Source organism: Vitis vinifera, chromosome 3 (assembly GCF_030704535.1).
Source record: "Vitis vinifera cultivar Pinot Noir 40024 chromosome 3, ASM3070453v1".
Classification (NCBI taxonomy): domain Eukaryota; kingdom Viridiplantae; phylum Streptophyta; class Magnoliopsida; order Vitales; family Vitaceae; genus Vitis; species Vitis vinifera.
This window is the reverse complement of record NC_081807.1, coordinates 8007814-8079902: the sequence shown is the minus strand read 5'-3', so window position 1 is coordinate 8079902 and position 72089 is coordinate 8007814. Positions and strand designations below refer to the sequence as shown.

The 72089-nt window shown below is 32.9% G+C and overlaps 2 protein-coding genes and 1 pseudogene across 2 annotated transcripts; all 3 read left to right on the top strand.

Moving 5' to 3' along the window:
- The first annotated feature begins 19100 nt into the window (after positions 1-19100).
- Positions 19101-23195, top strand: LOC100246323 (serine carboxypeptidase-like 17). The gene is made up of 14 exons (XM_002266831.5): positions 19101-19314; positions 19410-19546; positions 20457-20533; positions 20616-20738; positions 20918-21020; positions 21115-21152; positions 21237-21338; positions 21484-21570; positions 21661-21813; positions 21906-21977; positions 22339-22457; positions 22594-22707; positions 22786-22840; positions 22932-23195. The coding sequence occupies exons 1-14, from the start codon at positions 19193-19195 to the stop codon at positions 23013-23015; spliced, it is 1386 nt and encodes a 461-aa protein (XP_002266867.3). The 5' UTR covers positions 19101-19192; the 3' UTR covers positions 23016-23195.
- Positions 23196-37180: 13985 nt separating this feature from the next.
- LOC100259951 (L-type lectin-domain containing receptor kinase IX.1-like) lies at positions 37181-39305 on the top strand (annotated as a pseudogene).
- Positions 39306-69221: 29916 nt separating this feature from the next.
- LOC100265149 (L-type lectin-domain containing receptor kinase IX.1) lies at positions 69222-71553 on the top strand. The gene has a single exon (XM_003631659.3). It carries the CDS (start codon positions 69333-69335, stop codon positions 71358-71360), a length of 2028 nt encoding a protein of 675 aa, XP_003631707.1. The 5' UTR covers positions 69222-69332; the 3' UTR covers positions 71361-71553.
- Positions 71554-72089: the final 536 nt, after the last annotated feature.

Genomic DNA, 72089 nt, shown 5'->3' with positions numbered 1-72089 from the left:
ATAAGTTTTGAAAAGATTTTCTTATGTAGGGGTTTCACCAAATCCCTAATTGATATACACGAATTTAACCTAGAATTATCCCATTTATTTGGGACCACAAACTTTGATTTGTGTTTTGTTCGAAACCAAAATTTTCATTAAAAACCAAGAAAGATGCAAACCGGTCAAGATATGGTTGCATATTATTTTAAAAAAGAGATTTTGATCTTGAGGACTCTAAATGAGTTTTTGAAATAGATTTTAAAGGGATCTTTTGATAAAAATATTTTGTTTTAATATAAAAGAAATTAATTTTTAAAATAACAAAACATAGAAAACAAAATACCAATCAAAACGAAAGGAAACAAAGATCACAAAATAAAGATTTTGAAAATCATGTCAATTAAACTGATGAGAGTAGGGCTAACCTTCATGGGTTTCCAATGGCCTTTAAAAAAAAAAAAAGATTTGGCCAACAATCACTAAGGCAACAAACTAATGACTTCCTAATCAAACAAACTAACAAAAATATTGTCCAAGACTAACAATTTCATGAAACACATAAATTAGGATAAAAACCAATCAAGGATTAAAGCCAACAAACTTAACATATAGAGATAATAGCATGGGATTGATTAAAATAAATTAACACTCTGACAAAATATGATAAATCAAAAGCCAAAGTTTAGCAATCTTGAAAATGTGAAAACAATAACATGCAATTAACTAGATTGACTATCCAAAATTCCTAAAAACTCGAACTAAATATTAATAGATCAAAACCAAAATATGTCATACTCAAAATATGAAAATAATAACATGTGATTAACTAAATTAATTGACCAAAACTCTAAAAACACTAAAAACTGAATATTGATGGATCAAAATTAAAATTACCATACTTAGAAGATGAAAATAATAATACATGATTAACTAAATTAATTAACTAAAATTGTAATCAACTACAAAATTGGATATAAATGGATTAAAATCAAAATTAACGAAATCAAAATCGCATAAACACATTCGAACTAAAAGAATAATTAATACTAGATTAAATTAGAATTAAAAACATCAACATTATCTAATAAGATTGGTTAAACTATCCAATTGGAATTGCAAATATATTTAAACTAAAACAAATAAATAAATCAGCAAATTAAAACTAAACTAAAATTGGAATTAGAAATATGGAATTCATCTGAGAGGATTAATAAAATAATTGAATTAAAATTATAAACGCATTCAAATTATAGAATAAATTAAAATTAAACTAAATTGAAATTAAGCTCTATCTAATAAGATTATTTAAACTGATGAATTAAAATCAACAAATACATTTAAGCTAAAAACATATTAAAACCAAGCTAACTAGGATTAAAAACACAAACTTTATTTGACATGATTATTTAAACTAATGAATTAAGATCAATAAATGTGTTTAAACTAAAAACAAATTAAGACTAAACTAACAAGAATAAAAAAAACACAAACCTTATTTGATATGATTATTTGAACTAAAGAATCAAGATCAACAGAGGCACTTAAACGAAAAACAAATTAAAGTCAAACTAATTGGAATTTAAAACACAAACTTTATTTGACATGATTATTTAAACTAAAGAATTAAGATCAACAAATGCACTTAAACTAAAAACAAATTAAAATCAAACTAATTGGAATTAAAAACACAAACTTTATTTGACATGATTATTTAAACTAATGAATTAAGATCAACAAATGTACTTAAACTAAAAAACAAATTAAAATCAAATTAATTGGAATTAAAAACACAAACTTTATTTGACATGATTATTTAAACTAATGAATTAAAATCACTAACACACTTAAATAAAAAATAAATTAAAATTAAACTAATTTGGGATTTAAGAAGAAAATAATATAAACTTTATCACAAAGAATTAATCAAACTATTGAATTAAAATTTTTAAAAATCTAGGCTAAATAAAAATGCTATATTGAAAACTAACCTGTGAAGTAAAAGAAAAAAATCCTCTCTTGATGCGTCCAAGTGGCAGCCCAATCCTCGTCTGAAGTCTTCTACAACTCTCCAAAATTTGAATGTGTCATCTCGAAAAAAAATCCTTAAAATCGTGCGGCTGCATGGTGATTATTTTCAGAAAGTGGCAGCCATGGTTTTTTAAAATGCATCTGATGTGTGTCCCCTACAAGCAGGTTGTGCGTGCCTATTATGCTTTCCAAGTCACCAGCCACTCCATATGTGATGGAGAAAAAGAAATCCCATGGTGCCTATCATTCTTGAATATGGGTGGTGGAGATTAAATGGTGCTTATTGCTTTTAGAATGTGTGGCTGCTGTGTTTGGAGAATCAAGTTGCAGCCCATGGAGATTGTAGACTGGCAGCATTATCTTTCCATGTGGGTACGTGGTGTTCTCCTATTTATGAATGAAAATTCTTGCATGGGTTATCCTTCCACTAATTCATCATGCGGCTGCCATATCTTGCCCCTTCATATGGAGTGCGTGTTGTGTATCCTCCAAGTGGCAGCCCGGATTCCTTCTCAAAGCCATGATCTGCCCACTTTCTCTATGCAGCCCGGATTCCTTCTTAAAGCCTTGATCTACTCACTTTCTATATGCAGCCCGGATTCCATCCAAGTTTTCCTATTTGGCCGTGATCTCCTCTCCTTGATGGCTCCAAGTCTCATACAAAATTAAAAATAAAGTTGAAATAAGAAATCATGTAATTGGAAATAGAATAAAATAAAATAGAAAATCAAATCACATAACCACAAAAATCCGAGATGTCAACTCATGGAATTAAAGAATGAATAAATAAGCAAGTAAATAAACAAATAAATTGATAAGGGTATAAAAATAAATATTAGACGTATGCAATTAGAAGAAAAAAAATCAAGAAATTAAATTAATGCAACGGATTATAATAATTTAAATATCAAACTCAAACCCTCAAAAATATATAAAATAATAATAATAATAATAATAATAATAATAATAAAATAAATAAATAAATAAATAAAATTCGTTTCATGCAATATATAGTCAAGCCAATACTCATCTGATCTCGAAAAACTAAAATCAAGAACGTGCCCAAGTGAACTATGCCAAAAGAAGCGTCCAAGTGACTTATTCTAAAAAAGTGCTTGAGTGACCTAAGGTGAATGTGTGCAAGTTGGAAGGTGTCTAGGTGAATCTAAGTAGGCCTGGGTGAACCTAGATGAGCCTAAAAAGTGCACAAGTGACCTACGGTGATCTTAAAAGGGCCTAGGGTAATAAAAAAGGTATCTAAGCGAATCTAGGTGAAGTGTAATGTGCCTTAGCGACCTAAAGTGAGTGTGTGTAGGCTAGAAGGTGCATAGGATGTTTAGGACAGTGTCTAAGTCTAGATCAGGGTTGCCAAGGGTCACAATGGGGTTAGATGAATCTCTCAATCAGAGTCTCCAAGGTGGTTAAAAAAAAAGGTAAGTAGTATGAGTAGCAATAGGCCACCAAGAAACTATTATGGAGCATTGGAAGTGAACTTAAAAACATGTACTAAAGGGACAAAATTGAGGGTCTATACTTTGTTCAATTTATTTTCTGTTCTTACTAATTGAACTTTCAAAATAATTGCAGGTACACAAGGAAGTATACCAACAATGGTTATCGCTTAACATATTCAACCATAAAGGTAAGGAAAAAAAAACCATCAGCTTAATATTCTTCTTACCCGTTTAACAAATAGACAGAAGTATAGCTAATTGAAAGCTAATGATAAGACTCTGAATGGGCCACGACGTTTGCAATGTGCCATCAAAAGAAATCCAAAATATCATGCATGAAGACATGTACGCATTCAAGTGGTTGTGGGATCATTTCATAGTCAAGTTGTTATTCTCTTATGGCCAAGGAATTAGGAAGGATTAACAACCACGTGCTGGAACGAGTCATAAGTAGTGGTAGAAGAATAAAAGTTATTGCATTGATTTTCGCTTTCGCTTTCGCTATTGTTATTTTTTATTATTTGAATTTATTTCATTATGGTGTGAAGGACTTTTAGTTTCGGCGACATGCGGAAAGTTTGTTAGATTGATTTGTATTTATTGCTCATGGACATCAATAAAGGATATGACATTTTTTAACCCAATTTCCTTGTGTGGTTTGTTCTCACCTGATGAGAATACTTGTAATCAATTGTTGTAGCATACGAATCTTTGACTGGGACCTATCAGTGGTATCAGAGCTTTGTTACAATGGCGTATAACAAAGAGAGGATTGAGGCTTTGGAGGTTGGACTCGGTGGAGTTCAAGATGGAATGCAACGACTGGAGCTAGGCGTAACTGATAAGCTACACCATTTGGAGGAAACCATCAACAAGTTGTCCAGGGCTTTGCTTTCAACTAAAGAACCCTCTAGAAACAACAACAACAATTGGCGAGAAGAATCCTCCTGTTCGTACCATGAGAAGAATGATGACGGCAAACAGGTTTTCTCTTCCAAAATGGCAAAGTTAGAATTTTAGAGATACTTCGGAGATGATCCAACTGAATGGTTCAATCGAGTAGCTCAATTCTTTGCATTTCAAGGCACGACAAACAACTAAAAGGTATCTCTAACATCATTCCACCTTGAAGGAGAAGCCAACCAATGGTGGCAATGGTTGCGTCGAGCTTACCGGGAGGAAAGTCGCTTGGTTACATGGGAATCATTTGAGGAGGAACTATGGGCTCGTTTTGATCCCACAAAGAGTGAAGATTTTGATGAAGCCCTATCCAAAGTTTGACAAGTTGGATCCCTTCGCGATTACCAAAAAGAGTTCGAGAGGTTAGGTAATCAGGTTCACGATTAGTCATAGAAGGCGCTCGTAGGATAGTTCATGGGTGGTTTGCGGTCCGAAATTTCAAAAGCAATTCGTATGTTTAAGCCTAAAACCTTGAAGGAGGCTACAAGCTTAGCTCGCATGAAGGATGAACAACTCCAGAGACAAATAAGGATCTCACGCCCACCACTACCTACTCGCACCTTGTTAGCTCTACCAACACCAACAAAAGCTTCACCTGTAAAGAGATTAACTTGGGATGAGATGCAACAAAGACGTGCACAAAGACTTTGTTTTAATTGTAATGACAAGTTTACTGTAGGACATAGATGCCAAGGACCTTAACTGCTATTGCTGGAGGGCCACACCAAAACCAATGAAATTATGTGTGAAGAAGTTGTGGATGAAAATTCAATAGAGAACCAACATGCGGATCTAATTGAACCAAAAATTTCTTTACACGTGCTCACCAGTTGGTCCATCCCTTGCACCATGCAGATTAAGGCTCAAATTGGCCATCACGAAATAGAGGTGTTTATTGATAGGAGATCCACACACAACTTCCTCAATGCTAAAATGGTGGAGATACTTCAACTATCAGTTATTTCGACGGACCGTTTTTCGTTCGAGTGGTTAATGGTAGCAATCTCAAGTGTCAGGGAAGGTTTGAACACATATGGGTTATCCTTCAGGGTATTCCTTTCGCATTAACCCTCTACTTTCTACTCCTTATAGAACTTGATCTCGTGCTAGGAGTACAATGGCTTGAACAACTTGGGCTGTTGATGTGTAACTGGCAGAAGATGACCATGGAATTCCAATGGGAAGACCAAGAACGTAAGCTGCAAGGGTCAAATAGTCAAACCATCCAATCAACATCATTATAGGCGATTTCGAAGGAAGTTCGATAAGGAAGTTCAATATTTGTTATTTATTTACAGTCTCTCGACAAGGTGGCTAGGCCCAAAATGAAATCGGATATGCAGAAGGCACTAGAAGCTTATGCAAATATTTTTAAAGAACCCACGCAACTACCTCTTGTCGGTGAAGTGGATCATTGTATTCCCCTTAAGGATGGTATTGAACCCGTCAATGTAAGGCTCTACAAGTATGCCCATTTTCAAAAAGCTGAGATTGAGAAACAGGTTCAAGACATGCTTAAATTGGGGCTTATTAAACCTAGCACTAGTCCTTTCTCTTCACCTGTTCTACTAGTTAAAAAGAAATATGAAACTTGGCGTGTTTATATTGATTATAGGGCACTTAATGTTGTGACTATTAAAGATAGGTTTCTCATTCCCACTATTGATGATATGCTTGATGAGCTCTATGGGGCTACATACTTTACCAAATTAGATCTAGGGGCAGGATACCATTAAGTAAGGGTAAATCCTTATGACACTCACAAAACAACCTTTTGTACACATAATGGTTATGAATATCTGGTTATGCCTTTTGGCCTTTGTAATGCTCCTACTTTTCAGGCTTTTATGAATTCCATTTTTCGCCCTTATCTTCATAAATTCGTATTAGTATTCTTTGATGATATATTAATTTATAGCCCTAATTGGACCATGCATCTTGAACATGTTATGAAGGCTTTTGACATATTACAACATCACCAGTTTTTTATTAAAGCCAACAAGTGTGTTTTTGGGCAACACAAATTGGAATATCTGTGCCACATCATGACGAACCAATGGGTCAAGGTGGATCAAGGAAAGATTGAGGTAATGATCAATTGGCCATGACCTAATGATATTTTCGCATTACATGGGTTTTTGGGTCTTACAAGTTACTATCGGAAGTTTGTGCGAAATTATGGGCTCATAGCACGTATTCTCACTAACCTGCTTAAAAAGGGTCAATTCAAGTGGAACGATGAAGCTAAAGATGCCTTCCACAAGCTCAAGCACGCCATGACCTCCACTCCCATTTTGGTCATGCCGAACTTCAATGAGCCTTTTATAGTAGAGACTGACGCCTCTGAAGAAGGAATTAGTGTTGTACTCACCTAACAAGGCCAACCAATTTCCGTCATGAGTCGGGCCTTAGGAGTTTCCAAATGCTCTTGGTCCACCTACGCCAAAGAAATGTTAGCTATTCTGCAAGCAGTGCATACATGGAGACTATATTTACTTGGCAAGAAAATTTTCATTCAGACAGATCACCGCAATCTCAAGTATTTCATGGAGCAACGCATTAGGACTTCGGAGCAACAAAATTGGGTCATAAAGCTGTTGGGTTATGACTATGAGATTGTGTACCGTCCAGGGCGTGAAAATTTGGTGGCTGATGTGCTATCGTGGGTCTCGGGGAGTCCTATTCTCAATGCTTTGTTTATATCGCATGTTGAGTTATGAGCGGACATTAAGTCGGTAGCTAAAGATCATCCATTTATGGAACACTTATGTTAATTAGCTCACAACAATTCAGGACAACCTTACTCTTAGCAGGATGGGTTAGTCTTTTACAAGACTCGGGTAGTGATACCACTTAACACACCATTTATGCACCAGTTGCTTAAAGAATTCCATGATACAAGAATGGGGGGTCACTCAGGTGTTTTATGCACGTTCAAGAGGATAGTACAAAAATTCTATTGGCCTTCCATGCATCTTACAATCAAGGAGTATGTTCAATCTTGTGAAGTTTGCCAAAAAAACAAAACTGATAATCTCTCTCTAGAAAGACTCCTCCAACCACTTCTTATCCCTTGCCAAGTGTGGGATGATATTACTATGGATTTCATTGAAGGGTTGCCATCCTCCCATGGTCGAAACACCATTCTAGTGATCATTGATTGTCTCAGCAAATACGCACATTTTCTACCCTTATCTCATCCATTTACAACAAAGGTGGTGGTGGAAAAAATTGTTGAGGGCATTGTGAAACTACATGGAATGCCATAGTCTATTATCAATGATAGGGACCCCATTTTCATTAGCAAGTTCTAGCAAGAATTTTTTAAAATGTCGGGTACACAACTCAAGATGAGTTTTGCCTACCATTCTCAAACGGATGGCCAGTCCAAAGTTGTCAACCACTGTGTGGAACAATATATGCGTTGCTTCGTCTATCAACAACCATGCCAATGGAGTACGTTTCTTCATTGGGCTGAGTTGTGGTAGAATACTGCCTATCATTCTTCTACAAGCATGACCCCATTCCAGGCTCTTTATAGGCGACCTTCCCTTGTTATTCCATTGTATTCGATGAGGTTTTCACCCGTTGATGAAGTTGACCATAGCCTAGCAACTAGATATGCATTGTTGAAACATGTCAAGGAAAATGTCACGACCCAAATTCCAGGCGACCCAAAATTTGGCCCGTGACCCCAGGTCAAAGGTTTGACCCTAAGGGTTTCTCCTATTCCACGTTGGTAGTCAACTAAAACACTCTGAATTTTTTTTTTTTTTTTTCACATATAAGTCCCACTAGGTTCTCACCAACTAACCATATTTCAAACCTTACTCAAACACATTAAGATTTAATAAACATCATTGCATTCCAAAATAAAATTTCATAAAAATCCACTTAATCAAATTAAGGTCTTATTACATCATCCATAATTCACTTATTACAAGGTCTCATTACCACAAACACAATAAACAAATAAAACACATTCCACTAAACCGCTCCAGGGGCATCCTGAAGTCCTCCCTGTCCCACCTGTGGATCCTCAGGAGTGATATCTGCATCTAAAAATATATAAAAAAGAAGGGGTGAGCATTTCCACATTGCTTAGTAGGGTGTCTAACACCCAAAGGGTTAATGGGGGATTACTATATTTCAATAACCCAAACACAACAGTTTACCAATATAAATCAAGTCACACAATTTAACATATAACATTATACTCAATCCCACAACATCCAATCATTAAATGAATGCATATGAACGTGTGACACACAGTCATACAATGCACTATCGTTCTTGGGCTTTCACCGAAGGATACGCGTCCGCACCCAAATATACTCCCCATTTGGAGTCTTCCCAAGGCAACTTTTTGGGTCTTTCACCCTAGGGATCTCTCTCCCTTCTTAATTCGCCTCACACGGGCTTTCACTTTTCATCACTATTTTATTTTTTTTCCATTTCATACACTTTTCACAAAAATTTTTTTTTTTCATACAACCATGATGCAAATGAATGCCACAAATTCCAAAATTCCTCAATAATTTCTACAATTCCAATAATTTCAATATTCTCAATAACCCAATAAAATAAAATTTTCACATTTAAAATTCCCGAAAATATACCAACAAATTTTTAGAAATTCACACATCAACATACTTGAATTTATATCACAATTTAAAAATTTTCAATACTTCTAATAATTCCTAATATTTGGAAATAACTAATTTTCTACAATAAAATTACCGCAATTATTCCAATCAGTTTTCAAAAATTCATAAATCACTAGATTTGAAATCTTGCCCTAATTCCGGAATTTTCCTACATTTCTAACAATTTTTAACAACCTAAAATAATTATTTATCAATTACAAAGAATTCCGGAAATTACAAAAAAATCCAGAAAAAATCTCAAATCATTCCAGAAAATTCACACAACATCACAATTACCTACTTAACTCATAATTATCTGATTTATAATTTTTTTCCAATGAAAAATACATTAAATTTGAGTTTTAGGGTTAGTTTTTCCCTACCACAAATCTGAGAATTTGGCCGTTAAAAATGAAATCAGCCACCGTAGACTTGTTCCTCTAGTCGAATAGAGCACTTCCTCCGAATTTGGGCCGAAATGGAGGTCGTTTGGCCGTCCAAACGGCCGGTCAAAGATCTGGCGAGTGCCCTAATTTCTGCACAGTAGCCCCTCTCTCTCTCTCTCTCCCCGCGTGCGTGCTGCCAGTTTTCCAATTCCCCCCCCCCCCCCCCCCTCTTTTTTTAATAGCCCACTTCAACATTCCTACCACTACCAGCCACTAAAGCCCAAAACTAAGGCCCAAAGATTTTATTCCCATCCATACTTACGGGCCACTCCCAAAAAGCCCATTTGCATAAAGAAAAATTTATTTCTTTTATTTTTACTTTTCTTTTGTTTATTCTAATTGTTTTATTTGATTTCCAATTCTTTTTTTTTTAACATACAAATTTATTTATTAACATCAATCTAAAACTAATTTTTCTCAATTTTATTATTCTTCAATTTAATTTAAATTTTCTTAATTAATTCTAATTAATTTTTAATTGATTCATTTTTTTTTTTCGTTTTTCGTTTCCGGAAATTTTCAATTTCTAAAATCTTAAGAAATTTTCTACCCTAAGGCTGACATGGCATAAAATTTCAACTCGTCTATTTGACCGACACAAAAAAAATGAAATTCACCAATCCGAAATTGACACGTGTTCTCCAAACACTTTTCTTTTTGACTTTTCAACCATCACACAAAATAAGACTTTTCAAACTAAAAATGCTAACGTGGCATAAAATACCCGGTCATTACAGAAAACTTGGCGACAACAAGGAATCGAATGAAGCAAATAGCAGATCATGGCCGACGGGATGTTACATTTCAAGAAGGCGATCTTGTTTTCCTCAAACTGCAGCCTTATTGCTAAGAGTCAGCTTTTCGACGCGCTCATTAAAAGCTTGCAAGAAAATACTATGGACCATATCCAATCGAGGAGAGAGTGGAAGTCATCGCATATAAACTAAAGCTACCCGATAGTGAGCGCCTGCACCCAGTTTTTCATGTATCACTACTAAAGAAAAAGCTTGGAGATGGTTATGTGATCAGTTCAGAAATCCAAAATATCATGCATGAAGACATGTACGCATTCAAGTGGTTGTGGGATCATTTCATAGTCAAGCTGCTATTCTCTTCTGGCTAAGGAATTAGGATGGATTAACAACCATGTGCTAGAACGAGTCATGAGTAGTGGTAGAAGAATAAAAGTTGTTGCATTGATTTTTTCTTTCGCTATTGTTATTTTTTATTATTTGAAGTTATTTCATTATGGTGTTAAGGACCTTTAGTTTCGACGACATATGCTGAAAGTTTGTTAGATTGATTTGTATTTATTACTCATGGACATCAATAAAGGATATGGCATTTTCTAACCCAATTTCTTTGTGTTCTCTATTCTCACCTAACAAGAATACTTGTAATCAATTGTTGTAGTACACGAATCTTTGAATGGGACCTATCAGGTAATTATTGGGATATATCAATTTCAACATATTCTTGTTATTTTGTATAGAGAGCTGGCCACTCACCTCTTGAGTACAAGCGTAGGGAATACTATGAGATATTCTATAGGTGGATCCATTATTATCCTCTTATATCGTACGTTAATGCAATCTCTAGTGTTGTGTTAAGACTTCTGGCTTAGGGAATCTATGCAATGGCCATTAATTGTAAGTAAAATAATATTTGAATTCATGCCTACATTGTTTTGTAGACTTAGTATCAACATTGTTCAGTTCCAATACAATGATAATATTAGTTTCTAGTAGTTTTAAGAATTCCCAAAATCTACAATGAAATTATTTATTGAGTGGAAATTTAATTAGGTCATGTTTGATAATTGTTTTCGAAAACAATTTTGAAAGAGAGTTTTTTAGAACTATTCTCTTATGGTGTTTTGTAAAACAAATATCTATTTGAAAACTTGAAATACATTTAATTTGTTTTATATATTTTTAAATATGTTTTCAAAATAACTTTTATATATAATACTTTATTTTTAATTATTCTATGTATTTATATAATTATTTTTAAAAATAATCCTTAGAAAATAAGTGAAATCAATTGAAAACAACTAAAATATATTCTCTGAAAACATTATTATTATTATTTTTTGTTAAAACAATTTTCTGATTACCAAACATATTTTCTCATTTTTTTTCTAAAAAACAAAAAATTGCTTTCAAAATCAGTTACCAAACAAACCATTATTGATTAACATTGTTTTATAGTAAAATCTAGGGTTATGATTACTTTTTTAATGTATGGGAAATAAATGTGTAAAATTCTAATTAATTAATCTTTTCAAATGTATAGCATCAATTATTTTCTAAATAATTATGTTATATTTAAAATTTGACTATTCAGAAAACATGAAAATAAATTTTAAATGAAATGAATAGAAAATAAAAGAGGAGAAAAAAAATGTCATCTTAATTTAATTTGAAACTTATTTAAAAATTTGGTTCAATAAATTTCATTTCATTATATTCATTGGGCTTTTTTTTTTCTTTTTCAAAATACGAGTTACATTCTGCTTATATATTTTTGGATGGTTTAATTGTAAAAAAAATGGTTTGACTTGAGGAGTTTTACTCAAAAAATTTAATTCATAGATTAATTCATTCCCTGCCAAATATATTCTAAATATTTCCTAATTAGATAAGATGCTCTCAAGTTTTCAAAACCTCATAACTTGGAGTTTCTAGTTTGGAGAGTAAATATTTTTGAAATTTTTCATAAAAGATAATTTGTCATTAAAGGACATTATCAAAAGGTTCAAGCAAATTTAGTGATTTGATGGAAATAAATTTCTTTGAAAATATTTCTAAGATAAAATATTAATTAAATTAGAATTGTGTAAAGAATGAGAATTTGATGAAAATAACTTTTAAAATTTGAAAGTAAAGATTTTTATAACTTTTAAATTTTTTTAAGATTACATTCTCTTATTAGACTAGACTTTTAATTAAGAAATAAATATTTTTTGAAATTTTTATAGAAGATAATTTATTTATCAAGGTAATTAGTAATGTTTTTAAAACTCTTAATTATTTAAAAATATTAAGTGGGAGAGAGTCCTAGGCAAACCCATAGTTTCCAAGACTAAACAAATTTAGATTTGTGCCATCACCATCCTAAAGATGGGTTGGTCGAAGGAGTTAAGTGATATGGACTTTCATTATCATCTTAAGTCTTGTTTTGATCCCGGGTCATCACTACCCCAAAGCTGGGTTGGGCCAAGGAATCAAGGAATGTGGATTTTCCTAAAACTAGATATGTTTATAGTGGGAGTGACCAATCTTAGATATAGGACTCTTCACTTGGTAACATTGATGTCAAGGATCTTGGAGATATTTGGATGAGGGCATTTTGATAAAATCATAAGGTTGCACCAAAGTTAGTGCATGGTCTCTTTAAATTGGGTTAATTGATTAACTAGAGCCCAATATGGGTAATTAATCACTTAGAACTGAAGTGAGTTGGATTAAGTGACCTAAGTTGAAGATGGACTTAAGCCACTTAAACCATCAAAAGCCTATATAAGCCCTTTTTAGGGGTTACGACTTAAAGTCTTGTCTTCTTATTCACTTTAGAGATAGGAGAGCCCTAACGACCAACCCTCTCAGAAGATCCCACCACTTTGCTTGCTAGGATCTAAAAATAAAGCCATTGAGTAGAAGACTTTTGATTTGCGAGATCTACTATCCATATGAGATAGCTTCACTAATAGGTATTAGTCTAGGAACGTCAAAATCACAAGTATTTTTGAATCATTATTTTTTGTTGTGTTATATCTAAAGAGCCTTAGGGATAGATAACATGCACCCTATAAGATCTAGGGTTAGGGAAGAAAGTAGTTTGGGATTCCCAACATCGCTTTCTAATGATGAGAACATTGTTTGCACTCTCTACAAAGAGCAATTTGGGTTTAGTATGTTTCCCATCATATCTAGATTCATCAAACAACTACTCATTTTGTTTATTTCATTGTATGCTCATTAGAAAGAATATCAACATCAAGAGATTTATACTTGATGTTATATGATCTTATACCTCTAATTATCATGTCAATAGTTTACTATTCCCTATTTATCATTTCTTGGATCGGTCTTAAGTAGGGGCTTGATTTCTAGCATGAGCTCCCTATCCTCCATTAAACTGTGCCTATTAACTAGGCCTTTTAGTTAAGGCATGCGAGTCATATTGCCTAGGCAGCGGTAGTGGGGGATGAGAAGGATGCAATTAGAGTTATTAAGTAAGATCAAGATGAGGTTGAATCATCTAGGGGTCATAACCGTACACTTGTTCTTCATTGAGCTAAAGGAATTGGTCATGGAGCAACTCCTCTACCTTCTCGAGTTACCCCTTCGACTAATCCTATTGTCGATCTAACACCACTTCCAATTGATTCATCCATCAATGATATTCTATAACATCTTGTTTGATCACTTATTGGGATTTCTGTGAGCATTAAATCTATCGATTCATTCTTAGAATGAATGGAGACTAAGATCCATATATAGCATTATTAATGAGAGAGTTGCTATAGTGGAGTCATAGGTTGCATCTCATCTAAGGTCTAATTAATGTCCATTTTCCTCTTTGGATGTGGATTTATAGATACCTTGGTTGATGTATTAGTCATAGAAAAGAGTGTTTGTTTTATATGTATTTAGTTATAGTTTATCTGCTTATTTTCTCTCTTTGGAATTTGGGATTGTATTTGGGATGTTATGGCTACATTTATGTTTATCTATTTCAATTTATCTAGTAAATATATATTCTTTATTTCTTTCCTTATTTATCATTTTATAATAAAAAAGAAAATAATGATTATTTTCTAGAATTATTTAGAAAGAGTACACATGAATTTCTTTCGAAGAAAAATTAGTAGTCAAATTGAAATTTGATTGATTTGAGAGATGAAGTACAATCTCTATCTAGTCCATTGATTCTTCTAAGAAGGAACTTGATTTAGACTTTGGCATGTCTTGGGCCAAGGCTTCAACTTCGACGTACCTTGAATCTAAGGTTGGACTTTGGCATGTCTTGGGTTGAGCTTGCACTTTGATGTGTATTGGGCAAAGCTTGGACTTTGGCCTGGCTTATGCTCACCAAGGGAACGATTGTTTAATCTTGATATGTATTTTAATTACCTAAATTCTTTATTTCTTTATTTCATTTGAAACTTTCCTTCTTTTTGTATGAGATTCATGTGATATATGTCATAATTTGATTTGATGCATTTAGTACTAGGTGAAAATTTTTATTTGCCACATAATTAACTTAATTTGAATATATGATAAATTATAAAAGGTTCAATTTTGCCCTTCTACAAATGTCCCCTTAAAATGTTCTCCTCAAAGACAAGTTCAATGTAGAGGTCCCCTTAAAATGTTCTCCACAAAGACAAGTTCAATGTAGAGAGTGAACAAATTTTTTAACTTCTTATTTTTCCATTAGTGGAGTTCACAAATAAAACTTGAGTGGTATTTTTGCCACATGTGGCTTTTCACGGGTTTGTTGTTTGAGTGTGCAAATTACAAGTAGTAGATATTGAAAAATGTATGACAGTTAAAATGGTTTTAGATTAAGGATTAGTGAGGTTTTTATGATAGATTGGGGGACGGGTTTTAAGATGCCAAAGGAAGATATTATTAAAGTAGGTTTGAGGTTCTTTTTTTTTTTTTTCTTTTTAGCTTTGGAAAGCAATCTTACATATGAAAAAGGAAAACAATCCCATCAATATTGATTTGATGGTGTTTATTTTAGGGAGAATTGTGTTTTGGGCCCAAAAATTAACATTTGGTCCATATAACTTCCATAATTGATGAAAATGATATAAGATGTTAAAAGACCAATATATCCTTCAAATTTTTATATATTACATTTTAAAGATATAAAATAGTGATGGACTAAAATACCCAATGACCTTTCACATAACCTTTTTTTGTCTTTATTGCACCACTATTCATGCAACTATAATAATTCTATTTTAACAATTTGGATTTTTCATTGTTTTTTTTAAATTAAAAATAATTGAAAATCAGCATTATTTTCTATTTTAAATTATAAATAAAGAAAAATTATGTTCAAAAACTATTTAAAAAAAATACTTTCTAAAAAAATGGTAATATGATTTATATTTTCTTTTTGAAAAAATATTTAATTAAAAAATGAAAACTATATTTAAAAATAAAAATTGAAAACCTTGTTTAGTACTATTTTTTATATGAAAATAATGAAAAGAATTAAATTTCATTAATTGATTATGCATTTTTTTTTCATTAGTTATTTTAATAAAAAAAAATTATAGTATGTTTACAATTAAACAAAGAAATTGATCAATTATGTGTTTTCTGTGGGACTATCTTTTACATGAAATATAATTAAATAACTAAATTATATATATTTATTACTCTTTTTAATTTTATTTTCTTTATTTATTTTTTGTCTAATAGAAAATTTTAATATATTCATAATTAACAAAGTAATAAATCAATTGTGCACATTTTAATCTATTAAAATAAATTACTTTCTAATTTAAATAAATAAAATGAAATAAGTAAATAAATTTGGGATTATTTCTATTTTTTAGCATATCTTATATCATTATTTTTTATGGTTAAATAAATTTTTTATTTTATTTTCTTTAATTCCAAAAATAAAATGAAATAAATAAATAAATTTGGTATTTTCTAACTAATCTTATATTCATATTTCTTATGGTTAAATAATTTTTTTTTATTCTTTTTCTTTTATTTCCAAAAATAAAAGGAAATAAATAAATAAACTTGGCTTAAATAATAGTTTTTAAGTAATTTCTTTGTCTTATTTTTAATTACATTTTGCATTGAAAATAAAATAACATAACGTTTTATTTGTTTTAATTATTTTAAATGTCAAACTATTGGGAACATAGTTTACACACTCATGTGGATATAATTTATACATATATATGAAATTTATGTCATTATACAAGGTTATTATACTAATTGTACAAGGGGTGTACAAAACTGTACATTTTGAACAACTTTTTTTTTTTTCTTGTCATCTAAGGATTATACGTTCTCCTACCACAAATTCTTTTATTTCATGTACTTTATTTAATTTGCATATAACAATTCAAATACTTACTTTAATAGCGATGTTTAGAGAAAAATTTTGTTTTTACGTTTTATATCATTTTTAAATCAAACCATTGGAAACATGGTTCACACATCATATATGCATATAATGTATGCATATGGATGAAATTTGCACCATTGTACAAGGGTGTTATACTAACTGTACAAGGTAAATGTTCAATTGGACAAGGCAAATATTCTAATTGTACAAGACAAATGTTCTAACTATACAAGGGGTATACAAGGCTATCATTTGTGAAAGATTTTAATTAATTTTGGACAATTTTTTTTTTTTTTTGCCTTGTCATCTAAGGATTGCACACTCTTAAGGTACACATTCCTCTATTACATACTCATCTTATGCACTTTATTTAATTCACACATGATAATTCAAATACTTATCCCACTAATGATGTTTGAGAGAAATTTTGTTTTTCCATCTTCCACTATTTTTTTAAACAGACCAATGAAAACATGGTTAACCTACCTATGGTTACACATTGAGTAGGGGGTATATGGAATTTGAGTCATTGTACAAGGTATTTACACTAAGTGTACATGACAAATATATTAACTGTACAAGGGTGTACAAGACTATTATTTGTGAAGGATTTTAAGTGATTCTGAAAAACTTGTTTGTTTATTTCCCCTAACCGATAATAAATGACATTCCTTACACATATTGGTTAAGCATACATTCATCTCGTGCACTTTATCTAAATTGTATATGGTCATTTGAATAGGTACCTCACTTATGATGATTGTAAAACAAAATTATACAACAATTTTTCTTCTTTCTTAAAACCAAACCAAACCAATGCAAACATGGTTAACTGACCTATTGTCAGATTTTTATGAGATGATGTATGAAATTTGAGTTATTGTTCAAGGGTATTATACTAACTGTACAAAACAAATTTACTAATTATATAAGGGTGTACAAGACTACTTTTTGTTAAGGATTTCAAGTGATTTTGAAAAACTTTCCCATTTTTTTCCGCTCAAATATTTTTTCCCCACTCAAATTCTCTCACTCAAGAATTGTTTCAAATTTTATTTTTAAATTTCATCATCAAATTTGTAATTGCATATTTTGTTTTTGTAGTTTTAGCAATGTTATTTCTTTCCATTATTATTATTATTATTATTTTTGTGAAATTTTATCCAAATGAATATATATTTAAAATTATAATCAAATTTATCAAATTTTTTTACTAAGATTATCTTTAATTCTTTTAATATATTTATACTCATTTATTTAAAAAATGAAAAAACTTTTTTTTTTTTTGTAAACATGTTTTATTACCTTTCAAGTAAAAAATTAGATAAGTTTGAAAGTCAATAAAAAAAATTAAATATCACTTTCAATAATTTTTAGATAAAATTTTATATAATATATTTTATTTGAAATTTAATTTCTAAAGTTTAACTAAAAAATTGTATTGACAATTTTCTTGTTGTGAGTCAAAATATTTTGCATTAGTCTATCTAGATAAGAAAAATTATTAATATAATATTAAAACTTCATATCTTAATTATTTTTTTCAATAAATTTATCTTTTAAAAAATTTTAAAATAAAAACATTAAAAATTAAAAAGCTAAAAGGATATATATATAATAAAGTGAAGTGATAGTCAACTTTTAAATTTTTTAAAATATGGTTAATGTAGAAAATATAAAAAATAAGAGAAAAATATAAATGAAAGGGTAATATAAATTTAAAATAAAAAATGAAAATTAAACTAAAAGATAAATACAAAAAGATAAAAAATATTTGGATGAAAAATCCTAAAATTTTTGTCATTGCTTATAATAAGAGTAAAAAGATTCAATATCTTTAAAAATGAAAACAAAAAAACATTATTATTTTTTATTTGACATAAAATAGAAATATAGATTGAAAGAAAAAAAAAAGTTAGAAATGAGTAATACTTAATAGGGAATAGAAAAAGGGAAAAAAAACACAAAAAAAATTAAAATTCACTCACTTGGGCCTATATAAGGGTTAAGGGTATTTTAGAGATTAATGAAAGACAATATCGTTCATCTTAATTTTCATATTTTGTTTGGGTATTGAACTTAAATATGCATGATATATGGACAAATATTAATTTTCAAAATATAATTCTCCCTTTATTTTAACCAATGCCCAATGCCCACGGTCCGCATCTTAATGAAAATAAATTTTTGTAGTGGGCCATCTAATAAAAAAAATGGAACACTGAAACCGTGGATAGATTAAAAAACTATCAAGTATTATAAAATACCTAAACCAACGTGATCACATCAGGCTAATAAATTTCACACGCTCTCATAAATATGGATAATAAATTTTTTTGGTCAAAGATCCACGTGGATAGATCATTGACAGAAATTATTTAATAAATTTTAGTTTATAAATCATTTAATGGATCCCTTGATTCACCTAACGTTCCTGCTTCTTTCTTCTAACGTTCAATTCATGTGAAATGTCCATCCCAACCCATTTCACTACATAATTCGAATTGAGATATCCACGGCCTGTTGGTCCCTGATCACTACTCTGCAACTACTAGAGTGAAAGTTCATGGGTCTCATGTATCTGCATTTTCTGCTGCTTCTGCTTTTCTCTGGGAAGGCAGTGTCCCGCAACATTGTCAAGACTCTACCAGGTTTCTCTGGTGAACTACCCTTTAAGCTTGAAACTGGGTGAGTATGTTATCAGTTTTCTGGAGATTTATTATTTATAGTTTATATAGCATTTTCATCATTTGAATTGATATTGGAGTTGTTGTATTGGTCAGATATGTGAGCGTGGGTGATATAGAGTTCTTCTACTACTTTGTGGAGTCTCAAGGCAACCCTGGAGCTGACCCTCTTATTCTTTACATGAATGGAGGCCCTGGTTGTTCTGGTTTGAATGGCTTCTTTTATCAAGTTGGTATGCCGAGATTTCCACTTCTTCTTCTACTCGTTGAGTTATATTGTATCGTTGATTTTCTTGCAACGATTCCTAATGAAGAAATTAGAGAAAAACAAAAGAAAACAGAAATTCGACAGATTGCCTCAGATATTGACGATGCAAAATTAAGGTTTTTTATGTAACCCTCAGATATTGAAATTTTAAAAATACCCCTAAATTGTAATGCCTCTGGAAGGGCAACCCTCGCTGAGCGGAACGGAGGGGAACAACGGCATTTGCCCCTTACATATATTTATGTACAGACTTCTATTTTACAGAAAAAACTTGCTTTAGATTGTATCCCAAGTCCCAACTGAAAAGTACTTTGAAGAAGGGCATGCATACAACACAGGTTAGCAAAAGTCCACGCAGTGTTAAGAGTTGAAATTTGACTATTAAGGTCTATATAGTGAGGGAAAAACAATGATAACTACTTTACTGTTCTTTAAGTTTAGTTTGACCTTACTGGTGAAAAAATGATGGAGAGGTGGATCCAATGCGGCCAGAGCACACTATAAATGGAAGAACTATAAAAAATATTATCTGGGATATCAGTTAGAGGTCTGAAAGAAGTGTCAAAACTGAGAATAATATTTTATAAGGAAAGATTTTAAATTTTCCATTGTGAAAAGCATATATTAAATACACATGAAAATCCTTATTTCATTAATAAACTTTGATGACGTTAACTTCGGTAATATTATACTTTACATAAACGCTTTTAATTTAGTAAAAAGCTTTAAGCAGCTTTTCAAGAAGCTTGAAAGTCCAATGACCACAATGGACTATTTTCCTTTTTTCTTCTTTGTTTGTTTTTTCTTTTTTTTTCCTTTCTGTAATTGGTGATTGCTAGCAGAAATGGCTTCAAATATTTTATGTTCCTCTGTAGGCCCAGTAGTTTTCAACACTACAGATTATATTGGAGGTTTACCAACGTTCCTACCTTACCCTCACTCATGGACTAAGGTATAAAATTTAACACTGTTGTTTTTTTTTTTGAAAAAAAAAAGTCTGAATTTTAAATTTGAATTGATTTGATGAATTGCAGACGGCCAACATAATATTTGTAGATGCACCTGTGGGTACTGGCTTCTCTTATGCAACAACGTCCCAAGCCTACACCACCTCAGACACATTGTCCGTCATTCAGACTCTTGGGTTTTTGAGAAATGTGAGTTGAGATACTTCAAAAGAATTAAGAAAATTAATGTGTTTGATATATAGTATATATTTGAGTTGGCCTAATTGTTCTTTAGCAATTATATATGTATCTCAACTATGATCGATATTTATGCCCTATACCGCTACAATTGAATTCATTTTCTACGTCTTGTTTGAGTTGTGATGCAGTGGTTGAATGATCACCCGGATTTCAAGTTGAATCCACTCTTTATTGGGGCTGATTCCTATTCAGGCCTAATTGCTCCCATCATTGCTCAGGAAATAATGGATGGTAAACCATTACATATGGAACTAAGGGCATTTCATTTAATATTTTGAGTCAAATGATTTTATGGAGCCTTGGTTGATTAATTATTGACTTGCAGGAAATGGAGTTGGAGAAGAACCCCACATTAATCTCAAAGTAATATGACCATTTAGACCATTAGATTATAGCTTCTGAGTTCTGTAAAGTACATTGAATATAATGTTCTTTGAATGATCTCAGGGATATTTGATCGGAAGCCCTCATACTGATACGACCATTGAATTGAATTCAAGAATCGTATATGCTCACCGGATGGCACTTATATCAGATGCACTCTATGAGGTAATAATTAGAGCACACCGGCCTTCATCAAAATCATGTAGTTTTTATTCACTTTGGATTTAGGTTTTCACCTCTTTTTTTTTTCCTCCCCTGTTTGAACCGTTGTTTATATTCTATCATAAACTAATGCTTTGTACTTCTTCAGGCTGCCAAAACAGGTTGCAATGGCAGGTATGTTGATATAGATCCCTCCAACGCAAAATGTGTAGAAGCACTTGAATCTATCTCACTGGTAAATTCGTGGGTTAACTCTTAACTTCAGTTTCCATTCTGCATATTGTTTTCCGTAACTTGAGGATGAGTTAAAGTCTGATATTTGCAGTGCATAGAGCAAGTAAGTCTCCAGGATATTTTGGAGCCCAAATGTTCCTTCATATCCCCAAAGCAAAACAAAGAAATTAGAAGATCTCTCCGGGAGAATTCAAGAAGTTTTCTCCTTCCATCACAATATAGAACTGGCAATGATTGGTGTCGGGTAAACCCCTATCCCTCCCTTTATAAATGCTGTGTGTTTGAGATTGTGTAAGTATAATACTGTACAATTTTATATCTGCCTCTCTTATGCAGAATTTCGAGCATTCGCTCTCTGATATATGGGCGAACTACAAAAGCGTCCAAGATGCCCTTTACATTAGACCGGTAAGTGAAATTTATTTTATTTATGTCATATATGTAACTGCTCGTTTTTAACTGTGCAAATCTTGGCCACTTTGGGTTCAAGGGGTCCTTACGGTTTTAAAATATGCCTATTTGATTAGAAGTTCATATATATATAATGTCATAAACTTTTTTCCTTATCCGATATGAGATATCATAATCACTCTTCATGCATACACATCATCCTTGTTATGTTCTATAAGATTGCGAAATCAAGCAAACAAATACTCCTTGAAGGGTCAAACAAATTTCCACTTCATGATCAATAATAAACTCTGATACTATTTATATCGATCCACTCCTAATCCCATTGATGTAGATACTTCTATGATGCTGCAACCAGGGAACAGTGGAAGAATTTTTTAGGTGCAACATTAGCCTATCTTATACTGAGAATGTCAATAATGTGTTTGGCTATCATAAAAACCTCACCAACTCAGGCCTGCGAGTCTTAGTTTTCAGGTGATTATTTACAACTTTATCAGTTTTTTGGAGCATAAAGTGATCTCTCATAAATTATAATCCGCATAAAATGAAATAATTTCAAGAATGTAAGTATAAACTAAATATGGATTTACTTTTGATCTGTTGCCTACAGTGGTGATCATGACATGGTTATTCCACATGTTGGCATCGAGCAATGGATAAAATCTCTCAATATTTCTTTAGGTAGTGATTGGCGACCGTGGTTTGTGGATGGTCAAATTGGAGGGTATTTCCTCTTCTTTTCTTTCCTTCTTTTCTTTCACATTGACAGTCTCATAATCATTCCATTGCATATTTGCTATAGGTACACAAGGAAGTATGTCAACAAGGCCTATAGCTTAACATATTCAACTTTAAAGGTAAGAAAATTAATAAACTCTTCACCTAAATCTCTTCATCTTTTCACTGAAGGGTAATTGGATTATTCCTTATTCTTTTTGTTTTGTATAGGGAGCTGGCCATTCACCCACTGAGTACAGACGTAGGGAAAGTTATGAGATGTTTTATAGGTGGATCCACCATTATCCTCTCTAGTCTTTCCATTTATATCCCTTTTTCTCTCCACATTAATTACCCAGCTTCAATGAAAGTTTTGCTGTACTCATGTTAGCTGCCCATGGGAGAAATTTGAGCACTGGTACTGCTGGAATTGAAAGACTAATTAAAGAAGGATCAGACTTTCTATGGATGAGATGATGCTTAGAAGGTTCTTAATTGCATGACTCGCTCTCAAGATTTCTTAGTTCCAACATTTGATACGATTTTGGTCATGCATCTTGATTCGTCCCTAGCAGTGGCAATGGCACCATTTGATTCGAGGTTCGATCCCCGGCAACGGCGCCATTTGATTCGTGCCCAATTGGTGTCTCAGCTGATTCGTGTCTAACTGGTGCTCCTTGATTGAGGGAGTGATCAACAAAATTTATAACCTATAACACTATATACTAGGGTAGCAAAGAAAAAGCTACTATAGTATAGTGGCTCTAGGATCGTTCACTGGGATGGGTTTTCACTTCACAAATGATATCAATTCAAAGCTGAATTGGTGCCTTTTCATTTCAAAGTTAGCTTTAAAAGAAAACATAAAGATGTTTAAATGGAAAAAGTTGGTTTTAAGCTAACCAAAAATAGTAACTGATTTTACTTATAAAGAAAAATGTTTCTTGGAGTTTAGATCACTAGGCTCAGATTCCTCATACAAAAAGGGAGTTCCGGTCACTTGTTTCTTTTCCTCGCATTAGAGAATTAACATATAGTTAATTCTCTAACCGGTGTTGTACAGATGCTTCCCATTAATGGGTTCAAACACTAAATCTCTCTCACTGATGCACTTTGCAATGGCTCATACCTCTCACTTAGCACTTGCCATTCAAGGTGATCTTTAACCTTGGATTACCTGTCAAAAGCTCGCAAGAGATAACTAATGGATGTCTCCTTGGAGTCCAAAAGCTTACCAAGTGTTGGCTATTCTAGAAAATCCTACCTTGAAGTCACCTCCCAAAGGCTCGCAAGGGGTAAACTAGTGCATTTCCATGGTTGGAAATCACTTGCCTTACCAAGTGTTGGCCCAGGTGATTTAAAGGCGTTTTAAGTTAACTAAAAAGATAAAAACCATTAACGGGTTACACTTTCTCTTCATTAAAAACTAAAACAACAAAACTTCCAAATTATGTATGTGGAAACTTACCCGGCTTTCCTCACTCCAAGAGACAAAGAGCCTAGCCTCTCATCCTCTGAGGAAAAATCCTCAAAGTTTGGTTGGCTAGAAAATGAAAATGAAAGAGAAGACAAGAATATATATGAAAAACAGAGCAAGTGCTCTGTTCGTTGATTCTATATATTGTATCTATATTACATACTTCTCCGAGCGTCCGTTTTATAGTGGATGCAAGAGAGTTTATATAGGAAGGTAATTTACCCTTCCTTGGACACTTCCTAGCTAAGGAATTACATGAGTGGCTGAATACAAGGAGAAAATGGAAATTTATACAAAAATATCTGAAGAAAAATATCCAAAAGAGTCGGTGGAAAATATCGGGAAGCTTCAGGAACCATTTCGCAGGTGAAAATGGTGTCTGCGAGATTTCGCAGACACCCAAGAGGGCTGCGAAATATTTTCGCAACAACAAGTTAAACTCACAGGGCTGCGAAATTGGCTTCCACCTTGAGGTTCTCAGCGTTCCAGCTTGCGGCATGTATCGGGTAGCTTCAGGAGGAATTCCATAGCACTGTACAAAAAGGCTGCGAAATTCTCGCAACAAAAGGCTGATTTCGCAACACTTTGGAGTGATCTGCTTGCAATGGCTGTAACTTCTTCGTTTCAACTCCGAATCACGTACCGTTTGAAGCATTGGATTCTTGACTTCCTGAGCTTTGAAATGGTATATAGAATGTAGAAAATGGACTTCGGGAAATGCTCCAAAAGTGCGCATGAAGACTGCAGCTGCTTGTCCTCTGTTTTCTTCACTCTGTTTTCCTCTTCTCCTTGCCTCTCTCCTTGCATACTTTGAACGACTTTGGCAAAGGGCTATGGAGCTCCAAAGCTTGGTTCTTCATGAATTTGAGCTCTTCATTGCTTTGCCATGGATTCCAAATAACTCTCCTCAATCTTGGATTGTTTTGGTGATCAAATTACTAACAAAAACACCAAAACTTGCATAAAGTGATTAGAATTGATTGCAAGGGTCCTTAACATGTTAATTGGGTTAAAAGGCAATAACTACTACTCAAAAGTGTTTAAAAGAGTTAATTACAAGCTATCAAATAGCACTTTTTGAGTAGCAATCACATCTATTTCGAATGAATGTTAGGCATCTACAAAATCTAAAACCTTTTATCTTTGGTTAATTAATCCAAGGGTCTCACGGATTGATTTATAAAAAAAATTATGTGTTTAACAAATTTTTTAAAACTACTTCCAAAGTTACAACGAAATTAATTGAAGGACTCCTTAAGAGTAGTGAAGGTAAGTAATTTTTCCCAAAGTTACTTTTTTTAATTATTGAATACACTATGAAAACGTCTTTCTAGTTAAATGATTCCCTTTTTAAAGTATTTATATTCAAACATGAAGGGATTATTTTTAAAAGTACTTATAATTAGAGTTGTATTAACAAAAACATAGTAGATAAAAGTGATTTAACTAAAATCACTTTCATACATTCTAAAACTCTTAAATCCATCTTAACAATTGAAAATTCTCAAATTTAGCAGTATTATCGAGAATGAAATTTGCAATTCGAAATAAATGACAATTCAATTTTAAATTGTATCGAGAACAAAGCATAAGCTATTTCTGACTTCACTCTTAATTTTGCATTAAATACAACAAACATGAGATAATTTTGTAACAGTACAACAGAAAAGTAAAAAATGGTTTAGTTGCAACGTCCAGACCCTTTGGGCTGGGTTGGTCCTGGTCGGCAAGGATGGGTTGGGTCTGTAAACCCGTTGTCTAGGCTTAGGAGCTGATCAGGTCCAAGAACCAGTTTCAAGCCCAGCCCAAATAAATCTGGGTTGGGGCCCAACTTGGATCAAATACCCGAAGCTCAGTGGGGATACTCAAACGAGCCCTTGATTGCCACAACCACAAAAATTATGTCATGATTGGTAATGGGTGTCAATCAAGACTAGGTTTTAGTTGATTATGTATGGTAAGTACTCTTAATGAGAGGTATGATTCTCTTAAAGAGAATGCAAATACAATTTATAGTGGTTCTATAATCCATCCATGCCCACTCATTTTGGCTTAAATCTCAAGTTACGTAGCAATTCACCATACTCTAAAAGAGTTTTCTTAACCGAATTCTTCATTATTCATACTTGAATTCTAAGGTTCCAATAGACCTTTGTCGGGTTGTCCCACATCAGTTATGAAAGGGATTGGATAACTCCTTATAAGGGTGAGGAAAATACTCATACTTTTGAGTTAGTTTTTTGGGTGAGAAGGCTTAAAATCATGACTATTGGGTTGATGATCGTCCAACTTAAACCGATGTGTAAGTGGGAGATTGTTGGGTTTTCCACATCTCTTATTACAAGTGTGGGCTCCAAAAAAAAATATGAGCCTTGAGACCAAGCCATATCATTATTTTTCACCATTAGAGTTCAACTAGAAGTTCACCCCATTTCCATTGATCGAATGATATAGATGTTGGAAATTGTTTTATATTTTCAATAAAATAAAATAATTTTTTTTAAAATTATGGTCCATTTAAATATTATTTTTCCTAAAATGAATGAAACGTGGGGTCACATCTCTTATGGAGTAACCACCCATGTCTATAGACATGAGACATATTACTTGGTTGAGAACTACCTAAGTCTTCTTTGATGGGAAGAAGAGAAAAGAAAATACAAATATACACCAGAAGTGGGAAAAAAGGTCTCTAGTCTACAAGAATAAGTCTGTGAGTTTCATCGGTGCATGAACATAAGATCTTGTAAGGACTAGCCAACAAATCCTTATTTTATGTGAATCTGATTGTCATGGCTAGAGGTATGATCTTGGATTTTCATTTTATTACTTGTAATTATTAGAGATTTTTATCTTACATTTGGTATCAGAGCCATGGTTCTCTGGTTCGATTCAATATTTATTGTCTTAAATGAATTAAGTTCTATATTTGTATATGATGAGAGAAATTTATCTCCGTATTCATTGGGTATTTATGATTTAATCCATATGGAGAAAATTTAGTAGACTCCATATTTATTGGATATTTCTGATTTAATCCATTCAATATTTATTGTCTTAAATGAATTAAGTTCTATATTCATATATGATGAGAGAATTTATCTCCATATTCATTGGGTATTTCTGATTTAATCCATATGGAGAAAATTTAGTAAACTCCATATTTATTGGACATTTCTGATTTAATCCACATGGAGAAAATTCAGTAGACATTTCTCATATATGTTTTTCTAGAGTTGCAGTAGACATTTCTCATATGGGATGTTATGTTTTTTATATGAGATTTATCTCTGAATGGCTTATCTCATATTATCTTATTATCTATCTCATTACTTGGTTATATATTTATGAGATTTACAGATAAATATAAATAGATCTAGATAAATATGAATAGATAAATATGAATATAGAGATATATTCGATCTGATTATCTGTTCTCCTATTTATTTATCTGGAGATATATCTGCTTTAGTTCTCCTATTTATATTTATCTAGAGACGACTTGAACCCATGACCATGGTTTACCCCTTAACTAGAATAGTCCTTGAACCATTAGACCAAAGCCCATGACTTGTTAGAGATTGCCTCCTCTAAACTTAAATGTTGGCTCCGTCACTATGAACAACTTGTATAAATTAATTTTTATAAAGTAGTATTTAGAAACACTACTTATATTTGTTTACCATTTATTTTGGTAATTTTTTTGATGTCATACTAAAGTAATATTTGATTAATTAAGTAATAGCCACAACATTCTTGATTATGATAATGTTAAGTGACAAAAGAAAGTTTCATTTTTGTCACATTAAATTAATGACATCAATATTTGTAAATAATCATAAAAAATAAAATTTTTACCCCACATGGTAATTATTATGTTTTGTGTTTATTTAGGATGGGATGGTAAAAACAAAAAAAAACAAAAAAAAAAAAAGTGTTGCCCACAAGCCTAAAATTACCAGTCCCATTATAAAGTAATTAAAAAAAAATCATTTGTGTTTCGTATTCTATTACCATAGGAAAGTTTATGATCACGTGTTGATTTTTTTGTTGATTGAATTCATTTACATGAGTAAATTTTAATTTTGGCTTCATTGTGCATTAGTAAGCTTTGTCATTTTTTTGCAGTTCAATCTATATCTGTTCCAAATTTTGATTCATCTCGTATACCTTCCTTGGTGATAATTATGCTGATTGGAAGGAGAAAATTCTCCTTACATTGGGGTGCATGGACCTTGATTTAGCACTTCATGTGGATGAGCCACTGGTTCCTACGAAATCAAGTACCTAAACTAAGAAAGAATCATATGAACATTGGGAGCGATCTAATCGCTTAAGTTTGATGTTTGTCAAGTCTAGTATTGGGAAAAGTATTTATGGTTCAATTTCTGAATGTGCTAAGGTGAAAGAATATCTCAAGGCTATTGAGAAATAGTTTGAGACTTCTAACAAGGTTTTGGCTAGCACCCTAATGACAAAGATGTGTTCTATGAAGTTTGATGGCACCAAAGGAGTGTGTAAACACATAATGGAAATTAGGGATATTGTTGCTCAATTTAAGTCATTGGAGATTGAGATGTTTGAGTCATTTCTGGTTCACTTCATTCTTAATTCTCTTCCATCTGAGTATGAACCTTTTAACATTTCATACAACACACATAAGGAAAAATGGTCTATCAATGAACTTTTGACCATGTGTGCAAGAGGAAGGAAGACTAAATCAAAAAAAGGATTGAAAGTGCCCATTTGGCAACTCAAGAAAAGAAACCAGGCAAGGAAGGTAAAGGAAAGCAAAAGACACCTCTTAATCATGTTAATAAGAACGATATCAAGTGCTTCTTTTGCAAGAAGAAAGGACACATCAAGAAGAGTTGTTCCAAATTTAAGGCTTGGCTTGAAAAAAAAGGTAATCTCATCTCTTTAGTGTGTTACAAATCTAATATGGTTCATATTTTCTTACAACACTTGGTGGATTGATACTGGTACTACAATCTATGTTGCCAATACCATGGAAGGCTTCTTAAACCAAAGGAAACCAATGGAAAGTGAACACTTTATCTATTCAGGAAATCAGATAAGTTTTCATGTGGAAGCGGTTGGAACCTACAAACTTGTTCTTAGATCTGACTTTGTTTTAAACCTTGAAAAAAAAAATTTTGTTCCATCATTTTCTAGGAATCTTATTTCAGTTTCGAGACTTTTACCATTTGGTTTTAGTTTTCAATTTGTTGGTATTTCATTTGATTTGATAAAAGAGAATGTCATTGTTGGTGATGGTATTTTGGATAATGGTTTATTCAAACTCAATTTAAATCCAAGTTTTAATCATAGCCTTACAACTATGCATGGAAATGTTGGCATTAAGCATGGTGTTATAAATGAGAAGTCTTCCATATTGTGGCACAAAAGATTAAGTCATATCTCTATTGAAAGAATTAAAAGATTGGTAAACGATGGAGTCCTTGAGGCTCTTGATTTTACTAATTGTGATATTTGTGTGGACTAAATTAAGGGAAAGCAAACCAACATGACTAAGAAGTAAAGTGCCAGGAGGACTTCTGATATTTTAGAAATCATACACACTGACATTAGTGGTTCCTATGATATGTGCTTAAATGGTCAAAGATATTTTATCACTTTTATCAATGACTACTCAATATATATGCATCTCTTTTTGTTTTATGATAAGTGTGAAGCACTAGATGCTTTCAAAATCTATAAAGCAGAGGTAGAGAAACAATTGGGTAAACAAATTAAGATTGTGAATTTAGATAGAGGTGGTGAATATTATGATAGGTACACTGAAAGAGGACAATTATCTGGTCCATTTGCAAGGTTTTTATAGGAACATGGCATTGTTGCCCAATACACAATGTTTGGCTCACCATCTTAAAATGGTGTGGCTGAAAGAAAAAATCAAACTCTAAAAGACATGGTTAGGAGTATGGTTAGTAACGCCAACCTCCCATTATCCTTGTGGAGTGAGGCCATAAAGACAATGACATATGTACTAAACCGAGTTCCAACCAAGGTAGTTCCTAAAACACCTTTTGAGTTATGGAAAGATTGGAAACCCAATCTAAGGCATGTATGTACATGTATGGGATTGCCCAGTTGAGGTTAGAGTTTATAATCCACAAGAGAAAAAATTAGACTTAAGAACAGTTAGTGGATGTTTCATTAGCTATGCAGAAAAGTCTAAGGGATACAAATTTTATTGTCCTTCCCGTGCTATGAAAATTGTAGAATCTTAGAATGCAAGGTTTCTGGAGAATGATGTGATTAGTGCGAGCAATGAATCTTAACACTTAGTGTTTGAGGAACGCCACACTATTGAACCCACTCTTGAGTATTCAAGTAGATTGATTATTTTCCCCAATAGTCATCAAGATTTGACAATCCAAAAAGCACTAGTTGTTAATGAACCACATCATGAGGATATTTTGGTGGATTCAGTTATTCAACATCCCCAACAACGGAATGTTGATATAACATTAAGAAGATCTACTAGAGAAAGGAGACATGTAATTTCTTCTTATTATGTTATGTACCTACAAGAATAAGACATTGATATTGGTGTTGAAGATGGCCCCATTACGTTTTCACAAGTCGTGGGTGGAAGTGAACCCACATTATGGTACAATGCCATGAAAGATGAGATGAATTCAATGGCTAATAATCAAGTCTGGGATTTTGTTGAGTTGCCCAAAGATGCAAAGGTCATTGGTTGTAAATGGGTTTTTAAGACTAAAAGAGATTCCTCAAGCAATATTGAAAGATATAAGGCAAGACTTGTAGCTAAAGGATTCAATCAACAAGAAGGAATTGATTATCATGATATCTTTTCTCTTGTTTCAAATAAGGATTCATTTATGATAATCATGGCATTAGTAGCTCATTTTGATATGGTGCTACATCAAATGGATGTGAAAACAGCTTTCCTTAATGGAGATTTAGAGGACAAGGTTTACATGAAACAACCAGAAGGGTTCATCGCAAATGGAAATGATCACATTGTTTGCAAGCTTAAGAAATTTATATATGGACTAAAACAAGAATCCCATCAATGGTATTTTAAGTTCCATGATGTTATTTCTTCATTTGGTTTTATAGAGAATGTTATGGATCAATATATATACCATAAGATTAGTGGGAGCAAAATAATTTTCTTAGTCTTATATGTGGATGATATTTTGCTTGCTTCAAATGATTTGGGTTTGCTTCATGAGGTGAAGCGATTTCTCTCACAACAATTTGATATGAAAGATATGGGTGAAGTGACTTATGTCATTGGCATAAAGATTAAGAGAGACAGATCTCAACGGATATTAGGATTGTCTCAAGAAACCTATATCAATAAAGTTCTTGAGGGATTTCACATGAAGGATTGTTCACCTAGTATTGCATCGATTGCCAACGGTGACAGATTTAGTTTGAACCAATGCCCAAGTAATGATTTGGAGAGGAAAGAGATGAAAAATATTCCTTATGCTTCTACACTTGGGAGCTTAATGTATACTCAGGTTTGCACAAGACCTGACATTTCTTATGCAGTAGGAATGTTGGGCAGATATCAAAGTAATCCAGGTCTAGAACATTGGAAAGCTGCAAAGAAAGTCATGAGATACTTAAGGGGACTAGGGACTACAAGCTTACATATAGGCGATCTGATCATTTGGATGTGGTTGGATATTCGGATTCTGATTTTTTTGGTTGCCTTGATTCTAGAAAGTCGACATCTAGATACGTCTTCTTATTAGCTGGAGGGGCCATTTCATGGAGAAGTGCAAAGCAAACATCGGTTGCTACTTCAACCATAGAAGCATAATTTGTTTCATGTTTTGAAGCAACGTCATGGGCTATTTGGTAGAGGAGTTTTATTTCAGGGCTTCAGATTTTTGACTCAATTTCTAAGCCATTGAGGATTTCCTGTAATAACTTTGTTACAATGTTTTTGACCAAGAATAATAAGAGCGGAAGTCGTAGTAAAAACATCGACATAAAGTACTTAGCTATTAGGGAACATGTTAAGTCAAACAAGGTGGCTATTGAGCATATTAGTACTGGATTGATGATTGTGGATCCATTTACGAAAGGATTGCCACCTAAGGCTTATAAGGAACATGTTGAACATATAGGACTCAATTTTGTTTTGTAAATTTTATGTAATTGAGACACCCTTTATGTTTTATCGCATTTTTGGTTGATATGAAAACTCCAATTATTTCAATCTTGTCTTCTCATTTGGTTGTATACATAAAGTTTAGAGAATGGCAATATGCATGTTACGAATTTTAAGTAGACCTTGAATGAAAATTTTGGAAACTCATTCATAAAGGAATGACTCACATATTGTTCTTATTCAAAACAGAAAGTTACATTGTAATACATGGAAGGTAATACTCGTTTTTAGAGGACTTACCGTCATGATTCATGTACTTTAAACTCTTTTGATTAAGTATAAGGATTTAGGGAAAAATATGTTATGTATTAATTTAATTAATACATATTAAGTAATTTTTATGGGCCAAGTGGGAGAAATGTTGGAAACCGTTTTTTGTTTTTAATAAAATAAAAAGTTATTTTTTAAATTGTGGTCCATTTAAATATTATTTTCCCTAAAATAAATGAAACGTGGGGTCACATCTCTTATGGAGTAACCACCCATGTCTATAGACGTGAGACATAGTACTCAGTTGAAAACTACCTTAAGTCTTCTTTGTTAGGAAAAAGATTAAAAAAAAAATATAGATATACTTCAGAAGTGGGAAAAGGGGTCTTTGGTCTACAAGAATAAGTCTGTGAGTTCCATCGGTGCATGAACATAAGGTCTTGTAAGGACTAACCAACTAATCCTTATTTTGTGTGAATTGATTGCCATGGTTGGAGGTACGATTTTGGACTTTCATTTTATTACTTGTAATTATTAGAGATTTTTATCTTACAATAGAAACCGACTATTACTCCTCACCAATCATAGTTCCATTTTTTCCCATACCCATCATTGAAGAGGAATGGAAGGCAGCTATAATACTTCCATTTGACAGCTATAAAAGGAAAGCCATCTTCCCATTTGAAATATGTCTCTCAAATTTGGGAAGTGAAGAGAAGGTGTGAGAGAGATTCAATTAAACAAGAAGTAAGGCCTTAAATTGTGTGAGATATCTTTGTTACCTACAATTGTTTGTTAGAACCCACAGGTTATTTCCCTAAAGGTGATCATAACTGGCTTAATATTCCACTTGTGGGTTTTAGGTTAATTTTGGAGATTTAGAGTGAGTTTAAGAGTATTTCTATTCATAGTCCTTTTGGTAGAGATATTTTCAAAATTACTTATCAAGTGTTTCTTAGAAAACACTATAACTAAGAGTGTGTTTGAGAGTGATTTTACAAAATATTTCTAGTATTTCTAATACTTAAATGATAAAATTTTTAAGTATTATAAATATCAAAAGCGTTTCCTAAAATTACTACCAAACGGGCTCTAAGAATTCATTTTGTAATGATTTTATGAAGTGCTTTTAATCTTTTTAATATTTGAAATTTTTTATCTTTCAAGCATTATAAATGGTAGAAACACTTTTTGAATTATTGTCAAACACATTCTAATTTTTCAATACTACAAGTGATTTTTCAAAATTTTAAAAATGTTTCATAAATTTTACTAAACACTTAATATTTTTTCAAAAATACATTTTGGGTTAAAAACGTTTCCTAAAATAACTATCAAATGGACTCTTATTATCACACAATTATTATACTATTTATAAAGAATGACATGCTACCTAATAAACTACACAAAACCATCTTGTTACTTGTTTTAGCGGTCCATTAAAAAAAAAAAGTTATTCTTTTAAAATTTAAAAATTGAATTAAGTCAGAAAAAAAATATATGAATTAGATTCAAAGTAGCTTATATTATCATTATCCTCCTTTTTAGTCTAAAGGACATAAATAAACCCTCCCAATAATCTACTTCTATGAATTCAAAATATTAGTATGACACTTTTATACCTTATTGTAAGATGACAGAAAAACTAAAAATAAAAATTTGACCTAAGATGAAGGGTTGGAGTGAAGTATAATTTTACAAACCTTGAAAATAGTGTAGTTCACAATTATTATTAGCATTTGATTCAAGAATCATATTTTGAAATCTCTAGTTCATTTTAAGTAAAATTTACTTCTAAAGAGACATTTGATTTGAGTTATCAAAAACGTTTGATTCATAATAAGGTCTTTTTAAATGTCTTTACTTTTAAATATTGAGAATATGGTTTTTATCAAGCGCCCATTAAAGTTGTATTTCAAAATATTGTAACTAAACATCATAAATGAGTTCTATGCATGGTTTTTCTCTTTAAATTCATACTATAGATCTTTGTACTCTTATAGACATTCAAATTTCTTTGTTAAGAAGAAATTTGTGAAATTTATGCACTTGAATGGGGCTATAATATTGATTTATTATCGAATTGAAGTTGTGATCTTGATTGATGAAGGGTATGATGAAGTGTGGACTCTTGAATGAGGATGTGAACATACTGAACTAAAGTACAAACCAATGCAATCAAAATATAAAGAAATGAGATGAAGATGAAAAATAATGAGATCATTGGTTAGACCCTAGATACAAAGAAATGAAGCCATTTATAAAAAAAAAAAACTTAAAGTAATGAGACTACTTCAACGTAAAGAGGACAATTAGATGAGTTTTTCATATACCTGCTTTGCCATTCTTTAATGGAACAATTTCAGGAGATTTGAAGAGTGTTGGTATAAAGATTAAATATGGGGACAAAATATTTTGCTACTTTGCTCACTTTCTTGTTCCTATGAGAATTTTGTTAACACAATGATGTTTGGAAGAGAGGTATTAACATTGGAAAAGGCAAAAATTTCTCTTAATTCAAAAGAATTAAAGAAAAAGATAATAGATTCTAGGGAAGGGAATGATGGAGTGGGTCTTGTTGCTTGTGGAAGACTCAGGAAAAGAGAATCTAAGGGTAAGAACAAGTCACATTTCAAATGAAAGTTCAAAAATAAATGTTTTGTTTGTCAAAAGGAAGGTCATTTTAGAAAAAAAAAACTATTTAGAGAGGAAGAAAAGGCTTAAAGAGAAGGAAAATGGTTCTAATAATCCAACAATGGCTTCCAAGGGATATGAAAGTGCAAATGTTTTATCTATTTCTACAAAAAAAAAGTGGTACTAAAGAATGGATACTAGATTCAAGGTGTTATTTCCATATAACCCTAAATCAAGTTTGGTTTGATGCTTACAAAGAAATTGATGGAGGGAGGGTGCTAATGGTGGACAATATGGCCTGCAAAGTCATAGGAATTGACACTATTAAAATCAAAATGATAGATGGTTTTATCACAATCTTCAAAGATGTAAGGTACGAACAAAAGTTGAAAAGGAATATGATTTCTCTTGGCATATGTTGGATCAAATAAGATGTCTTTTCAAAGGTGAAGATGGAGCTCTCAAGATTTCAAAGGGTTTTTTTACTAATCATGAAAGGTGTAAGAAGAAATGAGCTTTATACTCTACAAAATAAGACTTTCACAAATCATGCTAAATTAGTTTCTAGATAAGAACTAGACTTTACTAAACTTTTACATTTGAGGCATGGTTATGTTAGTGAGATAGTCCTATATGAGTTAAGTAAACAAGGTTTGCTTGGGAAGGGACAAGTTGAAAATTTGGGTTTTTGTTAACATTATATGTTTCGTAATAGGAAACGGTAAAATTTTCTATTTCTATTCATAGAACAAAAAAAATTGAATTATTTATATTTTAAAATTTGGGGCCTACATGAATTCCTTATTTAAGGAGTGCTAAATCTTCGTTACCTTCATAGAAGATTTCTCTTGGAAAGTGTGGATTTATCTGTTGAAATGCAAGAACCAAGCTTTCTTTTCAAGAATTTTAGAAGTGGAAAACTTTGATTGAAAATCAAACAAGAGAGAGAAATTAAAAGGTTAATACTTGACAATGGTTTGGAATAATGATGAGTTCACAAAGTTTTACAAGGAAAAACTCTTCAACAAATAGGCCTAACTAATCGAATGAATAGGATCATTTTGGAGTGAGTTAGATGCACTCTCCTGAATGCAAAAATATTACCTAAAAGTTTTTGCGATGTGGTTATTACTACAACATGTTATGTAATAAATAGATGTCCTTAAACATAAGAAGGAAAATTCTCCAAAAAATTTAAGTTCTTAAACCTTATATTTTAGGTGTTCTTTTTAGATATTTTGTTCCCAACTTAAAGGTTTCTTAAACTTTAAATTGGTTCTATTTTAAAAAAATTTAGCACATCATTAAATAGAGGTCAATATTTCTATTGATTAATTGCATAATATACCATAATAAGGAAAACATAATTGGCTTCACTCACTCCATATTCATATTTAAATCTTCCTTCTAGGCAAAAAGGAAACGTTATTTCGGTTAGAATATAATAGTCGAGCCAAATATTTTAGTTCAATTTTATTTAAAAAAATGTATTAAAACTCCAAAATTTCAAATCCTTCTATTTGAAAATTCTATGCTCGGTATTTAGATTAAAGGAATTTTATTTATGTGAACTTAAAATCTGCAATATTGTTCATTGAGTACTGTATTTTAGTGTTATTTGCATAGGGATCATCAACCTTATTCCCATCTTGACGTATATATAGATATATTCATTCATCTTATTAATATTATAATAATAATAATAATAATTGTTATTATTATTATTTCCGGCATCTATCACCACCTAACATATGATAATTATTATAGGATGGCTCATTATTTTGGTCAGAGTCAGAGGAAGAAATGAGGGCAGGTAACAAAGTATGAACTTTTTGTTCCCCACTAACGCGACCAATTAGAATATGACTTTGAAGTCTTTGCCGTCCCTTCGATAAATTTTGCAAACGAGGACCCAGTAAAGCTTGGTGCAGTGACTGCAAGTTGTCTTTTACTAGAAGTCCATCAGCAGGCCTCTGTACTTAGCCATGGATGCTTGCAACGCTGGAATTACCCCCACCCAATCTCACAAACTTCTCTCCTTTCATCTTGGCTTCATGATTTCCACTTTCTTCTTCCTAATATTCCCTTCTGCAACTTCATTGTCCTTCAACTTCACCACCTTTGAACCAAATAATGGTCAAATTTCCTTTGAAGGAGAGGCTCGATATTCTTCTGATGATGACATCCAACTGACCAGAGACGTGCAGGACAAATCAATGGATTCTAGTTGGGGTCGAGCCATATATAAAGAGCAGTTGTATCTCTGGGATCGGACCTCCAGAAATCTAACTGATTTCGCTAGCAATTTCTCCTTTGTCATTAACTCACGGAACAAGAGTGCTTATGGCGATGGAATCACGTTCTTCCTTAACGGTACCCAATTGCCTTCAAATCGGGAGAAAACCTTGGTCTCACGAAGGATAACGTGACAAACACAACTGTAATTAGTTTTGTTGCAGTGGAGTTTGATACATTTTCAAACAAGGCCAAAAGGGATCCGGTGAGTGATCATGTTGGTATTGATATTAACTCTACGATATCTGTCAAAACAGTGAACTGGTCCAGCAATATAGGGGAAGGAAAGCTAAATCATGTTTCCATCCGTTATACTTCTAGTTCACAAAATCTGAGTGTCGTTCTAATTACTGAGTTTATGGACGATAAAACTACCTCCCAAAGCCTCTCCTACAAAGTTGATCTGAGGGAATACTTGCCAGAATTTGTTACTATTGGCTTCTCAGGCGCAACAGGAAAAGCAGTCCAGATAAACAACATTTACTCGTGGAATTTCAGTTCAACTTTGCAACCTCCCAATCCTGTAGAACCAGGAGATGGAAAGAAAACAGGATTTGTGGTGGGATTGAGTGTTGGTGCAGTTGTTGTAGTATGTGGGTTGGGATTGGTTTGGCATCACTTGAGGAAGAAGAGGAATAGTGGTGGAGAAGAAAATGGTACTGACTCTGACCTAGTCATGGACGAAGACTTTGAGAAGGGTACTGGACCTAGGAAGTTTTCCTTTGACGAATTGGCTCTTGCAACCAGTAACTTTGCAGAGGAGGAAAAGCTTGGAGAGGGAGGGTTCGGTGGGGTCTATAGAGGCTTCTTGAGGGAACTGAACTCTTATGTTGCAGTTAAGAGAGTATCAAGGGGGTCCAAACAAGGGATGAAGGAGTATGCATCTGAAGTGAAGATCATCAGTCGATTGAGGCATCGAAACTTGGTGCAGCTTATGGGCTGGTGCCATAAAAAAAAGAGAGCTCCTATTGGTTTATGAGCTCATGCCAAATGGCAACTTAAGCTCCCGTCTTTTGGACGAAAAAACCCTGCTAACATGGGCAGTGAGGTATAAAATTGCTCTTGGCTTGGCCTCTTCGTTGCTCTACCTACATGAAGAATGGGAACAATGTGTGGTACATAGGGATATCAAATCGAGTAATGTGATGTTGGACTCAGATTTCAACGCTAAGCTTGGAGATTTTGGACTAGCCAGGCTCGTTGATCATGGCAAAGGGTCACAGACCACAGTTTTAGCTGGAACCATGGGGTACATGGCTCCTGAATGTCTCATGACAGGCAAGGCCAGCAAGGAAACTGATGTCTATAGTTTCGGGATTGTTGCCTTAGAAATCTGCTGTGGGAGAAGACCTGTGGAACCAAAAGCTAAAGAGAAGCAGATCAGATTGGTAGAATGGGTCTGGGACCTCTATGGAGTAGGAAAGCTTGTTGATGCCGCTGATCCAAGACTCTCGGACGATTTTGATGAAGAACAAATGGAACGATTGATGATTGTTGGGCTTTGGTGTGCTCACCCAGATTGCAATCTTCGACCTTCAATAAGGCAAGCAATTAATGTCCTTAATTCGGAAGCTTCACTACCTCTTCTTCCTTTAAAAATGCCTGTGCCAATGTATTATTCTCCTCCAGTGCTACAAACAATATCGTGTGGCCCCACCATTTCTGAGAGCATCCACACCTCATCATCAAAGCTCTTTGAATCTCCCAGTTCAACCTCTACTCCAGCCGCATCCCTTTTGCACACACGCTAATTGGGTTGGAAGCACCGCCTCTATGCTTCTGAGTTTGTTATATATTTGGAATTGTCATCCTATATGATTCCAGTTCTCTATGTATTTGATATCTTGTTCAACTTTGTTTTATATATAAAGAAAATCATTTTGGGCAATTTCTGGGGATATGAAAGTCTATACTAGCTTTGCATGGTTGGCAATGGTTGGTTAGCTGATCTGAATTTAATGAATTGAGTATTAAATTAGTAGTGGAAGAAACTTGATTCATTAAGACTCCAGCTTGATTACAAATAGAATAGACTTTAAATTTCCAGAGCTTAAATGGATCTTATAGGAAATAGGGAGGAACAATATAACGTTAGTGCAAGCTTGTTTTCATGGGTCTGCTGTTCACTGTTAGCAAGGAAGACCTTGAGTCTATCTCTCTCTCTCTCTCTCTCTCTCTCTCTCTCTCTATATATATATATATATATATATATAGACCCAAGGTATTCCATTCCACTGACCCAAGAGATCCCAAGAAAGCTCTATTTGAAGTTTTTTTTCTTAAGAATTGCTCAGCATTTGTCAAAAAACTAAAAATAAATAAACAAGAAAGCTCTATTTGAAGTTTTATCTTTGGAGGAATTGCTCATCATTTGTCAAAAAACGACAATAAAAATAAAAATTAAATAAACAATAAAGCCTTGTTTGGAGTTTTCTCTTTGGAAGGATTGCTCAACAATTGGGCAAAATAGACAATAAACAAGAAAGCATACTTCGATGCTTATTTGCTGCTAATGAAAGCAACTCAGGAAATGTTATTAGGGCTTAGCACATGGACTAATTGATGATTGTGAATGGATGTGCTAGAGTCTAACAGACTTAATTTGATGCTTGACATGGTTGTCATTTTGCATTTGTCCTAAGGTTGAGCCTCGATCGATGGGTCAATGTGTGGACAACAGAAACTTTTTTCCACTAAACTCTTTGTTTGCCTTAATGGAACGAGTACTTTATTTTTTTTTAAGATGTAACTGTGAACGATGTCACATTACTCATAATGCATAAAGAAAATGAAAAGGATAAGAAAATTACATAAATTAATTTGTTTAAGTGGCTCTTAAAGGTACACAACAATACTTTAGGTGTAGTATAAGACATTTCCATGATGTTAGCAAAACAAGTTCTCTTATTATTCTTTTTCCTCTTCTCTTGCCTTTTAATTTGACTTTGTTGTTGATAATTTGTCTTCACTTTTTCCATTCTAGCAAATTCTTTTGAATTTCCTCCTCAAGCTTTATTATCTTCCATTTCTAATAGTCTTATCTCGACCCTTGATTGCCACTTCTTGTTCTGCCTTAATTGTTGGGTAAATGGAAGATATATCTTTTTACAGTGATTTTTATTATAATGTATGCTCCTATTCTTTTATTCATTTTTAGAATTTTTTTATTTATTCTCCCCATGATTTTCCTTCTTATTACAATCATTTTTTTTTTCATGTTATATTGTCAATCTTAAGGATGACAATAGGGTGATTGGGGATGGGTTACCCCTTTCCCAACTCTTATCACATTTATACAAATTAATTCTCATCCTTGTTCTAATAATATAAAAAAAAATTAAACGAGGCAAAATGGGATAAGTATGAAAATTTCTCATAACTCCTTGTCTCATATCGTATCATTTATTTTTACTTTATTTTTTTATTTTTTTTTAAAAAAATCAATTCAAAATATTTTTAATTATATTAAAAATAAACATATATTGTAAAATAAATAAAATATTATTTATTTAATTGAAAAGTAATTTTTTTTTATGTTAAAAATGGTAAATTTTAAAATTATTTATTTAATTAAATTAATTATATATAATCGAGGTAGGGCTAGTAAAGGCTATACTCGAACGCGCCTTGAACCATCTCGTGATTTAAAACAAAGCAAAAATTCAAATCCATTTTTAATTTATTTATTTTAATTTCGAACTCATTTCTAGTTCCTTTATCTTAATTTCAAACCAATTTCATTAGGGTGGGAATGGAGGCTACTTTAGTCAACCTTGATATCTCCTTACTTCTACCGATTCAATAAAATATTTTCACAAACTCCAATCCTCTTATGACATTAGTCCGTGGGACCGTGGCCATGATCAACATTGACAGCATAATTCAAGTAAGCAAGCCTCCATAGATTACTATTGTCAAGGGAACTTTTTGGAGATACTGGAACCAAAAACCTGTCAAGTGCTCGAGCAGCAGCCTTTATTGGGAACTCAAGTGGTCCCACAATGATAAATGTAAGGAAGCAAAGAAAATACCTTTCTTATTGACCAAACGTCTATGCTATTTTTGAATCTTTGGCTCATCAACGTATTACTTAAAAAAAGATGCATAATATTTTCTTTTCTTTTCTTGTTTTAGTAATATATATAACATTTTACAAATCATTTTCTTTGGATGAATTATTAAGCTCGTATTTATGATCACATATTTTAATCAAAAGTATATTTTCTACAAAGATTACTTCAATCAATAAACCCACAAACTTAATGTCCTGTACCCAACTAACTCTAATTATCGATAATTTGTAATTCAAAATTGTCATAAATAACCAATTTTGCAGGTAAATTAATTTCAAGGGGAAAGACACTGGATCATAACCTAATTAAGGCTACCTGACATGCTATGAATTTTAATGTTTTTAAAGGTATTTATTGTAATTTTTGCAAGTAAAATGGAAAGCTTCAAAAAAAGGCAAGAAAATTGAGTGAGAAAAGCATGATATTAAGCAAGCTTAATCAAATCAGCTAGGGCTCATCCCCTAAGCGGATTCTTTGCTTTTCTTGTATAATTAGTGCTCCAAAATGTTGATTGGTACGGCTCACAAGTTGGTTGCTAATTCGAGGCACTCTTGAAAATCAAATCTCTGGAGGAAATAAAGGATTAAGATGATACCACATGTCCATAGGTCATAGAAGGAACTTGAGGCAAAAAAAAGGGATAATTGTGGTTTTGGTCCCCACTTATTGATAATTGGTAGAGGTGACAAAATTTGATACCATTCGTTAACACGACATGAACTCAACACACTTTTCATGGGTTTAGGTTGAGTATAAATGAGTTTGTATCAAATTTGTGTTAATATGCATAACCCGTTTTATAAATAGGTAATTTTTGGGTCAATCTGTATAATACGAATTTGATCCGAATTGACTTATCTCATAATTTTTAATATGAACTAAATTATATCTTTAAACTATTTAATTCATTTTAAATTTATTTTTAAATAAATAGGTCAATTGGTCATAAACATATTTGGTTGAAACATTAATTATATAAACGTATAAAAAAACATAACTCAACTTGATTATTAAATATGAGACGTGATTGTTAAATGGGTTACACAATGTGTTGCTTATTTAGGTAGTGTTTGGTTTATGTTTTTTACATGATTATTAATTGTATCAAGTTTGGGTTGAGCTATGTAGTAGAATACCTAAACTTTAACATGACACAAACACCACCTACCCACATGAATTGTTACCTCTAACAATGGGCCAAAGGAATGTAAAATTTATAAAATTTGGAAAAATTAATTAAATAAAATGGATTAGTTTCATTTACATTATTTAAGATTTTAAGTAAATACATCTAGTTTCTATTAGTTTGAAATTTCTTCAAATATCTCATCTATTCTTTTTATTTGTTATTTTCATGTATTATATTTACTCACATTCTCTTTCACTCAAAACAAGAAATGATGAAATTCCAAACCAATGGAGGTCAAGTATATTTAACCAAATCTTGAAGGTAGATAAGTGAAATTAACCTTAAATAAAATAGATATGCCACATGAAATAAAGCCTCAAATTCCAAAAGAAAAAAATTCCAAATATCAACCAAACCAAACTATAAAACCTTATAACTCCCTTTTACCTTCCACCTCTCTCATAAAGCAAAAATAGAGGAACTTGCAATCAAGGAGACAACAACCTAGATGTTGAGGCTGCTCAACCCTAATCTTAGTTCATCTTGACCATTAATTCATCATAGTCCTCATGAGGGCAAACTTTTGTTTTCAATCTCTATTAAGCTAATTTTCCTCTTACTACTATTTTATGTTTGGTTGTTGAGAAAACTAGAAAGGAAAGAAATTTAAAGTTGTGGTTAATAAGACTTTTTTTGTTAGCCTCTTTGAACCAAATCCTCCTCCCTCCATAAAATCAATGAATTTTCTTCTTCTTTTTCTTGCTTATCAAACAAAGCTTCAAAACATCACCCTCAAAGCTCTTTTATTGGACTTGTTATCATAGAGAATTGTTTTACATTACCCTCACAGTTTTTGAAGCCTTCTTAAGATTTTGTAACAAAGTTTCATAAACCACATCCCACCTATCAATATCCTTTGAGTTTTTCTTACAAGGGTACGTAGGATATCAATGTATCTATATTTTTATCTATTCTTTCTCATAATCTACCTTTCATGGGTGTTTTTGTTTGAGTGTGTACACATTATAGGTTCTAGGATTGCTTTAGGAATTCTTAGAATTTGTTGTTGAAAATTGAATATTAATTCATAAAATGTATGGTTTAGACTTGAGCATCATTGAATGATATTTAAACATTGTTTGAGAGTATTGAAGAGTTCATGTAATTATTAGTTTATCAAAAAAATGTTAAATGGGAATATTATTAGTGAATTAGGTTATTTAGTTCAAGTTGACAGTTTTATGTCCTTCATTCTTTGTATTGACTCTATATGTTTCCCTAAGATTTACACTATCCTTAAAGACTCAAATTTCTATAAATTCATCCTAGGATAGTATTATTCAATATTATTGAGTTACTTGGAGTATAAGGACATAATTATGGCTTATAGTGGACTATTGTCTTAAAGACCACTAGCTTGAACGCCCTTGAAGACCACTAGCTCAAGTGCACTTATGTAGCAATCCAACACTCAATTCTATAATTATCCAATTTCAAATTTTTTCCAAATTTCTAGGAGTTTTTAAATTGACTTTAGTAACTAGTAAATTCTAAAATCTTCCTAGTCAATTGGGGTTTTGTCCCTATAAATATGCTAATTGATTATTCAAGTTGAAACCTTTTGTGCCTTGAAATATAATGACATTATCTTTGTATTCACCTAAAACTCTCCAATATATATATATATATATATACATTGTTCATTGACAAAGTTGTAATTGATGATCACATTCCGTCATGGTGTTTAGGAGTCCACTAAGGACTATGCAGGTGTTACATTGTAGATGTGAACACAAGAGTTGATGTTGTCAATGTAAGTCTTAGGGAGTATAGCATTTGATCAAATTAATTTTTGCATACTGTCTTCTTACAGAAGATGGTGAGCCTTCAAATTATCGGGAGGCCATAAACAGTTCGGATTCATCTTTATGGATGGCAAAAATACAAGAGGAGGTTGAAGCCTTGCATAAGAACCAAACATGGAAACTTATGCTACTACCACCTAGACGAAAAAACTATTGGAAACAAGTGGGTCTATAAGATCAAACATGATAGCCATGACCAAGTGGAGCGGTATCGTGCAAGATTGGTGGTTAAAGGATATGCTCAGAAAAAGGGTGTTGATTTCAGCAAGATCATTTCTCCAGTTGTTCGACTTACATCGGTTTGAGTAGTCTTGGCTATGTGTGCTAGATTTGATTTACACCTTGAGCAGTTAGATGTGAAAACTACATTTCTTCATGGAAAGCTTGAAGAAGAAATTTATATGCTTCAACCAAAAGTATTTGAAGAAAATAGGAAAGAGAACTTGGTTCGCAGGTTGACCAAATCTTTGTATGATCTAAAATAGGCGCCAATATGTTGTTACAAGAGATTTGATTCCTTCATATTGAGCCTTGGGTACAATAAACTCAGTTCAAATCATTGTATATATTTGAGGATGATGATTTTATTATCTTCTTGTTGTGTGTGGATGACATGTTGGTTACAAGCCTCAACAAAGATCGAGTACAAAAATTAAAGACACAATTGGCTAGTTAGGATGTTTGAGATTAAAGATCTAGGACCATCAAACAAGATTCTAGGGATGCAAATTCATCGAGGTAAACAAAGCAAGATAATTTGGCTCTCGTAAAAAAACTATTTGAAGCAAAATTTACATTGCTTCAACATGCATGATTGTAAGCCAGTTTCTACCCCACTTCTTATGAATTACAAATTATCCTCAAGTATGAGTCTTAGTAATGAAGTAGAGAGGATAGAATTATCTCTAACACCATATGTATAAGTAGTAGGAAGTTTAATGTTTGCTATGATTTATACAAGACCAAACATTGCACAAACAGTAGGAGTGGTAAGTCGATTCATGGAAAATCCAGGGATAGAACATTGGTATATAATTAAGAAGATCCTTATATACACCAAAGAGACCTCAAATGCAGCATTATGTTTTAAAGGATCATAATTCATTGTCAAAGGCTATGTTGTTTCAAACTTTACAAGTGATCTTGATAAAAGGAAATCTACTACGAGCTATGTGTTCACAATTACAGGAGGAGCTGTGAGCTGGGTTTCAAAACTTCAAACTATTGTGGCTTTATTTACGATAGAAGCAGAACACATGAAAGCTACATAGGCTTGCAAAGAAGTTATTTGGATTAAACGTTTATTGGAGGAGCTTAGGTAAAAACAAAAGAAGATTTCTTTATTTTGTGATAGTCAAAGTGCCTTGCACATTGCAAGGAATCCAACCTTTCATTCTAGGACTAAGCACATAGGAGTTCAATATCACTTTGTTTGAGAAGTGGTGGAAAAAGGAACAGTGAATATGCAAAAGATAGTTATGAAGCATAATATAGCAAATGTCTTGACAAAACCAATTAATACTGATAAATTCAATTGGTGCAAATCCTCTTATGGCTTGGCAATAACATAAGCAACATGTGATAGGCCAAGACATAAAAGAGTGACTTTAGGTAGGAGAATGTTAAGGTTGAAGTTATCTCATATAAAAAAAACAAAAAAAACATAAACTTCCTTGTTCTATAAAAAGAGGTCTCCACCCCCTATACTATTTATCCCAAAAAAAGCTTTTATAGTCTCTCCTCTTAATAGAGAGAGAGGTTGTAATTTTGTCTTCATATAGTATATATTTTTTTTCGGTTTTTCCCCGTATAGGTTTCCTTCTTAATTGAGAGGGTTTTACCATGTAAGTACTTTTGCCCATTATTTTACTTAATGTTTTATTTATTATTCTATTTTTATTTTTTATTATTCTATTTTCAAATTATCGTCGTGGGTATCATTTCATAACAAATTCATCATAGTCCTCATGAGGGCAAACCTTTGTGTTTTCGATCTCTATTAAGCTATTTTTCCTCTTGCTACTATTTTATGTTTGGTTGTTGAGAAAACTAGAAAAGAGAGAAAATTAAAGTTTTGGTTAATAAGACTTTGTTTGTTATCCTCTTTGAACCAAACCCTTTTTTTTCCTTAAACTTGTAAAAACTAAAATAAAATCAATGCATTTTCTTCTTCTTTTTTCTTGCCTATCAAACAAAGCTTCAAAACATCACCCCTCAAAGCTCTTTTATTGGGCTTGTTATCAAAGAGAATTGTTTTACATTACCCTCATAGTTTTTGAAGCCTTCTTAAGATTTTATAACAAAACTTCTTAAACCACATCCCACCTACCAATATCCTTTGAGTTTTTCTTACAAGGGTATGTAGGATATCCATGTATTTATATGTTTATATGTTCTTTCCCATAATCTACCTTTCATGGGTGTTGTTGTTTGAGTGTGTACACATTATAGGTTCCAAGATTGTTTTAGGAATTCTTACAATTTGTTGTTGAAAATTGAATATTAATTCATAGAATGTATGGTTTAGACTTGAGCATCATTGAATGATATGTAAACTTTATTTGAGAGTATTAAAGAGTTTATGTAATTATTAGTTTATAAAAAAAAATTGTCAAGTGGGAAGATTATTAGTGAATTAGGTTATTTAGTTCAAGTTGATAATTTTATTTCATTCATTCATTCATTTTATTGATTCTATATGTTTCCCTAATATTTACACCCACTATAAGAAAAAAGAGCAATAATGATGCTTTTTTTGGCGTCAATAAATGTATAAGATGACGCTTCTCGAAAGCGTCCTTTTTCGCCCCTATCAAGGAATGGGTGCAGGCAACCATGTCGCTTCTAGAAAGCGTTATCTATAAAAGCACTTACATTGATGCTTATCTAAATGTCATATTTCCAAAAGCATGACATTCTTTAAGTTCCATTATTTCCACCAAATTTTCAATGTTGACACTTTGAAAGCGTCATCTTTAATGTTCATTATCTTTGACGCTTTATAAAGCGTCATTGTTGATTGATATATATTGACACTTTGAAAAGCGTCACTATTGATCTACCTATGTTAACACTTACACTAGCGCCAAGGAATGTCCAAAATATCATTTGTCTATTTTGACACTAAAAAAAGTGTTATCTTATGTGGATAATAATATTGAAAATCCCCCTATTGAAATGATATATTTTGTATGTCTTGTTATATATAATTTTGGCTACATAATTTTTTATAAAGTACAAAACAATAATTTCAATATTAATAACTATATCTTCCAAAAGAAATTGAATAAATTTGGGAATAATATCATGATAAAGAACTAATGTCTACATAGTTAATTAATACGTAAATTTGTAAATGTATCAAAATATTTATAACAAGCATATTTTCCAACTTCAACATAAAACAGTACACATGTACCAAAAAAACAAGGTCTCTAAATTCCTTATCAAAAATAATATTACAAGAAGAAGAAGAAGAAGAAACCAAAAGTATTTCTAGCCAAAAGTATTCCTATTTGTTGCATATCCACTCTTGAACTTGAAATCTTTTACCTGTGTACATTTAAAAAATAAAAATAAAACAATAGAAGAAACAAAAAATTATGTTTAGTTAATATACATGCAATGAAAGTTAAATTTAAATCTATAAATGGTCCATGAAAGAAGTGCAAATGAGAATAACTTGGTATTTAATGAGATGTTATGCTTCAATGAAGACGAAAAATTGTTTAATTTGATACTTGTCTATAAAATATTAATAGACTTTTTAGTTCATTATTAAGTTAGAGGAAACAAGTTAGGCTTTCAATGATATAAATTCTACAATATGGAATGTAATATAATATTTTCTTATCTATGTCTTACATATGAAACTCATTTCTCATAAATAAATATATGAAGATACCAAAAGGTATGGTTTATAATTAGTTTCAATCATAAATCATCATATCTAGTAATATAAGACATTTAATATTAACCATTTGCAAATGCCTTAATTTCTTCTTACAACTTTCCTATATTACCAAATTTAGTTGACTAATAACATTCCATAAGGAAAAAAATAGTATTAAACTAAAAATTAATATAACACAACCAAGGAAATAGAAACCTACAAATCATTGGTTAAATGTCATAATAATAACCATTCTAAAACTTGCCTTTATTTCCGATTCCAAAATTACAACCAAAATATAATAATTGACCCTACACAAAAAAAGCTCTCTGCCATCTCTCCATCCAACAACAACCTTTTCATGCAACAACAACCTCTCCAACAACAATAACAACAACTTCTCCATACAACAATATCAATTTCTCCATGTAACAACAACAACAACAACAACAACAACAATAACAATAACATTGATGATGGTGATAATTATATTACTAATAATTTGATTTGTTTAGTCCAAACATATAACAATAACAACTTCTCCATGCAACAACAACAATAATAATGACAACATTGATGATAATGATATAATAATTTGATTTATTGAGTTCACAAATTATATGTTTTTTCTCCATGTAACAACATTGGGGATGATGTAATAATTTGATTTGTTATATTGAAATAGTTTACACATAAAACTATTATCTTCTATTACTATGGAGGAAAAAATTACTTATCATGAGATAAGAACATATGAGAATCATGAAAATGTGATCTACAACTCTTAATGGACTGAAATGAGGACATCTACATACATAAGATGGTAAATTAAAAAAATTAGTCCATTCAAGACTTTATTAATAATGAAAATCAAGCATTGTAGATGTTAATTTATACTTCAGGCATGGGTAAAAATTAATTGAGTTGCCAACATAACCCACTCAGATCGTACTTCATTAAGCTCGACTTCACTATACGATTTTTTTCCTTTAAACTAAGAATTAATTGTACATACATGATGATTAGTTAAGTTAACAAAAAATTACTAAAGTATAGAAACTAATAAAATTTATTAATGAGTACATGAATGGGAACTCTAAGGTTTCATGCATGCATGTTTGATTAAAATTAAAACACAATAACTTATTGAATAATCTAATCATTATAAAACACCTAAAGATGTTCCATAATTATTGGTATATTTCATGTTATCCATTACCCATTAAACAAGATTATTATAAGAAAGTATATGTATGGCCCATGATTTCCAAATCAAGTCACACCAGGCTATGTCATAGCCTTGGTCAAATTTTGGGCCTTGGTATCAAACTAAGCTGGGGAATAACTTGTAGAATTCAGTTACTCAATAAGATTTAAACAAAATTTAAAATAACACCTCCATTATATTCTTCTAACCACCCAAAGTAAAAATGACATTATAATTAAAATATGTTGGCTTGTATAAGGAAAAATAGTGTACCTTCCTCAATCTGTCTTTGTCTCAAGTCTTGCCATCACACACCTCTCGTTGTCTCAAGTCTTGCATCACACACCTCTTGTAGACCAATGTAGGTCACTGTCCCTTAAAAGATGTCTATGCAAAACAAATAAAAAATAAATAAATTAATTAAATCTATTAGTAAATAATTCATTTAATATTTATGATGTGTGGTCATAAAAAAAATTCTTATTTTAATATTTTGTGATTACAACTACAGTAAAATTGATGTAGCAATAGCAAATGGAGGGGTCAAATGGACTTTTGTTTTACCAAAATTCCCTTTTCTTGCTAAGACTTTCAATGAATTGAAGTTGATAATTTGGGTTAGTAAATATTTTTATTTGTTTTTTGAATTCCAATTTATCTTAACAGTACAACAAACATAATTAATAGCATAATCAATATATAATTAATAGTAAAGAACCCTACTCTGAAGGTATGAGGAAACCTACTATCGAAAATAATAAAGAATTTGGACTGACTTTGGTCAATAGAATCATAATATGGATTATCGTGCAATGAACCTATTTAAACAATATCCAAGTCATATGAAGTGCCAAAAAAATTTTGAAAAGTTCAAAGAAATGGAAAATGGGAAGGGTACGAAGAATGTGAAGAATCCTCACATTCTTCGTACCCTTGCTAATTATTTAATATTTTTGGATTTCTATTTTTTCGGACAACATTTGAACACCCCTTAATTAATCTTGCCTGAACTGCTCCTATAATAGAATCTCTATAATCAAGATGCCTATCATCTCTTAAGCACATTACAATGAAAGTGTTTAGACGTATTCTAACCAAAGGTTTAGATGTATAGAGTTATAATCTTTCTTATGTCTTTCTATAGATTTACTATCTAGAAGTCTTATAATTTGATTATCTAGTTTTAAACTTTATGTTTGTTCAACCGTCTTAATTATGTAATTAGAGAAAAACTTAAAATATCCTTTCCTATAAATTTCTTGGCTAAAAGTCTTAGGTAGTTTCCAATTTTCTAAATCATGTTGAATGTTAGGAAAATTTACTCCTTCACTATTCACCATATTATCTTGAGGATCAGAGGATCACCAAGACATAGATTTGAATATTAAATTCATTTCAAAGTTAATTTAGAGCATTTTCACGGGTTTACAAAATTAATAGAGTAATCACCAAAAATCTTACCCTCAAACACCTTTTCCTCCGAATAGAATGGGTTCCTTTGGATCACCTCTATGGAAAACGTTACTCCTAGGATAGTCCTGAAATAAACCACATCCATGACTCTGATACCCTTAAGCACCCAAAACACTATGATAAATAGCAAATAAGTAAATTATGTGATATAGGAAGATAAGATGCTTACAAGAAGATAAAATCCATCAGACAAAAGTTAAGACATATCCGCATGGCTATAGTGAGTTCACATGCCTACTATAGGAAAGGTAAGACTCTTCAAACAAAAGCCAAGACATCTTCAAATGGTTACGGTAGGGTTCTTTAAACAAAAGCTAAAGAGTTCACATGCCTAAAAGAAGTTCCATTCACATGGTTCTATTGGATCCTTAGTTTTTCTATTTTAAGCTCTTGTAGGGTAAACATAGAGGTATCTCATCCTTCCCCATCATTCGTGCTTCTCTAGCATCTTTTCTCTCCCTTACCTTTGATCTTCATTTCTTTCCTCTCTTTTTTCTTTGACAAAAAGGTATGGCATTTTCATGATTCTTTCAGAATTTCTGTTGTGAGTTATTTCCATATCCTCTTGGATTTCTTTCCTCATAATGTGGGTTGTATTTAAATTATAAGAAGGTATGTTGGAGTAGATGATATGGACGATGTGCTGTTATTCTACTACTTCGTTGAGTCTGAAAGAAATCCAAGAGAAGACCCTCTATTGCTTTGGCTCACTGGAGGTCCTGGTTGTTCTGCATTTTCTGGTCTTGCATGCGAAGTTGGTATATTTCTTATCCCCAATTTACATCATTTCGAGGAAAGAAGATTTGAAGAAAGACAATAAAATTCAGTAAATAATGTGGAGACACACGAGGGAAGATTTGTTCAAGAAGAAAAATATAGGAAAATTGGTCCCACATGGAAAGAAAATTACAACCATTTGATTTTTTTTTTTTTTTCTTTTGCTTCTACTTCTTCAAAATTTAGAAAGTACGGTAAAGATGAAGAATAGTCTCTAATAGATGAAAAATCAATGAGACATGTGATTAATTAATGCCCAAAATGATATATATATATACTAATTTGTAGGTCCATTGTCATTCAACTACGAGAAATAGAATGAAAACTTGCCAACATTTAGATTGAACCCATACTCTTGGACAAAGGTAGATAGGAGATTCCAGCCTTCTACTTCGATGGTTATATAAATTATGTGATATATTGATGCCAAGATTTGAATAAATTTACGGTTAGTGAGTATGATATTCTTGGATGCACCCATTGGCACTGGATTATCCTATTCGCGATCGGTACAAGGTTACAACAGTATGATATACTTTGCTAAGAAAGGTTAGCATATATGCATCAATCAATCAATTAAAGGGTGATTTTTCATAGTTTAAGTTGGACTATTCCCTAATCATTTGAAAATTTGTTGACGAATCCAAGTCTTATGTTTTTTCTTTTCCCTTTTTGTATTGTGACTGAGTGGCTTATTAATCACCCCAAGTTTAAGAAAAATCCACTTTATTTCAGTGGTTACTCATATTCAGGCATAATCATCCCCATGACGGTTGAGGACATATCCAATGGTATGTGAACCATGAGTGGGTATAAAGCTGATGAAAAAGGAATACTTTCTTTAGTTCCATACAAACACTTTTTAACTTAATATTTCTTTTTTCTTTTTTTTAGTTCCATTTCCTTTTTGTTTTGGGCACCCAAATACAGTTCTAGATTGAGTAATAAATTCAACTATTGGAGGAACAAATAATACATATAAATGGAGATGTGAAGTAAGACAAGAATGGCCAGGATTGGGCTGGGCTTGAGCTGGATATTTTGGAATCTTGCAGGCCTTCAGATTAGGCTCCGTCGGAGCCCATGTCTAGCCCTAGGCATAAGCAACTTAGGCTTGACTGGGCACTGGTTTCATTTTCATCTGAGTTTCCAAAAAGACTACATATCCAATCTTCACCCCCCCCCCCCCCCCCCCCCCCCCCCTTGTTTTTGGTTGCAGGGTAATGACGCAGGGAAAGAGCTAAAAATGAATATTCAAGTATATAATCCAATTGTATAACTAGTCACATGCGCCTTATGGTATAAAGCTTCGAACATTGCGTTTGAAATCACTTCACTAGATAGTTTTTTCATGACAATCAGGGAACAATAAAGGAGTGGGTGAGGTGCAATGAAAGCTTGTCTTACACTTCTAATGTCTTCAGTTCTATTGATTGTCATCGAAATCCCAATAAGAAAGCTTACTGAGCTCTGATTTACAGGTACTGTCTCACAAAATATTTTGTTTGTTTGTTCTTGTTTGTTGTACCAATATACAAGCCTTGAAAACGAAGGCCAAGATTCTGCCTTCACAGTTCCATACAAGTCCAAAAAATATATGGAGTTTCCACTCACCTGCACATGAAAATAACATTACAGCATATATTTATTTATGGGTGGCTTGCTCGCTACTTTCTCTAGCTTCGAATTCATTAAACAGTTCTGCCTTATCTTAAGTAACATCTCTCAATATTTTCAACAATGGGATGGAGAGAATATAACTTAAGTTTTTTTAGTTACAAGTTCCTCCTATCTTTTCCTATAATGGTAACAGTCAATTAGAGCTAATAGATAATTGCCATATCCATATTGATATATAGAACATGATCCAAAATTTAAGAAATAATAATTGGGATATTCATTAGTACATGTCAAAAAGACCTTTTTTTTTGTTACTATATCAAAAAGTGTTAGTAACAAAATATAATATATTAAAAAAAAAGTTGTATTAACTTATGACTTTTGAATGTTTCAATTAGTTTGTGTTTAGGCCTCATTTCCTTATATCTTGATTTTGTTACTTTGTACCTCAATCTCAATTTTTTTTATTTATGAGACTCATATATTTATACTATTATTCAATGGCTTAGGTTATACTTTACACTTGAATGATCTAGATTGCATATTTGATTGATACCAAATCAATAATATATTTAATTATTTATAATAATATAAATAAAAAAAGGAAGACTTTTTTATTTCTCAAAATAAAAACTATAGTAAAACATATATCCTTTTGCCCCGCATACAACGCTACACATAATAATCTACCCAAAAAGTGGCTCACTAGGAGACAGTGAGCCCACTCTATATTAGAATCTAAAGTGGAATTACCAGCCTAACAAATAGATGAAGTATGAAAAAGAATAGAACATAACTAGATAATTCTAATGAAACTATTAGATATAATGATAATAGAAGCAAGATTTACAAGGCATGTAGTTGAGAATGACTAAATTGAACTAAATACATAATGGAAATATAGACTAAATTTAGAATCGTTAGAAAAAATAAATAAATTTTTTTATTGAAAATAAACTTTTGCCACAATTCTTTTATGATGGAATTTGATTAGTAACTATAAATATTTTTCATGGTGACCTTTTACCATGAATTTTGTGTTCATGGAAAATTTTCATTTTTGCTATGAACTTGTCTTGTTGTAAAAAGTGATGGTGTTGCCACAAATTTTATCTAGTGGTGAAGAATAACATGTTGCCACAAATTTTATTTTGTGGCAAAATTTTAGCTTTTGGTTATAAAATTCATTTTTTTATGGTTAAAAATAATTGTTGATGGACTTATAGCAACACCTCACCATAAAAAGATAAAATAAAAATAAAAATAAAAATAAAAAACAAAAAATTTGTAGACAAAATTTTTTTGTCATGAAAGGCTCTTTTTTAAGCACAAGTTAGTACAAGGAAAAACCCACATTTGTTGTAGTGAACTATTAAATGGAGACTATATAATGAAGTTAATTAGTTGAGTAATAACGTGCTTTCAGACACCCTTTTCCAATTGTACTCTAACAATTTAAAATTGCATCTTTAGAGAAAAGGTAGACAAGATGATTCTCGTTACAAATGTGAGTTATATTTTCAATGTGAACAAAACATATTAGTAACTAAAGCTCAACTTTTTCTTTTTAGCTATGTTGTTTACAATCTATTAACTTCTCAGAATAACACCTTCAAATTATTTTTTTTAAATATATATATATATATATATATATATATATATATATATATATATGTGTGTGTGTGTGTGTGTGTATGTAGCATTAAATGAAAAAAATATAAATAATAATTTAAGGATTAATAGTTAGTTTTTTATGCCCACAATAACTTTTATTGTTATCAAAATTATTTCAATAAAAAAGTTTTTAAATTTAAAAAGAGTTCAACATAAAAATAAATAAAAGAAAAAATTATTTATATTTTAGAATGAAGATTAGAGATTATAATTAAAACCGAAAGTGTAAAATTATCCTAAATCACGTCTAAGACTAGTAGTAAATAAGAAAAAAAAATGGATTTATCCCGGTTGAATTTTGGTTTCTATTTCCTAAAGTGGTAGAGGTGAATTAATTTATCTTTACCCATGCCTTCCATTTTCATTTCATATGGGATTGTTTTCAATTTTAGTAGGAGGCATATTCATTAAAGGTAAAGGAAATAGATGTGGGTTTGCTTCAACAGCTTTGCTTTTTTAAAGCATGTGTCTTCTTCAAACTTTAAATCCTAGCACCTCCCAAGATAAGGAAAACATAGTAGTGGTCCAAACCATCTCATGACTTTTTCTGGCTCAAGGGATATATATTGGGATTAAAATCAATCTATTTTTTCAAATTGAGATTGATTCATGTTATTTTTTCTGTTAATGATCATATAGCTTTAGTATGGTTGTATGTAGTTAAAAAACCTTAAATAACAATACGAGAAACGTGTAAAAGGTTAAAGTACTTTTCCAACTATCACACATTGAGAACAAAAACATAAAAAAACAAAAAACCAATCAAATAATTTAAGTCAAACATACCTGATTCAAAACTTTGAGATGCTCTCACAATGTTCCAATGGGATATCATGGTGGAGAATGCTATAGAGGTAACACTGTTTGTATACAAGTTAAAAGTCCTATCTAATAAAACATATGGATTTGCAAGCCCCATATTTATAAGCTCGAAGGGATAGGGTATGTTGGTTCGAAGATCAATCTTAGAACCTTAACCTATATTAGTTATAGAGAAGTGGGGAAATGACTCTCATCTCATGAGTCTGAACATTTTGGACAATTTAGATATATAACAAACTCTATCATCTCCCACTCACCCATCATAGACAAAGCAATAAATATGCAACTCTCAATTATAAATCCATTTTGTCATCTTGACTTTTACCAACTAATGAATCATGTAACCAATAAGCACTTAGATAAAAAAAAAAACCTAGCTAGAATGGTATACTAAATCTCACATAGACCAGCATAGTGCATCCTTAAAATGTCTCAGTATGTTCCAAACTCATCTAGTCATATCTCAACAAACATCTTTGATGCCTTTCAAAATAAATAAATAAATAAAAATTCAAAGTCATCTTTCAATCAATCTTGATCACTATATATATGCATATCAACACAATCTAACCGCCTCAAGTTGCATATATGCTTACTGATTCAAGCATCATATTGAGATCTTGGATATTGGCTTACACAGACTAAGATGGACTGTGGGACTCTCCATCCTAAATTCCCATCAATATGGTCATGGGCCTCATTTGAGGTGACGCATAAAAAAATCCAATGGTCTAAGCATGCTACATAAGTGCTTTAAACTCATTGTATCTCATCTTTAGTACTTAATTATCATGCAAAGAGCTAAAGGGCGATGTGCAAACCTCCACTTGTTGACATATCTTTTCATCTGTAGTACCAACCATATGGTGACTCTGCATGCGTGCTAATCAAAGAACTAGTCATGAGTTTGTTAAAATAGAAAATAATAGTAGCTCCTAAATAAAATATAGAAAAAAATATATATATGAACTTACATCTTATCTTTAAGAATTACTTTTAAAGACTTTATAACTTGAAATAATAATAAATAAATAAATAAATAATACCTCAATTTTTTTAAAGACTTTATATCTTTTTAAGTTAAGTGTCATAAAGTTCTTATATTTTGTATAGGAATGCTTTGTTCGAACTTTTTCCGAAACCCATGAGATTGTGGAAATTCTTGCCTGAAAATTTTGTTAGATTAGGGGGCCCTGTTATAAGCTAAGGCTTGATCTCCAATTTATTTTAAGCCATAGAAGTCACTTTCAACTTGCACTAGCATAAGGACGCACGCTTACAGACTATCAACATTAGCCATGTAGCAGAGCCTGATGGTTAATATCATACTTGTTTAGGTCAAAAATATTTGGCATAGGTAAAAAAAATGTGTGAAGCTAGGCCAGAACAGGATTCAAACAGAAGAAAAAGCAAAGAAAAAGAAGGGGGGGGGGGGGGGGGGGGGGGGGGTGGGGGGTTTGGACAAAGAAAGGAAAAGCAAAGAAAAAGAAGGGGGGCTTTGGACAAAGAAAGGACAATTCACATGGTTGTCTTTTCACTTTGTTGTTTTTTTTGGTCCATCGTACGTGTTCACGTGGTTGCTTTTAATTTTAAATCATTTTCATCGTTCACGAGGCTATTTTGTTGGATAGATGATTTTTTGGGTCCGCCATTTTTAACATGAACCATATTCTAATGGTTACTTGGAAATTTCTAAATCTAACACAAAAAGATTTCCTTAAAATTTTTCATATATAGTATATTGTTATTCATTTTTCTAATTGTTAATAAAATACATTAAATAATATATATATATATATATAGAGAGAGAGAGAGAGAGAGAGTTATAATTAATCAGCTATTCCAGATTAGAAATGGTGCAATTCTGACATGTGAATAATAATTAATTGATTAAACAACGAACTCATCCGCCATTCCATTTATGTATGCTCCTCTACCCATGCAAATATAGCATTTTCTCGGCAACAAACCATCATTTCAAGCCATTCCCAGCACGGCCACCACCAGCTGCGGAGAGAGATTAGCTTCATTTGTTGCAGCAGTTCCATGGGTACAATACCATTAATGTACTGTCGTCTATTTCGTGTGCTAGTCCTCTCCAGTATTGCAAGTTCGCAGTCAATCATCAAGACACTTCCAGGATTCCCAGGAAATATTCCCTTCAAACTTGAAACTGGGTACATAATAATTTGATGTTTAGTTTACGTGTTCTGTTTCAATGTTTTGACTTAAAACTTCCAGGATGTATGTTTTAGGAGCTAATGTAGGTTGTGATGTGACTTGGAATAAGGTATGTGGGAGTAGATGATATGGATGATGTGCAGTTATTCTACTACTTCGTTGAGTCTGAAAGAAATCCAAGGTAGGACCCTCTATTGCTTTGGCTCACTGGAGGTCCTGGTTGTTGTGCATTTTCTGGTCCTATCCTTGATCTATAACAATTTTGTAAAATAACAGAGAGACGGTTAAAAAATAAGAACCACTCTAGTAAAAATATATATTTGCCTTGAAATTAACATATTAAATTATGGGTGTGATTTGTTCGAACTTTTTCCTGAAACCCATTAGATTGGGAAAATTCTTTCCTGAAAAATTTGTTAGATTAGGGGACTGATGAAGCCACCTTCAACTTGCACTAGCATAGGTCAAGTAGCAGAATAAGTGGAAGGACTCACGCTTACAAACCATCAACATTAACCATGCATGCAGGCTAGCCTGATGATTTTGCTGAGGTATTTTAAGAGGAAGCAGTATTAATATCATATTTGTTTAGGTAAAAAACATTTGGCATAGGTAAAAAAATGAGTGAAGTTAGGCCAGAACAGGATTCAAACAGAAAAGAAAAAGCAAAGAAAAAGAAGGGGGGCCTTTGGACAGGGCGAGTCACATGGTTGTGTTTTCGCTTTGGTGTTTTCTTTTGGTCCACCGTGCTCATGCGACCAAGAGGTATGCTTCACGTGGTTGCTCTTAATTTCAAATAATTTTCATTGTACATTATTATTGATTTTTCTAATTTTTAATAAAAATATATTTAAAAAAGATTCATATAAGTTATACCATATAATAATGGGACAGAAGAAATTGTTATTAAATTCCTATATTCCACAAAAAATTTTAAATGTTATTTTTAAAATTATTATTAAAAAAAGGTTGTTTGGAAAATAAATATAAAAATATGGTACTCTTGACCATTTTTTTTTTCACATCCACAATTCACTGTTGAACCTCTTCTTTCAAATGATCAATTAATTACTTTTTAAAAAAAAAAAAAAATTATTATTGTTATTTATAACAAACATGAAAGATGAGTTCAATGTGGAACCCTAAATTATCATACTTTTAAAATTTTTTTTTTTAGAATGCTTTTTAAAAAAAAATTTTAAAAAAAATTAGTACTTGTGCAAAAAGGCTCCCTCAAATTTTGATTTTCTTAAAAAAAAATATATATATTTGATTATAATTTTAAAAATAAAAGTAGCAAAAAATATTGCTCCTCCCCACCTAAAAATTAAAATTATAAATCTTAAATTAAAATTTTTAAAAATAAAAAAATAAAGATAATAAAATTTTTATTACCCAAATTTGTATAATTAATATATATATATATATATTCAATAAATTGAATTCAAATTTTAAAATTTTTAATTTTTCTTATGTGAAATTTTATATTTCTATAAATTTTTTAATATATTGAAAGCTTTTTATTTTTATTTTTGATGTTTTATTAGATAAGATTTTTAATGATGGTTTCTCATAAGTTTTGAGATGTTTTAAACGTTTTGGACCTTAATATTTAATTAAATAATAGTGAATTTATAATAATATTTAATTATTGGATAGGTATTGTAATTCTGAATTATTTTTAAATGTTAGTGAACTCAAAAAGAAAATCGTGGAGTCTAAATTCATGTGATTCCAAGTTCATTTTTATAGGAAAATAATTAAATGTTAATGGATTTTCGGCATAGTATGTTGAGACAAATTTTGGTTTTGAGAAGTTTTGGTATTATTATAGTATGTTTTAGGTTTATAAATTATTTTCAAAACTTTCTCAACTCATCATATAATAGATATGGAGAAATTCATAATTTTTTGTACTTGTTTGGTTAGTGAGAAAAATCGAGAAATTGATTAGTATTGTAACATATTCTGTTTTAGGTAAGTCTGGAACTGAATTAGGTTGAGGCCTAATTGATGGTCTTTTGATGACCATTTGAGTAGAAATTAACTCCCATGGTTTCTAGACTCATTAAAAAAACTCGTTGCTTCAAGTTTTACTTGAATTGGACTTTATTTGTCTAGCTTTTCATTTTTAGGAAATTTACATATTTCAACTATAAAGTGCTATCTAATTAAGAAAAAGTTAACAGAACCTTATAATCCTAGTTCCCCTTTGTCAAATTTTAAAATCTAAGTCCACCTAAATTTTCTTGTGTTAAGGGAGGATTCAAACTAGTTTGTAGAGTCTTGTGAGTAGTTACAATATAAATGATTATACAAAGTTATTCATAAGATAAATATCTCTTGCATATGTATATATATTACTTGTTTAATTTTTTTAAAGGCAAGAAATATATGTTGAATTTTTATTTGGTCAAAATGCACATGATTTATATTGAGTTTTCAAAAATGAATATTATCTTACCTTCAAGAAATTATTTATTATAATGTATATATTTGCAACCAATGACATTAGATGCCCTACTATGACATAATAAATTCTTGGAGATTTGGACATTGATATCTAATGGGAATGATAACATGTACACTCTTAAGGTATTTCATGTAGTGTTGTTTCAGGTCTCCACACCACTTATGTAGTAAGGGGGAGGTCTTAAGGTGGGATTGTGGGTTCTAATACCAGGTTAGGGGTAAAGCCCGAAGTGGTAGAGTATGCAATTTTATATTAGGATAAAACCTTTAAAAGTATGACATGATGTAATAAATTTGGAATTCATTATTTATTAATAATGTTTCAGTTTCACTTTGTAGGGAATTAAACCGAATTCCCAACCCGTGAGAAACAAAAAAATTAGAGAAAACACACGCCAAAGAAAAACAATCACACACACAAGACAGTATTTACGTGGTTCGGCAATTTGCCTACGTCCACGGAGTTGCAGGGATATCACTATTATCAGGGAAGAATACAGAGTACAACCTAGCGGCTACAATATTCTCTATATATATATAGCACGGCAACCCTACCATACTAAAAAACCCTAATTACAAAGGGTGGTTCCACAATGGGCTAAACGAGCCCAACAGGCCTCAATAAATCTCCCATTAAAAAAGCCATGCAATATTATTCGGGTCGGGTCGTCAAACCGGATCAAACAAAACTAGGCTCCACAAAGCCCAACAAATCTCCCACTTGGAGACTAGTCCAATCACCAACATCAAACCGCTATCCTCCAAGAAACGATCCCTCATCCCTACAACTCATCCTCCTGTCCTCAAGCTAGAAGACCAATTGAAGCTGCGCACAGCTTCAACTTCTCAATAGTGACACCCTTAGTCAACATGTCTGCAGGGTTCTTAGATCCACAAATCTTCTCAAGTATTACCAGTTTATCCTCAACAAGATAACGGATAAAGTGATATTTTGTTTGTATATGTTTCGACTTTGAATGAAAAGCCGAATTTTTGGCAAGAAAAATTGCACTCTGACTGTCACTGTGTAGAATGCCCATCTCTTGCTTCTTACCCAATTCATCTAAGAAACCATGTAGCCAAATCATCTCCTTTCCAGCTTCAGTTGCTGCAACATACTCAGCTTCTGTAGTAGACAAAGTAACAATCTTCTGTAGATTTGAAGTCCATGATATAGCTATACCACCTAGAGTAAAAACAAACCCAGTAGTACTCTTTCTACTATCAATATCACCAGTAAAATCAGCATCTACAAAACCCTGCAGTTTCAAACTTGCACCTGTGAAGCAAAGACATGTATCTAATGAACCCTTCAGATATCTTAAAATCCACTTGACTGCCTCCCAATGCTGCTTTCCAGGCCTACTCATGAATCTGCTCACAACTCCCACTGCATGTGCAATGTCTGGCCTTGTACACACCATAGCATACATCAAGCTGCCAATAGCTGAGGCATAGGGCACCTTGCTCATATGGTCCCTTTCTTCTTCTATCTTTGGTGACTATTCTTTGCTTAGTTTGAAATGACTACCCAAGGGTGTGCTCACTGGTTTAGCTTCATTCATGTTGAACCTGCTGAGAACTTTCTTCACATACTCTGACTGTGAAAGCTTCAATGTACCATTAGCTTTGTCTCTAATGATTCTCATACCAAGGATTTGCTTTGCAGCTCCCAAATCCTTCATTGCAAACTGTTTGGACAATTGCTTCTTCAGATTATTAATCTTCTCAATGTCAGACCCTACAATAAGCATATCATCCACATACAACAGTAATATGATGTAAGAGTTGTCAAAGGACTTAACATAGCAACAATGATCAGCTTCACATCTCTTGAACCCAATTCTATGCATAAAATTGTCAAACTTCTTGTACCACTGTCTAGGAGCTTGTTTAAGGCCATACAAGCTCTTTCTCAGTTTGCAGACTAGATTCTCTTGTCCTTGAACAATGAACCCTTCTGGCTGAATCATGTAAAGGTCTTCCTCCAAGTCACCATGAAGGAATGCTGTCTTCACATCTAACTGCTCAAGATGTAAGTTTTCTGCGGCCACCATTCCAAGTACAAGTCTAATTGTTGACATCTTCACAACTGGAGAAAATATCTCTGTGTAGTCAATGCCCTCCTTCTGCTGGAACCCTTTAACAACTAATCTGGCCTTGTAACGTTTGCTACCATCATGCTCATTCTTTATTCTGTATACCCACTTGTTGTGCAAAGCCTTCTTTCCTACTGGCAATTCAGTCAGTTCCCATGTCTGATTCCCCAACAGGGAATCCATCTCATCCTTCATGGCTAACTCCCACTTGCTTGAATTCTCATCTTGCAAGGCTTCATCATAACACTCTGGCTCACCACCATCAGTCAACAGGAGATAATTTAAAACAGGTGAATAACGCTGCGGAGGTCTAGTGTTCCTAGAAGATCTGCGAACTTCAACTACAGGTGTACTCAGATCTACCTGTGAATTTACATTCTCCTTATCTTCTTCACCCCCTTTTTGGACAGTACTTTTAGTCAATTCATCTAAATTGACAAACTCAGATTTCTTTTGATCTATCTCTGTAACATCTGACACTACAGATGACCTGTCTTTGTACATAACCTGTTCATTAAATATCACATTTCTACTTCTGATGATTTTCCTGTTTTGTTCATCCCAAAACCTATAGCCAAATTTCTCATCACCATAGCCAATGAAAAAACATATTTTTGACTTTGCATCAAGTTTACTACGAGCATCAGAATCAATATGAACATAAGAAATACAACCAAAAACTTTTAAATGTGAAAACTTCACCTCTTTACCGCTCCAAACCTCCTCAGGAAGTCTGAACTCCATGGGAACTGATGGTCCTCGGTTTATCAGGTAAGCTGCAGTGCTAACAGCATCAGCCCAAAAAGTTTTTGGTAGTCCAGCATGCAACCTTATACTTCTAGCACGCTCATTGAGAGTTCTGTTCATGCGCTCAGCCACACCATTCTGCTGTGGTGTCCCAGGAATGGTCTTCTCCATCCTAATTCCCTGTGCAGCACAATACTCACTGAATCCTCCATCTATGTACTCTCCTCCATTATCTAACCTCAAACATTTTACTTTCAAACTTGTTTCTGTCTCAACCATGGCCTTCCACTTCTTAAAAGTTACAAATACATCAGATTTATTTTTTAGAAAATAAACCCATACCTTTCTACTTGAGTCATCAATAAAGGTGATGTAGTACCTTGAACCTCCTAGGGATGCAACCGGAGAAGGCCCCCACAAATCAGTGTGTACTAGTTCCAATTTTTCAGCCTTCGGTGTCCTGCTAGTTTTCAAGAAGCTCACCTTTTTTTGCTTTCCTAAGATGCAACTTTCACACATGTCAAAATCAATGGACTTCAATTCTGGTAGTTTTCCTTTTGACAGCAACATCTTCATCCCTTTCTCACTCATGTGACCAAGTCTGCGGTGCCATAAGCTTGTATCAGTACTTGCATCAGCAACTGCAATTGTGTCTCTTGGACATGAGGTCATATACAGAGTGTCAGTCTTCTTTCCACGAGCCAATACCCTAGCTCCCTTTGTAACCTTCCAAGTACCACCAACAAATAGTATTGCATGTCCTTCATCATCAAGTTGTCCAACAGAAATCAGATTCCTCCTCAGGTCAGGAATATGTCGAACCTTCTCCAGTAACCAAACAGACCCATTGGGCAATGATATTCGAACGTCTCCTAGACCCACAACATCCAAGGCTGAACCATCAGCCAAACCTTACCAAAATCACCTGCAACATAATTCTGTATGATTTCTCGGTGTGGAGTGGTATGAAATGAAGCTCCTGAATCCAAAACCCAATCATCAAGTGGACTGTCTACTGCAAGAAGTAATGCATCCTGTACCTCTTCTGTTACAGCATTAGCAGAATCATCTTCATTCTTCTTCTTAGGGCTTTTGCATTGCCTTTTAAAGTGACCTGTTTTCCCACAATTCCAGCATTGTACTTGTTGGCCTGATCTAGATTTGCTTCTGTTCCGATTAGAATTTCTGGAATTTGATCTACCCTGATTTGAATTTCTGTTATTACCTCTGCCTCTTGTCTCAAGGTTTAGGGCAGAACCAGATCCTGAGGTTTCACCTGCATCTCTTCGGCGAATCTCCTCAGCCAGAATTAAATCTCGTATATCATTGTACTTGAGCTTTTCCTTTCCTGTAGAATTGCTTACTGCCATCCTCATTGTCTCCCAACTGTTTGGCAAAGAAGCCAAGACAATCAGAGCACGAATCTCATCATCAAAATCAATTTCTACAGACGACAATTGATTTGTGATTGTATTAAATTCATTTAGATGTTGTGCTACTGATGCATTCTCTGCCATCTTCAAATTGAACAATTTCTTCATCAGATGCACCTTATTGTTTGCGGACGGCTTTTCATACATACCGGACAAAGCCTTCATCAGATCTGCTGTGGTCTTCTCCTTTACAACATTGTGTGCAACAGACCTAGACAGAGTTAACCTAATAACTCCTAGAACCTGTCTGTCAAGAAGCGCCCATTCCTCAGCCTTCATACTCTCAGGTTTTGTCCCCAAAAGAGGCAGATGCAATTTCCTCCCATAGAGATAATCTTCAATCTGCATCCTCCAATACGCAAAGTCTGTGCCATCAAACTTTTCTATTCCAGACGTCTTTCCTGCTTCCTCTGCCATTGCTCCCACTCAAACCTAACCCTAGGCTCTGATACCAGTTGTAGGGAATTAAACCGAATTCCCAACCCGTGAGAAACAAAAAAATTAGAGAAAACACACGCCAAAGAAAAACAATCACACACACAAGACAGTATTTACGTGGTTCGGCAATTTGCCTACGTCCACGGAGTTGCAGGGATATCACTATTATCAGGGAAGAATACAGAGTACGACTTAGCGGCTACAATATTCTCTATATATATATAGCACGACAACCCTACCATACTAAAAAACCCTAATTACAAAGGGTGGTTCCACAATGGGCTAAACGAGCCCAACAGGCCTCAATAAATCTCCCATTAAAAAAACCATGCAATATTATTCGGGTCGGGTCGTCAAACCGGATCAAACAAAACTAGGCTCCACAAAGCCCAACACACTTTTATCTATCCTTATTCCATGTATTATACTTTATAAGCATTCTTGTCTGCATCTTTTGCATTGTACGTGACTTACGTGCATTAGGAGTTGTACAAAAGATCTAAGTCATGGGTTCTTTACAAATAGATGACTTGTTCACAATCGGTTCATAGGCTTAGGCAACCCATTAGAGGTTGTAGTGCACCACCTCTTAATTGGAGGGATGGTTGGTCTTGGCTATTAGGATGAGTTTCCTATGGTGAGTGCACTAGTGTGTATGGTTGCACATTGGACAGTACCTATGGTGAGTTATGACTTAAGGCTATCAAGTAGTCATAACTCCATCAAACTGCTTCATTGTATTGTCTCTCAACCTTGAGAGAATATTGAACTTGTGTTGAAGTTAGCAGTGGCTTTAACCTACGGGAGAAATCGTAAGCTGATCATATATTCCCTATGGATTAGGTCACTATTGATGGAAGTCGATAGCAATAGGTATTCTCAATAAAGGCACCATGATATCTCTTGGATTGAGACAGTGTATCCCCTTGGGTGATCCTAAGGAAGTGTTCATGGAAACTATAATCATAGTAGTTCCATAAATGGAACTTGACATAGGCTCTTTGAGAACTAAAATATGTCAATTAAAAACACAACAAGAGGATTTGTAACTTAAGGATGGTATAGGTAGTCTTGAATGGCTGATAGTTTTCACTTTGTTATACTACGAACACTATTTCATAGGGAGATTGAATACAATAGATAGCAAGTCATGGAGCTAAGCACTTGGTGTTTTGTTGTTATTTACATACGATACTAGAGTTTAGTTAATTCTTTGTAGTGGAATGTTGAATCAATTTTAGAATTGGATTTTGAGGGAGCCAATATTCCTATAGGTCCTAGTGGTCCCCACTATGAGCTCATTTACCTTGTTGGCATGGGTTATGAGGGTCAGATTGGCTTTAAGTTCACTTTTGTGCATAAGGGCATTTTGGTAATTGCACAGGAGTATGTAAAAGAGGTCTCTGAATTAAGTTGATTGATTAATTAGTAGGCCCCCTTAGGTTAATTAATCAATTAAGACCAATTTTGGGTTAGATTAAGTGAGCCAAGACCATGTAGGCTCAAGTCACTTAAGCCCACTTAGGAACCCTATAAATACCCCATAAGGGTTAAGATTTCGATCCATAGCTTTTGTCTTCCACTATCTAGAGAGATAGAGAGTCATAGCCTTCACCCTCTTTTCCTCATCACTAGAATTGTGCCAAGATCAAGGTTCAAGTCATCGGGCGGAAAACTTTGGGTTTACGAGACTTTTGTGATTTCGATCTTCATTTTCACCATGTGGATTTGATTTGGAAACATCCGAATCTAAGGTATGGTTTTTGTTAGCACTTTTTGAATCCTTTTAAAGTAAAAAAAAAAAAAATTATATTTTTCCGTTGTGCATAGGATTTAGAAAAAACCTAGGATAGTTATGCATGTTCCTAACCTAATTTGGGCTTGAGAAACGAAGATATCCAGGTTTTTCCCTTCATCTTGTGTCCTTCATGGGATGACTAGGAGATGAGCTCTTTGGTATTTTGCTCCCGATGTCATGAGACACTAAAGACCATGTAGATGTGATGGTTCATGGTAGTTAGGCTTTTGTATAGCTAACTAATTGACTAGAAATATGTCCATATCTATGATTGCATGTTTTACATTTCATTTGTTTTTTAAATGTCATTCTAGTTATTCTATGCTAGTTTTAAATTATAAAATTTATTATGGATATATTTTAGAACTGTCTTTAATGTGGACTAACCATCCTAATACTTGTATATTTTAACCATTCACTGGACCTTGTGTTCACCCTGTAGATTTAATTTTTATAAATACACACAATCAATGTCATTACATTCCTTGTTATGATATAATTAATTGTTGGACCTTTTGGATATTGATATATGATGGGCATGATAACATGTATGCTCATGAGGTGTTTCGTGCAGTGTTGTTTTAGGACTCCACACCACTTATGTAACACTAGGGAGGTTTTAAGGTGGAATTAGGAGTTTTGATGCCAAGTTAGGGGGTAGAGACCGAAGTAGTAGATTACGCTCGATTGTGCCCTAATAAGATGACTAAGAGATGAATTGTTTGGTATTATGATCTAGGATAGTGAGACCCTAAAGACTATGCAAATGTAGGGGTTTATAGGTAGTAGGATTTTGTATGGTTGACTAAACGACCATAGATATGTCCAAACCTATGATTGAAAATTTTACATTTCATATGTTCTTTAAATATTATCAGGATTCTTCAATACTAGTTTCTAATTGCCAAATTTATTAAAAATATGTTTTAGAATTGTCTTTAATGCGGACTAACCATTCTAACATTTGTGTGTCATGACTATTCATTGGACCTTATTTTCACATTGTAGATTTAATGTTTTTCAAGTGAAAACAATTGTATTTCTATTTAGGAGATAGAATTAATTTCAGAGAGCAAGTCAATGGGCATTTAGCTCTAGTGCTTTACTTGTTAGACCTATGACATGTAGCGTATTTCCATTATGTATTTTAGTTTAATTTAGTTATTCTCAACTATGTGACTCATCTTGTAAACCTTACTTTCACTATCACTGTATCTAACCATTATTTTATTAGCATTATCTAGTTGTGTTCTATTCTTTTCATACGTCATATATTTATTAGGATGGTGATTCCACTTGAAATTATAATATGGAGTGAACTCATTGTCTCCTATCGGGCCCTTATTGGGGTGGGTCTCTAGACCTATCACCTTAATAATAAACTCACTCTCAATCTTAGTTTGAAATAGGTCTCTAGTGCCAAGATCTCTAAGCATTTTGTTAGTGACATGATTGAGTAGAGGGCAAGTTGGAGAGGAGAAGTGGATAAGTTCGAGTAGGGGAGTTGGGAAAAATGTATTTCAAATTCATTGGAATTTTAAGATTGTTTTATATTGAAATTAGCTATTTCAAGATTTTGATCCCATTACATGTGATGAAATTAATTCTTTATAGTTGTCTTAGTTTCTCCTAATTTTAAGTTGATAAATCATGTTTTTATAATGAGTTTGAGAGAGAAAGAATGACTAATCTTTTTCATTTGGTTTGATTAATAATATTATGGTGTGGTTTGCATAAGGATGATCAACCTTACTCCCACCTTGACGTATTTATATACATTTATATTTATTTTCATTGATATTATTATTATTTCCGGCATCTAATCATTAACAAACATTTATATTTATTTTCATTGATATTATTATTATTTCCGGCATCTAATCATTAACAAAAATACAATAATTATTATAGGATAGCTGATTATTTTGCTCAGAGTCGAAGGAAGAAATGAGGGCCAGTAACAAAATATATACTTATTGTTCCACTAAGGCGACCTATTAGAATGTGACTTTGAAGTCTTTGCCGTCCCTTTAGATAAATTTTGCAAACGAGGACCCAGTAAAGTATGGTGCAGCGTCTGCAAGTTATGTATCTTATTTGAAGTCCATCAGCAGGCAGGCCTCTGTACTCAGCCATGGATGATTGCAACGCTGGAATTACCCCTACCCAATCTCACAAACTTCTTTCCTTTCATCTTTGCTTCATGATTTCCATTTTCTTCTTCCTAATATTCCCTTCTGCAACTTCATTGTCCTTCAACTTCACCACCTTTGAACCAAATAATGGTCAAATTTCCTTTGAAGGAGAGGCTCGATATTCTTCTTATGATGGCATCCAACTGACCAGAAACCAGCAGGACAAAACAATGGGTCATAGTTGGGGTCGAGCCATATATAAAGAGCAGTTGTATCTCTGGGATCGGACCTCCAGAAATCTAACTGATTTCGCTACCAATTTCTCCTTTGTCATTAATTCACTGAACAGGAGTGTTCATGCCGATGGAATAACATTCTTCCTTAACGGTACCCAATTGCCTTCAGGTAAGTTTGGAGAAAACCTTGGTCTCACGAATAACGTGACAAACACAACTGTAATTAGGTTTGTTGCAGTGGAGTTTGATACATTTTGTAACAAGGCCAAAAGGGATCCGGTGAGTGATCATGTTGGTATTGATATTAACTCTACGATATCTGTCAAAACAGTGAACTGGTCCAGCAATATAGAGGAAGGAAAGCTAAATCATGTTTCCATCCGTTACACTTCTGGTTCACAAAATCTGAGTGTTGTTCTAATTACTGAGTTTATGGACGATAAAACTACCTCCCAAAGCCTCTCCTACAAAGTTGATCTGAGGGAATACTTGCCAGAATTCGTTACTATTGGCTTCTCAGGCGCAACAGGAAATTCATTCCAGATACACAACATTTACTCGTGGAATTTCAGTTCAACTTTGCAACCTCCCAATCCTGTAGAACCAGGAGATGGAAAGAAAACAGGATTTGTGGTGGGATTGAGTGTTGGTGTAGTTGTTGTAGTATGTGGGTTGGGATTGGTTTGGCATCACTTGCGGAAGAAGAGGAATAGTGGGGGAGAAGAAAATGGTACTGACTCTGACCTAGTCATGGACGAAGACTTTGAGAAAGGTACTGGACCTAGGAAGTTTTCCTTTGACGAATTGGCTCTTGCAACCAGTAACTTTGCAGAGGAGGAAAAGCTTGGAGAGGGAGGGTTCGGTGGGGTCTATAGAGGCTTCTTGAGGGAACTGAACTCTTATGTTGCAGTTAAGAGAGTATCAAGGGGGTCCAAACAAGGGATGAAGGAGTATGCAGCTGAAGTGAAGATCATCAGTAGATTGAGACATCGAAACTTGGTGCGGCTCATGGGCTGGTGCCATAAAAAAGGAGAGCTCCTATTGGTTTATGAGTTCATGCCAAATGGCAACTTAAGCTCCTGTCTTTTGGAAGAAAAAACCCTGCTAACATGGGCAATGAGGTATAAAATTGCTCTTGGCTTGGCCTCTTCGTTGCTCTACCTACATGAAGAATGGGAACAATGTGTGGTACGTAGGGATATCAAATCAAGTAATGTGATGTTGGACTCAGATTTCAACGCCAAGCTTGGAGATTTTGGACTTGCCAGGCTTGTTGATCATAGCAAAGGGTCACAAACCACAGTTTTAGCTGGAACCATGGGGTACATGGATCCTGAATGTCTCCTGACAGGCAAGGCCAGCAAGGAAACTGATGTTTATAGTTTTGGGATTGTTGCCTTAGAAATCTGCTGTGGGAGAAGACCTGTGGAACCAAAAGCTAAAGAGAAGCAGGTCAGATTGGTAGAATGGGTCTGGCACCTCTATGGAGTAGGAAAGCTTGTTGATGCCGCTGATCCAAGACTATCCAACGATTTTGATGAAGAACAAATGGAACGATTGATGATTGTTGGGCTTTGGTGTGCTCACCCAGATTGCGATCTTCGACCTTCAATAAGGCAAGCAATTAATGTCCTTAATTCTGAAGCTTCACTGCCTCTTCTTCCTTTAAAAATGCCTGTGCCAATGTATTGTTCTCCTCCAGTGCTACAAACAATATCGCGTGGCGCACCCATTTCTGAGAGCAGCCACACCCAGTATTCCGACTTCTCAAATAGCACAACCTCCTCATGAAAGCTCCTTGAATCTCCCAGTTCAACCTCTACTCCATCCACATCCCTTTTGCACACACTCTAATTGGGTTGGAAGCACCGCCTCTATGCTTCTAAGTTTGTTATATATTTGCAATTGTCATTCTATATGATTCCAGTTCTCTATGTATTTGACATCTTGTTCAACTTTGTTATATATATATAAAGAAAATCAATTTGGGCAACTTTTGGGGATATGAAAGTCTATATTAGTTTTGCATGGTTGGCAATGGTTGGTTAGCTGATCTGAATTTAATGAATTGAGTTTTAAATTAGTAGTGGAAGAAAATCATTAAGACTCCAGCTTGATTAGACATAGAATAGACTTCAAATTTCCAGAGTTTAAATGGATATTATAGGAAATAGATAGGAACAATATAACGTCAGTGCAAGCTTGTTTTCATGGGTCTGCTGTTCGCTGTTAGCAGATCTCTCTCTCTCTCTCTCTCTCTCTATATATATATATATATATAGACTCAAGGTCATCCATTCCACTGATTCTTTTCTCAGGAATTGCTCACCATTTATCAAAAAATTAAAAATAAATAAACAAGAAAGCTCTATTTTAAGTTTTATCTTTGAAGGAATTGTTCATCATTTCTCAAAAAATGACAATAAAAATAAAAATTAAATAAACAATAAAGCCTTGTTTGGAGTTTTCTCCTTGGAAGGATTGCTCAACAATTGGGAAAAATAAGCAACAAACAACGCT

Coding starts and splice junctions, on each gene's coding strand:
- LOC100246323 (XM_002266831.5), top strand. CDS start 19,193: ATGGGTCTCATGTATCTGCATTTTCTGCTGCTTCTGCTTTTCTCTGGG. Junction 21,571..21,660: donor CACTTGAATCTATCTCACTG/GTAAATTCGTGG, acceptor TGATATTTGCAG/TGCATAGAGCAAGTAAGTCT. Junction 22,458..22,593: donor CTGCGAGTCTTAGTTTTCAG/GTGATTATTTAC, acceptor TGTTGCCTACAG/TGGTGATCATGACATGGTTA.
- LOC100265149 (XM_003631659.3), top strand. CDS start 69,333: ATGGATGATTGCAACGCTGGAATTACCCCTACCCAATCTCACAAACTT.